Source organism: Chlorocebus sabaeus, chromosome 16, assembly GCF_047675955.1.
Source record: "Chlorocebus sabaeus isolate Y175 chromosome 16, mChlSab1.0.hap1, whole genome shotgun sequence".
In the NCBI taxonomy this organism is placed as follows: Eukaryota; Metazoa; Chordata; class Mammalia; order Primates; family Cercopithecidae; genus Chlorocebus; species Chlorocebus sabaeus.
Window position 1 is genome coordinate 66,063,374 of NC_132919.1, and position 71,740 is coordinate 66,135,113.

A 71,740-nucleotide genomic window follows, 5' to 3' on the forward strand; every position below is an offset into this window, starting at 1 on the left:
CCCAGCACTTCAGAAGGCCAAGGTGGGAGGATTGCTTGAGTCCAGGAGTTCTACACCAGCCTGAGCAACATGGTGAAACCCTGTGACTCTTCTTAGAAGTCTACCTTCTTCCTGTGTAGTTTCAGCCCAAAGTGAGACTTTTGAGTTGGGAAGAAATACTTCTGAATTAAACTACTGATCAGTGTCACCCAATTCTAATCCCAACCACCTTTTTCTAGGCATACCGTACTCACTGCCATACTTACTGTTCGGTTGGGCACCTTTGCCCTCCTTCCTATTGGCCTTCTAGTTCCTACCCAACTGTCCAGTCCACAGGCCTCAGTAACACCTTTTCGCCCAGCCCTGTGGTAGCGTTGGCCTGCCTCCTTTACCTTCTCAACCGCTTTACCACTAATGTATTGTTTTGTGTTTTCATCTATAGGATCTTACCTAGCCATATGGCCTGCTGCCTCTGCCAATTTAAAAACATCATTGAGGCTGTTGGCAAGACAGTCAAGCTGCATTGCAACAGTGCATGTCTGACAAACACCATACGTTGTCATGAGTCCAAATTGCCTGGTGATCAATTGTTACATTATTTTAAGTATTTGTTTTTAAATTTTTTATTTTTAATTGATAAATTTGTAAAGTGATGATATAATTGCTTTATTTTTATTTACTCATTCAGAGTTAAACTCCCTCAATTTCTGAACTATTCCCTTGCTGAGAGTCAGGTTCTCAGTTATTATTACAAAATTTAATAATAGAACTGTTCCATATGCACAAACGACCAAAACAAAGCAATGGGAAGACTAGGGAATAACATTAACATCCACACACTGTGTACTGTGCTCTCTGCTTGGTGCTTTGCCCCCAGTGACAATTTATTCATATAGTGCAATGTACTGTGTAAGCTGGTTTTATACGCATGAGGTCTCAAGTACTCTCTGCCTTACAGGACAGATGTAGATCTGGTTTTGATTTTTTTGTTTTTACAGGTTTATAAGAGTACAAGTGATGCTGTTTTATTTGAAGCCTGAGAGTTTCTGGTTCCATAACCATAAATTGCTACCTGGCTCTTCTAATGGAATGGAGGGCTTTTCCAAGCTTAGACCATCCAACTCTGAACTTGCTCTGAATCTCAAACCTTTCTATTCACAGAACAAATGCTCAAGTGCCTTCAGGAGTTTTTCTATAGATTAGGTTTATTAGCACCAACTTCATGACTTCTAAAATGTGACTGTTTTCATGTCCAGATAGCTTGAATACAGGTATCTATGAGTGATATGGGGTGGATAATTAATAATGCTTAGCTACTTATATAAAGACAGTGTTGCTTATTTTTCAAAACTTTTTTTTTTTTTTTTTTTTTTTTTACCAATTATATTCTTCCCTTCTCCCCAAGAAGTGGGCAGAAAAGCATTGGTAATCTCCTTTTACAGATGAGGAAAAACAAGATCAGAGGTGCTAAGTGCTGTACCTTGTGCCAGGTCTTCTGTCCTCAATTCTGGGTTCTCCCCAAGCCCGTGTTTCTCCTTTCTCACAATCTTTACTTCTTCCTCTGACCCTCAGCACCACCCAAAATACTTTTAATTCTGGAAAAGAAAGCCAGCTGCACACTGGCACACTTGACCTTCATGCATTCAGAAGCTTTGGATGGTTCCCAATCCAGAATATTAGAGATGAAATGAAAGCAAAGTAGGCATCTGACAAAAGTTGCTTTTTCCCTTCTGCATTTTGGGACCTCAAGTAATGTTTATCCAGAAACTGCTGTCATACCACAGATTCATTGTATATTCAACAACATAAGCATAGCATACAATCTGGCAAATTAAAAACCTCTTAACCTACACCCTGGATCCCTGTCCAAATTTAAGAAAAGAATTAAGGTGGACACGGTGTTTTTTCCATGTCGTGTCTTCTGTGATGGGGCTATGGTATGTGGGAACAGTGAATGGGGTGGGTGGGTGGAGCGTGTGCCAGATGAGGATCTATCAGCAATGGGAGGGGCTCTCCACATTAGTATCTCCATCCTGCTCCTCTCAGAGGACCGCCTTCCATTGCATTCAGCTGTGATGGTAGCAAGAACACGGGTACACTGAGGACAAGGAGAGAGGGAGCCTTGTGCTCTCTCTGCATATGAGGCAGGACAGCACAGGGTACGGAGCAGTCTGCAGAGAGGCCAGCTCATCAGGGAAGCACTTGTCTTCCACCTTGGGCTTTGACTGAACGCTGGGCAACTGGCCCCTGGGGATCAATGGAATAATCCTAAGCAGACTTACTCTGTGTCACACTATGCAATGTTCCAAGTAGGTGGCCATGTTTTCAAAAGATGTCTTTTCTCCTTTTGTTGTTGCCATTTCATAGGTTTAGGATTGGGTGTGTGTTTCTCCTCTCTGAATGGCACTCGAATGTTTGCTGACTCCTACTCTGTGTGACTGGGGCGTACAGCTGTGAGCTGATGCATGCTGTCCCATCATCTTTCATGATCAAAGGAGTCTCTTCTTTTTTCACAGCTGAAGAAGCATCCGTAGGGAATCCAGAAGGAGCGTTCATGAAGGTGTTACAGGCCTGGAAGAAGCACACGAGCACTGAGCTGACTATTGAGCCGGAAGTGCCCTCAGACAGCAGTGGCATCAACTTGTCAGGCTTTGGGAGTCAGCAGCTAGACACCAATGACGAGAGTGAGGTTATCAGTGCACTGAGTTACATCTTGCCGTATTTCTCCGCAGGAAATCTAGATGCGGAATCAATGTTATTACCGTTCATAAAACGGCTCTTTTCTAATGCGCAAGATGGAGATAGGGCCCTGGGTATTTTGAAAAACAATACAAAGGGCCCCTCTCTTCAACCTGCATCCAACAACTCAACTTATGAAAGTAAATTGAGAAAGCTGTATTTGCTAGAAAATGTGTTAGATGCAGAAATACAGGAAAAAATTGATGAAGTTAAAAGGGAAGAAAAAACTGCCATGCTTATGCAGACCAGCCTTCTAGGTAACAAATTTAAACGCCAAATATTTGAAAAGAAATTAGAAACTGTCCAACCACAGGAAAACAGCCTGGCAAAGATTCAAAGTGTAGGCAACAACCTGCAGAGAGTGAACAGAGTCCTCACGGGCCCAAGGAGCATCCAGAAAAGGCACTTCAAAGAGGTGGGAAAGCAGAGCACCAGGAGGGAAGAGGGTGCGCAGGCATTTGTGGAGAGCGCTGCCCAAGAAAAAAGGCTCGGGAGCCCGGTCTCAAGGGAGTTGGAACAGCCTCACACAGAGCAGGGGCCCAAGAAGTTAGTGGAAAACACCGTCTACACCAAGCCTTCGTTCACCCAAGAGCTTAACGCAGCAGTCTCCTCTGTGCTGAAACCCTTCTCCATGGGCGAGGGAGTTTCTGCCTCCACCCCTGCAAAAGCCCTACCTGAGGTCAGAGACAGATCAAAAGACTTAACCCACACTGTTTTCATTTTAGAAAATGCAAAGGCTAGAGTTACAAATATGAAGGCTGCTAAACCAATCGTACATTCCAGAAAAAACTACCGCTTTCATAAAACTCGCTCCCGCGTGGCCCACACAACACCCAAGGTCAAAAAGATTAGAGAGTTGAGAAAGGAAAGTTATCTCGATAGACTGATGCTTGCAAACAGGCTGCCGTTCTCTGCAGCGAAGAGCCTCATAAATTCCCTTTCACAAGGGACTTTTTCATCTTTAGGAGACTGGAGTGCTCAGGAAAATCCTTTTCCTAAACTATTTGATACTTCAGAACGTGTTATAGAGGACACTAATGTAAAGAACACAACTGCAAGAAATGCCTTTGAAGCAATCATTTTTATGGAAAACACTACTATGCCAGAAGGCACCATCTCTGAAAACACAACCTACAATCCTCCTCCTGAGGCAGATTCCGCTGGGACTGCGTTCAACTTAGGGCCAGCTGTTAAACGAACTAATCAGACACAATGGGAATACAACAACGTGGGCACTGACCTGTCCTCCGAGCCCAAAAGCTTCAATTACCCGTTGCTCTCGTCTGCAGGTGATCAGTTTGAAAATCAGCTAACCGAGCAGCTACGGTCCCTCATCCCCAACAACAATGTGAGAAAGCTCATTTCTCATGTTATCCGGACCTTAAAGATGGACTGCTCTGACACCCATGTGCAAGTGACCTGTGCCAAGCTCATCTCCAGGACAGGCCTCCTGATGAAGCTTCTCAGTGAGCAGCAGGATGTAAAGGCGTCCAAGGCAGAATGGGATACGGAACAGTGGAAAACTGAGAACTATATTAATGAGAGCACGGAAGCCCAGAGTGAACAGAAAGAGCAGAGGTTGAGTGAGGTGAGGACCACACAGAAACATAAGACCCAGATTTCCCAGCATTTAGTGTATGCCAGGAAAGTGCCCACACAGCAGAACCTGGGACTCCCAGGCCATAGCTCATCCTGGTTATGTAACTTCGGCCATGACGGTGATCTCCCACTTTGCTCATGTAGAGGGTGAAATAGATTAGTGCACAAGGTGAACTGTAGACCAGGGGTGGTAGCTCACGCCTGTAATCCCAGCACTTTGGGAGGCCAAGGTGGGTGGATCACTTGAGGTCAGGAGTTTGAGAACAGCTTGGCCAACACAGTGAAACCCTGTCGCTACAAAAAATACAGAAATTAGCTGGGTGTGGTGACACATGCCTGCAGTCCCAGCTACTCGAGAGGCTAAGGTTGGAGGATCACCTGAACCCAGGGAGGTCGAGTCTGTAGTGAACTGTGTTTGCACCACTGTACTCCAGCCTAGGTGACAGTGAGATCCCATCTCAACAAAAATAAAAAAGAACCAGTAAGCTACTCACCTGGAACACTGGGGTTTTGAAAAGTTAGCTTTCATTCTCTTTGTTGTTGTTGTTTTTTTAATTATTCTTTTTTTTTTTTTTTTTTTTTTTTTTTTAATTTATTTATTATTATTAAACTTCAAGTTGTAGGGTACATGTGCACAACGTGCAGGTTTGCTACATATGTATACTTGTGCCATGTTGGTGTGCTGCACCCATCAACTCGTCATTTACATCAGGTATAACTCCCAATGCAATCCCTCCCCCCTCCCCCCTCCCCATGATAGGCCCCGGTGTGTGATGTTCCCCTTCCCGAGTCCAAGTGATCTCATTGTTCAGTTCCCACCTACGAGTGAGAACATGCGGTGTTTGGTTTTCTGTTCTTGTGATAGTTTGCTAAGAATGATGGTTTCCAGCTGCATCCATGTCCCTACAAAGGACACAAACTCATCCTTTTTTATGGCTGCATAGTATTCCATGGTGTATATGTGCCACATTTTCTTAATCCAGTCTGTCACTGATGGACATTTGGGTTGATTCCAAGTCTTTGCTATTGTGAATAGTGCTGCAATAAACATACGTGTGCATGTGTCCTTATAGCAGCATAATTTATAATCCTTTGGGTATATACCCAGTAATGGGATGGCTGGGTCATATGGTACATCTAGTTCTACATCCTTGAGGAATCGCCATACTGTTTTCCATAATGGTTGAACTAGTTTACAATCCCACCAACAGTGTAAAAGTGTTCCTATTTCTCCACATCCTCTCCAGCACCTGTTGTTTCCTGACTTTTGAATGATCGCCATTCTAACTGGTGTGAGATGGTATCTCATTGTGGTTTTGATTTGCATTTCTCTGATGGCCAGTGATGATGAGCATTTTTTCATGTGTCTGTTGGCTGTATGAATGTCTTCTTTTGAGAAATGTCTGTTCATATCCTTTGCCCACTTTTGGATGGGGTTGTTTGTTTTTTTCTTGTAAATTTGTTTGAGTTCTTTGTAGGTTCTGGATATTAGCCCTTTGTCAGATGAGTAGATTGCAAAAATTTTCTCCCATTCTGTAGGTTGCCTGCTCACTCTGATGGTAGTTTCTTTTGCTGTGCAGAAGCTCTTTAGTTTGATGAGATCCCATTTGTCAATTTTGGCTTTTGTTGCCGTTGCTTTTGGTGTTTTAGACATGAAGTCTTTGCCCATGCCTATGTCCTGAATGGTACTACCTAGGTTTTCCTCTAGGATTTTTATGGTATTAGGTCTAACATTTAAGTCTCTAATCCATCTTGAATTAATTTTCGTATAAGGAGTAAGGAAAGGATCCAGTTTCAGCTTTCTACTTATGGCTAGCCAGTTTTCCCAGCACCATTTATTAAATAGGGAATCCTTTCCCCATTTCTTGTTTCTCTCAGGTTTGTCAAAGATCAGATGGCTGTAGATGTGTGGTATTATTTCTGAGGACTCTGTTCTGTTCCATTGGTCTATATCTCTGTTTTGGTACCAGTACCATGCTGTTTTGGTTACTGTAGCCTTGTAGTATAGTTTGAAGTCAGGTAGCGTGATGCCTCCAGCTTTGTTCTTTTGACTTAGGATTGTCTTGGAGATGCGGGCTCTTTTTTGGTTCCATATGAACTTTAAAGCAGTTTTTTCCAATTCTGTGAAGAAGCTCATTGGTAGCTTGATGGGGATGGCATTGAATCTATAAATTACCTTGGGCAGTATGGCCATTTTCACGATATTGATTCTTCCTATCCATGAGCATGGTATGTTCTTCCATTTGTTTGTGTCCTCTTTGATTTCACTGAGCAGTGGTTTGTAGTTCTCCTTGAAGAGGTCCTTTACATCCCTTGTAAGTTGGATTCCTAGGTATTTTATTCTCTTTGAAGCAATTGTGAATGGAAGTTCATTCCTGATTTGGCTCTCTGTTTGACTGTCACTGGTGTATAAGAATGCTTGTGATTTTTGCACATTAATTTTGTATCCTGAGACTTTGCTGAAGTTGCTGATCAGCTTAAGGAGATTTTGGGCTGAGACAATGGGGTTTTCTAAATATACAATCATGTCGTCTGCAAACAGGGACAATTTGACTTCTTCTTTTCCTAACTGAATCCCCTTGATTTCTTTCTCTTGCCTGATTGCCCTAGCCAGAACTTCCAACACTATGTTGAATAGGAGTGGTGAGAGAGGGCATCCCTGTCTTGTGCCAGTTTTCAAAGGGAATTTTTCCAGTTTTTGCCCATTCAGTATGATATTGGCTGTGGGTTTGTCATAAATAGCTCTTATGATTTTGAGGTACGTTCCATCAATACCGAATTTATTGAGCGTTTTTAGCATGAAGGGCTGTTGAATTTTGTCAAAAGCCTTTTCTGCATCTATTGAGATAATGATGTGGTTCTTGTCTTTGGTTCTGTTTATATGCTGGATTATGTTTATTGATTTGCGAATGTTGAACCAGCCTTGCATCCCAGGGATGAAGCCCACTTGATCATGGTGGATAAGCTTTTTGATGTGCTGCTGAATCCGGTTTGCCAGTATTTTATTGAGGATTTTTGCATCGATGTTCATCAGGGATATTGGTCTAAAATTCTCTTTTTTTGTTGTGTCTCTGCCAGGCTTTGGTATCAGGATGATGTTGGCCTCATAAAATGAGTTAGGGAGGATTCCCTCTTTTTCTATTGATTGGAATAGTTTCAGAAGGAATGGTACCAGCTCCTCCTTGTACCTCTGGTAGAATTCAGCTGTGAATCCATCTGGTCCTGGACTTTTTTTGGTTGGTAGGCTATTAATTATTGCCTCAATTTCAGAGCCTACTATTGGTCTATTCAGGGATTCAACTTCTTCCTGGTTTAGTCTTGGAAGAGTGTAAGTGTCCAGGAAATTATCCATTTCTTCTAGATTTTCCAGTTTATTTGCGTAGAGGTGTTTATAATATTCTCTGATGGTAGTTTGTATTTCTGTGGGGTCGGTGGTGATATCCCCTTTATCATTTTTAATTGCGTCGATTTGATTCTTCTCTCTTTTCTTCTTTATTAGTCTTGCTAGTGGTCTGTCAATTTTGTTGATCTTTTCAAAAAACCAACTCCTGGATTCATTGATTTTTTGGAGGGTTTTTTGTGTCTCTATCTCCTTCAGTTCTGCTCTGATCTTAGTTATTTCTTGCCTTCTGCTAGCTTTCGAATGTGTTTGCTCTTGCTTCTCTAGTTCTTTTAATTGCGATGTTAGAGTGTCAATTTTAGATCTTTCCTGCTTTCTCTTGTGGGCATTTAGTGCTATAAATTTCCCTCTACACACTGCTTTAAATGTGTCCCAGAGATTCTGGTATGTTGTATCTTTGTTCTCATTGGTTTCAAAGAACATCTTTATTTCTGCCTTCATTTCGTTATGTACCCAGTAGTCATTCAGGAGCAGGTTGTTCAGTTTCCATGTAGTTGAGCGGTTTTGATTGAGTTTCTTAGTCCTGAGTTCTAATTTGATTGCACTGTGGTCTGAGAGACAGTTTGTTATAATTTCTGTTCTTGTACATTTGCTGAGGAGTGCTTTACTTCCGATTACGTGGTCAATTTTGGAGTAAGTACGATGTGGTGCTGAGAAGAATGTATATTCTGTTGATTTGGGGTGGAGAGTTCTATAGATGTCTATTAGGTCTGCTTGCTGCAGAGATGAGTTCAATTCCTGGATATCCTTGTTAACTTTCTGTCTCGTTGATCTGTCTAATGTTGACAGTGGAGTGTTGAAGTCTCCCATTATTATTGTATGGGAGTCTAAGTCTCTTTGTAAGTCTCTAAGGACTTGCTTTATGAATCTGGGTGCTCCTGTATTGGGTGCATATATATTTAGGATAGTTAGCTCTTCCTGTTGAATTGATCCCTTTACCATTATGTAATGGCCTTCTTTGTCTCTTTTGATCTTTGATGGTTTAAAGTCTGTTTTATCAGAGACTAGTATTGCAACCCCCGCTTTTTTGTGTTCTCCATTTGCTTGGTAAATCTTCCTCCATCCCTTTATTTTGAGCCTATGTATGTCTCTGCGTGTGAGATGGGTCTCCTGAATACAGCAGACTGATGGATCTTGACTCTTTATCCAGTTTGCCAGTCTGTGTCTTTTAATTGGAGCATTTAGTCCATTTACATTTAAGGTTAAGATTGTTATGTGTGAACTTGATCCTGCCATTATGATATTAACTGGTTATTTTGCTCGTTAGTTGATGCAGTTTCTTCCTAGCCTTGATGGTCTTTACATTTTGGCATGTTTTTGCAATGGCTGGTACCGGTTGTTCCTTTCCATGTTTAGTGCTTCCTTCAGGGTCTCTTGTAAGGCAGGCCTAGTGGTGACAAAATCTCTAAGCATTTGCTTATCTGTAAAGGATTTTATTTCTCCTTCACTTATGAAACTTAGTTTGGCTGGATAGGAAATTCTGGGTTTAAAATTCTTTTCTTTAAGAATGTTGAATATTGGCCCCCACTCTCTTCTGGCTTGAAGAGTTTCTGCCGAGAGATCTGCTGTTAGTCTGATGGGCTTCCCTTTGTGAGTAACCCGACCTTTCTCTCTGGCTGCCCTTAAGATTTTTTCCTTCATTTCAACTTTGGTGAATCTGGCAATTATGTGTCTTGGAGTTGCTCTTCTCGAGGAGTATCTTTGTGGCGTTCTCTGTATTTCCTGGATTTGAATGTTGGCCTGCCCTACTAGGTTGGGGAAGTTCTCCTGGATGATATCCTGAAGAGTGTTTTCCAACTTGGTTCCATTTTCCCCGTCACTTTCAGGCACCCCAATCAGACGTAGATTTGGTCTTTTTACATAATCCCATACTTCTTGCAGGCTTTGTTCATTTCTTTTTCTTCTTTTTTCTTTTGGTTTCTCTTCTCGCTTCATTTCATTCATTTGATCCTCCATTGCTGACATTCTTTCTTCCAGTTGATCGAGACGGTTACTGAAGCTTGTGCATTTGTCACGTATTTCTCGTGCCATGGTTTTCGTCTCTTTCATTTCGTTTGTGAGCTTCTCTGCATTAATTACTCTAGCCATCAATTCTTCCACTTTTTTTTCAAGATTTTTAGTTTCTTTGCGCTGGGTACGTAATTCCTCCTTTAGCTCTGAGAAATTTGATGGACTGAAGCCTTCTTCTCTCATCTCGTCGAAGTCATTCTCCGTCCAGCTTTGATCCGTTGCTGGCGATGAGCTGCGCTCCTTTGCCGGGGGAGATGCGCTCTTATTTTTTGAATTTCCAGCTTTTCTGCCCTGCTTTTTCCCCATCTTTGTGGTTTTATCTGCCTCTGGTCTTTGATGATGGTGATGTACTGATGGGGTTTTGGTGTAGGTGTCCTTCCTGTTTGATAGCTTTCCTTCTAACAGTCAGGATCCTCAGCTGTAGGTTGTAGCTGTAGGAGACTGCTTGAGGTCCACTCCAGACCCTGTTTGCCTGGGTATCAGCAGCAGAGGCTGCAGAAGATAGAATATTTCTGAACAGCGAGTGTACCTGTCTGATTCTTGCTTTGGAATCTTCCTCTCAGGGGTGTACTCCACCCTGTGAGGTGTGGTGTGTCAGACTGCCCCTAGTGGGGGATGTCTCCCAGTTAGGCTACTCAGGGGTCAGGGACCCACTTGAGCAGGGAGTCTGTCCCTTCTCAGATCTCAACCTCCGTGTTGGGAGATCCACTGCTCTCTTCAAAGCTGTCAGACAGAGTCGTTTGCGTCTGCAGAGCTGCTGCGTTTGTTATTATTTACTGTGCCCTGTCCCCAGAGGTGGAGTCTACAGAGACAGGCAGGTTTCCTTGAGCTGCTGTGAGCTCCACCCAGTTCGAGCTTCCCAGCAGCTTTGTTTACCTACTTAAGCCTCAGCAATGGCGGGCGCCCCTCCCCCAGCCTCGCTGCTGCCTTGCCGGTAGATCACAGACTGCTGTGCTAGCAATGAGGGAGGCTCCGTGGGTGTGGGACACTCCCGGCCAGGTGTGGGATATGATCTCCTGGTGTGCCTGTCTGCTTAAAGCGCAGTATTGGGGTGGGAGTTACCCGATTTTCCAGGTGTTGTGTGTCTCAGTTCCCCTGGCTAGGAAAAGGGATTCCCTTCCCCCTTGCGCTTTCCAGGTGAGGCAATGCCTCGCCCTGCTTCAGCTCTCGCTGATCGGGCTGCAGCAGCTGACCAGCACCGATCGTCTGGCACTCCCAGTGAGATGAACCCAGTACCTCAGTTGAAAATGCAGAAATCGCCGGTCTTCTGTGTCGCTCGCGCTGGGAGTTGGAGACTGGAGCTGTTCCTATTCGGCCATCTTGCTCCGCCCCCCTTTTTTTTTTTTTTTTAGCTCACAAAAGAAGTTCCAGGATATGGCTATAACAACAAACTCATTTTGGCATTACTTGTGACTAAAATTCTAACGACTTTGATTATAATTATCTGCCTCATTGAGGTAAGGACAATAATTAATTCAGGTTTTCAGAATGCAGTGCTGTCTTTGTGTGGATTCAGAGCCCACAAACTCAAAACCAAAGCCACTTTCCCACCTGCTGCTACTTGACATTCTTCTTCAGTCGGTTAAGGCTGACGTACGCTTTGTTCTTTTACCACAGTGTATATTCCAGGATTTTAAAGGATCCTCACTTCCAGGAGATTTCTATGAATTGTAACCAAGTTAATCCCACTAGATTATTTTAAGAAGTTAAGTTGATATAATAGCAAAATTTGTCCCACCCAAAACGATGTCAACAATTGGATGTACTCACCAAGTCACCCTTACTCTGCCACTCATTTATTTCCTTGTTGCTGAAATGATGAGAGACGTATAATCTCCATCCTCACGGAGTTGTCATCACCCTGGAAAGGAAGGAGACAGCCAAAAGAGAGAAGTATTGTCTTGTAGACTTATTAGGTTCACACAGTATCGTCCTTCTCCAGTGTGTAAGGTATTGTCTAAATAGCTCCAGTTAAAGCACTACAGGGTAGCCATCTTTTAAAAAAATTGTTGGCCACATTTTTTAAGTTCACAGGGGAGGGAGAACATCTCATACTCCAGCCCTCCTGAGTCTAGGCCCTCTGTGAGATGTGTCACCATTTCTTGGACACCATATGAGACAATCCCCCTTGGATTAGAGATGTTCAACCTGCATCAACATATCTAAAGCCTACATCTGGCTACTCTGGGGCGAGTCTTGTTCACAGTGCCCATTCCTGGAGCTTGCCTCTGTTTGCCTTTTGTTCAATTACATAATGTATTACTTTTCCCAAGAGGCCACTGCTAGCATATTGGAAGTGATTTAATAAGCTGGCACCCTTGACGCTATGCTACCGGTCCAACCTTACTTGCCTCATTTACCATTTCCATTATTGTGGCAGCCCCTCCATTCCAGCCAGAGCAGCCCCTCACCATACCCCAGTCACACCATCTGCATTTCTGTTCTGGTCTGTGCGTCTGTCCATCTAAAATGCCCTTATTTCACTCTGCCTGTGGGAGTCCCATGAATCCCTCCAAAGTCAACTCAAGTTCATCTTTCTGCTTGAAACCTTCCCTGAATATCCAGCCCTCCTGAGCCTAGTCCCTTTGTGAGATTTGTCCCCATTTCTTGGACACCATATGAGAGACTTTAGAGGCTGAAGTGGGAGGATTGCTTGAGCCAGGGAGGTCTAGAATGCAGTGATCTGTGGTCATACCACTGCACTCTAGCCTGGGCAACAGAGCGAGACCCTGTCTCAAAAGCAGCCACCACCAAAAACTATCTTGGAATTTTAATAGGATTACATTAAATTTGTAGATTAATTTGAGAACTGACATCTGTACAACATTCTAGGAACGTGGTATTTCATGTCATGTGTTCATTTCTTGTTAATGTCTTTCAGAAGAATTTTAGGATTTCCATCATATAGATCTTACACATCTTTTGTCAGATAAAAGATCTTTGTATTTTTGTTCCTAAATACTTCATACATTTGCATTGCCATTGTAAATGGGATCTTTCTTCCATTTTCTAATTAGTTAATGGTGGTACATATGAAAAGTATTTGAGATTTGTGTGCTGCTCTCTTGATTTTGTTTCTAGCCACCGTACTGAATCTTCATATTGCTTCCACTAAAATCTTAGTTGATTCTCTTAGGCTTCTTTGACTGTCTAACATTTATCATTTCATATGCAAATAATGATAGTTTTGTCTCTTCCTTTTCAATACTTACATCCTTTCCTTCCTTTCCTTTTTCCTTTCCTTTTTTTTCTTCTTTTTCAGGGCCTTGTTGTCACCCAGGCTGGACAGCAATGGTGTAATCTAGCTCAGTGTAACCTCAAACTCCTGGGCTGAAGGGATCCTCTTGCCTCAGCTTCCTGAGTGGCTGGGACTACAGGCAGGCAGCTAATTAAAAAAAATTTTTTTGTAGAGACAAGGTCTCGCTATGTTGCCTAGGCTGGTTTTCCGGCCACTTTAGAGGAAGGACTTAGATTTCCTTTTTGTCCTACTTTTAAGAGTTTTTTGTTAGGAATCGTCTGTGGAATGTTAGCTAAAACAGTCAATAAAATGCATTAAGTGCTAGCTGCATGCAAGATCCTAAGTTAGATACAGTTAGCCCTCTTCATCAGCAGGTCCACATCTTCAGATTCAACTGGATGAGGCTGAATACTTGAAAAAAGAAACAAAAATACAAATAAAAAGTATAACAACTGTCACCATTGTACAATATTGATACATTTTATTAGTGATGACTTAAAGTAGCTGGGACCAGGCACAGTTGTTCACACTTGTAATCCCAACACTTTGGGAGGTCAACCTTGGCGCATAGTGAGACCTTGTCTTTAGTAATCCCAACACTTTGGGAGGTCAACCTTGGTGCATAGTGAGACCTTGTCTTTACTAAAAAAAAAAAAAAAAAAAAAAAAAAAAAAATTATCCAGGTGTGGTGGTATGCACCTGTAGTCCCAGCTACTCAAGAGGCTGAGGTGGGCAGATCACTGGAGCCCAGGAGGTTGAGGCTGCGGTGAGCTATGAATGTGACACTGCACTCCAGCCTGAGCGACAGAGGGTGATCCTGTCTCTAAGTAAGTAAATAAAGTATATGGGGGATGTGTGTTGGTTATATGCAAATACTGCACCATTATATGTAAGGGATTGAGCATCCACAGATTCTGGTATGGTGTGGGGGCAGTATCCTAGAACTAGTCCCCCGCAAGATAGCAACCATGACTGAACTGTGGAAGAATCAAAGCTCTGTTAAACAGTGTACAATTCCTGTCTTCAAAAAAGTTATCTCATCGGGTAGATGAGACTTATAATGAATAAAAGGAATGAATACAGATTTGGAGATAGTGGTTGTTGTGATGCATAATCTTAATTGTGTTTTCTTCCAAAACAGATTCATTGGAAGAAGAGAAGGGCATCAAAGGAAGATAACTTGAGCCCAAGCTAAGTCGTCTGGATGGCCTGGAGTCATGTTTGAAAAATTTTATTGTTAAGTATTGTTTTTTACCGATTAAATCAATGATAACATTCTTTACTTTCTGGTTGTGTTACTCAAAACAGGATTTTTAACAATGATAAAAATAAAGCTTGTTAGATCATTTTTAATGTAATAAATTGCTTCCTGAAGATTTGATTAAAGGGAAAACTAGGCCAATCTAAGCAGAGTCCAAATGAAGCAGAAGGTCCATAGAGAACAGGGGAAAAAAGGAAGTTGTGGAACCACAGACGCACACAGTAAAAGGAAAAAATTGGCCGGGCACAATGGCTCACACCTGTAATCCCAGTACTTTGGAAGGCTGAGGTGGGTGGGTCGCTGGAGCCCAGGAGTTTGGGCAACATGACAAAACCCCCATCTCTACAAATATATGGGCAACATGACAAAACTCCCATCTCTACAAAAAATACACAAACAAAAAACATTAGCCAGGCATGGTGTTGTGCACCTGTAGTCCTAGCTACTTGGTAGGCTGAGTTGGGAGTATCGCTAGAACTTGGGAGGTGGAGGTTGCAGTGAGCTGAGATTGAGCTGTTGCACCCCAACCTGGGTGACAGGGTGAAAGAGTGAGACCCTGTCAAAAAAAAAAAAAAGGAAGAAAGGAAAGAAAAGAAATTTACTTAATTAAATTAATTAATTTATTTTTGTGACAAGGTCTCTTTCTGTCTCCCAAGCTGGAGTACAATGGCAGAATCATAGCTCACTGCAGCCTCAAACTCCTCGGCTCAAGGCATTCTCCTGCCTTAAAGGCCTCCCAAAGTGTTAGTATTACAGGAATAAGCCACTGGGAGGCTAGATTTTTTTTGAAACAAAGTTTGGCTCTGTCACCCAGGTTGGAGTGCAGTGGTACCATCTCGGCTCACTGCAACCTCTGCCTCCTGGGCCCAAGTGATCCTCCTGCCTCAGCTTCTCAAGTAACTGAACTACAGGCACGTGCGCCTGGCTAATTTTTGTATTTTTTGTAAAGAAGGGTCTTGATATGTTGCCCAGGCTGGTCTTGAATTCCTGGGTTAAAGTGATCCACCCACCTTGGCCTCCCAAAGTGCTGGGATTACAGGTGTGAGTCACCACGACTGGCCAAAAAAATGTTAAGTGTTAAAATCAAAAAGAAAATTCACCAAGCCATTTTGCAGATTTTTCTGGAGAGATATAAATACAGAGATATACATATAAGGAGAGAGATAAAGATATACAGATAGTTCTGGACTGTACACCTTATGATAAAATAGTATCGGTTGGGTATAACTTTGTTGCAGAAAGGACAAAGGGAACTGATTAAAGACTTAAGGCATATATATACATATAATGTTTTCCCAATTCCTCATACCATACCTTTTTATTAATTTTTATTGATATAATTAATTTATATACCATAAATTCACCCTTTTAAATAAGTGCAGAATTTAGTGGGTTTTAGTATAGTATTCACAAGGTTGTACAACCATCACCACTATTTAATTCCAGAACATTTTCATCACCCGAGAATCACTGGCCCTACTCCCCATTTCCTCTCCCATTTCCTGGCAAGTATTTACTGACTTCCTGTAATTTGCCCATTTGGGACATTTCATATAAATGAAATCATACAACACACAATTTCACTAAATAAGACTTTTGTGTGTGGCTTCTTTCAAACAATTTTTAAAAATTGTGGTAAAGTAGGCATAACATAAAATTTACACTCTAATCACTGCCCCCCTCTTTTCTTGAGGCACGGTCTCACTCATCCCAGCTGGAGTGCAGTGGTGTGATCATGGCTGACTACAGCCTCAACCTCCCTGGGCTCAAGTGATCCTCCCATCTCAGTCTCACAAGTAACTGGGACCACAGGCACATACTACCACACCTAGCTAATTTTTGCATTGTTTGTTGAGACAGGATTTCGCTATGTTGCCCAGGCTGGTCTTGAACTCCCGGACTCCAGTGATCCTCCCATTTCAGCCTCCCAAAGTGCTGGGATTGCAGGCGTCCGCTACCACACCTGGTTGTCTGTAACCACTTTTAGGTGTACAATTTCAATAGTGTTAAGAACATTCACATTGTTGTACAACAAATCTCCAGAACTTTTTCATCTTCCCAAATTGAAACTCTGGACCTATTAAACACTAACCCCATTCTCTCCTTCTCCCAGCCCACGGTAACCACCCTTCTACTTTCTGTCTCTATGAATCTGACCACTCTGAGTACCTCATGTGAGTGGAATCACACAGTATTTCTCCTTTGGTGACTGGCTTATTTCGCTTAGCATAATGCCCTCAAGGGTTCTCCATGTTGTAATGTGTCAGAATTTCCTTCCTTTCAAGGCTGAAGAATACATCTGTTATATGGATCAATCACATTTCTCCATTCATCAGTTAATGCACATGTAGGTTGTTTGCACCTTTTGGTCATTGAGAATAATGCTGCTGTATACATATGTGCATGTGTTTCTGCATGACCATTTGTTTGCAATTCTTTTGACTATATATGTATGAATAGAATTACTAGGTCATATAGTAGCTCTAAGTTTAACTTTTTGAGTAACTGCCAAAGTATCTTCCATAGTGCTACATGGTTTTACATTCTCGCTAACAATGTATAATGGTTCCAGTTTCCCCAAATCCTCCCCAATACTTTTTATTTTTATTTTTTTAAAATAATTACAGCCATGCTAGTGAATGTGAAGTGGCATCTCATTGTGGTTTGGGTTTTCAATTTTATAATACTTTAATTTTTAATATCAAAAGAATATACTTGGCCTGAGGTGGTGGCTCACGCCTGTAACCCCAGCATTTTGGGGGGCCAAGGTGGGTGGATCACCTGAGTTTAGAAGTTCAAGACCAACCTGGCCAACATGGTGAAACCCTGTCTCTACTAAAAATACAAAAATTAGCTGCGTATGGTGGCACGCACCTGTAATCCCAGTTACTCTGGAGGCTGAAGCAGGAGAATCATTTGACCCAGGAGGTGAGTTGGAATCACGCCACCAAACTCCAGCCTGAGAGGAGACGCTGTCCAAAAATAAATAAATAAATAAATATACACTAAATTATTTTCTTGTATAATTAATAAAATTATTTTACAAAAGAAGTCCATTACTAACACACACTTGCATGCAAAGCACAAAGACACATCTAAGGGCCACTCTGGGAGGGAGGCCGAGGCAGGCAGATCACTTGAGGTCAGGAGTTCGAGACCAGCCTGGCCAACATAGTAAAACCCCATCTCTACTAAAAATACAAAAATTAGCCAGGCGTGCTGGTGGGTGCCTGTAATCCTAGCTGCTCGGGAGGGTGAGTCAGGAGAATCACTTGAGCCCGGGAGGTGGAGGTTGCAGTGAGCCAAGATTGTGCCACTGCACTCCAGTCTAGGCGACACAGCAAGGATTCCTCTAAAAAAAAAAAAAAAAAAAAAAAAAAAAAAAAGTGTACTAAAATTAAGTTGGCAAGAATTTACATGTAGTCCTTTCTACATATAAGACATAAACACCTGATACTTGATTCATTCCCTTCATTCTTCAGCCAGCCTCCCAGGACAAGTCTGGCAACGATTCTGACCATCGGGCAACAGAAATTACCTTTTTACAGCTTATGTTAGGACAGCCTACGTGGGTTTACATTTGGCTTAATATAATACTACCCTACTTCTCCAATAAGTATTTAAGCATTTATAGAAAAATGGAAACTTTTCAATTTAACCACTTCTACTACCCTGGACGATCTGAGAAAGAGGTGACATACCTCACTTCAAGGAAAAAAGGGTCCTTTTTGCTCACAAGTATTTCCTCATAAACCTTATTTTTGAAATGCTTTTAAAACCAGATTCTAATTAATCTAGATTTGCAAAATTATAAAGGAAAAGTCTTGCCGGTTGTTGCTTTGGTTAATTTCACAATTTAGTAAATTGCAACTAAGTATTTAATACAAAGCAGCCTTTGGTGGGGGCGGGGGGTTGTTTAACAAAATGCATCTCATTACCAGCCCAGAGAAACTTTTCCGTGTGAAAACAGAAGAGGGATTACCATGGAGAGATTCATTATGGATTTCGGGAGGGCTTTTTCCTCAGAAATAGAGTGAAAAGAAAAAGTCGCTGTGTAAGAAATCTGATACTGACGCTGTGTGACTCAGAAGTTGGTCCAAAAGTTTATCTTCGGCAATTATGTCTAGATGTTCAACTACACATCTTCTACAACAGGTCACACGAAACCGCATTTCCCAAGCAAGGCAAAGCGATCAAATGAGTTATGACACGCGTTCCTGCGGTCTTATACTTTTATTTTTGATTTAACAATCAAAAACAGTTTTGAATCGGATGAATTACCAAATTTGGTTGGGTCTTGTTTGGCTTTCTGCTTTGCTTTTTAATCAGCCACTTGCCAGCAACTGTTGCACGTGCCCATTAGCACTCGAAAAATAAAAACAAACACACAAGACCAGGTAAGGTTCCCCTACTAACCCAAATGATCCGTTTCCTTAACACAATTTAAAAACCACAGTTAGGAGTGTGAAAACAGGCATGTTTTTGTGTGTGTTTGTGTGCCACGATCGGTCCAAATCCTTAATTCCCTTTTAAGGAACAGATATATAATAAAAATTCGAAAGAAACCTCATTAGAAATGCAAAGAGGTTTGTAAAACAAGAGGCTTCTTTCATCCCAGAAAACCACACCAAAACAAGGGGAGAAAAATGAATGCAATGGATATGCGTTTGCCAAAGTTTCAATCCTGCCCACGGAGACACTGCACTGCACACATTTTGAAGAGGAAAAGAGGGGGTTGAGGGGAGGGTGAGAGAGATCGAGCGAGTGCGGCTTCAAACTGCAACAATTCAATCTCCATTTTGAACAATGCACCTCTTTCCTCTTGTAAATCCAGTTTTTTTGCCACTTGATGTGCCCTCTGTTTGGGGGGTCGGCGGGGCTGGGGGGAGACCGGAGCAGGATGCACAGTACAGGACTGAGCAAGGGGGGAGGGCAGAGGAGGTGGGGAAGGAGTCTGCGGCAACCGGGCTGAGTGGGTACCTGGAGTGCTGCTGTAGGTACTATGGCTCCTGAAGCTGCTTTCCATATAGTAACTGGCGTCGTCGTCGTCTTCCAGCTCCTCCGAGTAATCGGAGTCATCGTCGTCTTCCTCCATCTCATCCTCCTCATTGTCCTCAGACTCGTGGGTCTCCTCGGTGTGGCCGTCCTCTTCCTCCTCCTCGCTGTCGTGGTCATTGTGCACCACCTTGCTGATGGCCCTCAGGGCCACGATGGTCCCGGCCAGGTAGCCGCCCCCGCCTCCTCGCTCCCCGTCCCTACCCGGCCGCCGCCCGGGGGCGCTGGTGCTGCCGGGGAGGGATGGGAGAGTCGTGGGGGCGGGGGACCGGCGGCGGCGGCTTCCTCCGGCTACTGCTGCCCCTGCTGGGCGAGCTCAGCCGCGTCTTGGGGTCCATCTCAGCCTGGCCTGCGGCCCATCTGCCCCGGAGGCTACCGCGGTGCTGCGAGCGAAGACCCTCGATGGGTCCAGACGTGGGCCGTGGCGGCGGTGGCAGGGCTCCGCAGCGGGAGCCGCGGGCTGCTTGGGCGGCCTGTCCACCTGCCTCTCCGATTGGAGCCTAGGCAGGCGGGAGAAGGTAAAGCTGCGGGGAAGCGGCGGGCGCAGTGGGGGCGGTGGGCAGCGCTGGGGCGGGTGGGGAGGCCCGCGGTGCCCGGCGGGAGGGGCCCGGCCGGCGGAGGCGGCTGGAGGGAGAAGGCTCAATCAGAATTGCTGCGGCCCTACGCCGGATCGCCTTCTGCCGCTATCTTGTTTCTTCCCTCTACCAGAGCGGGGTCACGTGAGCTGCACCGCGGGAGAGCCTGGGACGCAGCGACGCTACGCGGCGGCGCTGCGGGGAGCGCGGGAGTGTGGAGTCCCGGGCGGGAGCCCGGAGCGCCCGCACTCCGCGCAGCGCGGCGCGGCTGGACTCCGGGCGCCGGTGGCGCGGCTGAGAGGGGCGTGCAGTTCGCGAAATGCCCCTTGTCAAAGGCCTTCGGAGACCACAGCCTCCGTCTGGAGCCCAAAGCCGGCCAGACCTCCTCCCCGCATCTCCCCTTCTGCGGCTGGGAGAGGAAGGCAGGGGAGCCCCCAGGTATCATTGCCCTCTCGCCCCATCGGGAAACTGATGCTGAAAGAGCCAGAGAGAGAAAGAAAAAAAAAGTCGCGGAGACGGGCCGCCCGAGCGACCGAAAGCACTGGGCAGCGCCAGCGACGGAGGGAAATTAGTTGGGGGAGACAAGCACAAGCCCCCAGAATTTAGGGAACTCCGAAGCTTGGAGCTGGAGTCCTGAAATTGACTCCGATGACAACCGCTGTGGGTCTGTGCCAGGAGCCACGCCCTGAGGGAAGGGCGTCCTAAGACCTGTTGCGTGGAATCCCCACTAGGAAAGCCTCAGTAAACTCCAGAATGCAACTACTGCACTTCCAATCTCCCGCCACCTTCCCAATGCCTTAGCTAGGACCTCGTTTGCCGTGGAAAAGAGGGAATCTTGTCTAAAACCTACTTCACGGTGTTACATGTTTGTATTATCGGGAAATAACCTTAATTTATTGACCTGACATGTCACTAGCTTTCAGCTTAGCCCAGGGGACGAATCATGATGACATTTCAGGCACCCTGAAACCTTATCACAGGGACTCAACCCTGAGTGGTTGAGGTCAGCTCTTCAGGTAAGAGAAAGGTTTTATAAACATATATTAATGTTTATGGAGATAAGTGACAACCAAAAGTAATTTTTTTTTTCTTTGAGACCGAGTCTCACTCTGTCGCCCAGGCTGGAGTTCAGTGGCGCGATCTCGGCTCACTGCAAGCTGCGCCTCCCGGGTTCACGCCATTCTCCTGCCTCAGCCTCCCGAGTACCTGGGACTACAGGTGCCCGCCACCATGCCCGGCTAATTTTTTGTATTTTTACTAGAGACAGGGTTTCACCGTGTTAGGCAGGATGGTCTCGATCTGACCTCATTATGGGGAGGCCCATCTCGGCCTCCCAAAGTGCTGGGTTTACAGGCGTGAGCCACCGTGCCCGGCCTCAACCAAAAAGTAATTTAAAGAAAAATAGTTGACCGGGCGCAATAGCTCACACCTGCAATCCCAGCCGGTTGAGAGACCAAGGCCAGACGATAGATTGAGATCAGGAGTTCGAGACCAGCCTGGGCAACATAGCAGGACCCTGTCTCTAGAAAAAAATTGAAAAATTAGCCGGGCATGGTGGTGCACACCTGTGGTTCCAGCTAGGCAAGAGGCTGAGGTGGGAGGATCCCTTGAGCCTGGGAGGTGGATGTTGCACTGAGCTGTGATTACACTGCTGCACTCCAGCCTCAGTGACAGAGCAAGACCCTGTCTCAAAATTTTTAAAAAAGAAAGAAAGAAAAATACTTAACAGGATTCTGTACATCAGATGACTTATTTCAACCTAGTTAGGAAAACAGAACACCTATGTGAGATGAAGATTAAAATATAGGCACAAATTGCCAACTAAATGCATTCAATACAATTTGGTTGAGCTCTAAGGGTGACAAATGTGTCTATGTCTCCAGGGACCAGGTAAGTAATGTAAGTCAATAAAGTAGGCAAGGTGAAGACCTAGGCCAATGGAAATGCCCATATTTTGTTTGAAGAGGGTGGCCAGGCGTGATGGCTCAGGGCTGTAATCCCAGCACTTTGGGAGGCTGAGGGGGGCAGATCACCTGAGGTCAGGAGTTCGAGACCAGCCTGGCCAACATGGTGAAACCCCATCTCTATTAAAAATACAAAAAAATTAGCCGGGCGTGGTGGTGCACGTCTGTAATCTCAGCTACTCGGGAGGCTGAGGCACAAGCATCACTTGAACGCAGGAGGCAGAGATTACAGTGAGCTGAGATCATGCCACTGCACTCCAGCCTGGGTCACAGAGCGAGACTCTGTCAAAAAAAAAAAAAAAAAAAAAGCAGAGGGGGAGATTTTGGGAGACTGAGTGAAGTGGGGGACTGGGGGACTGAGTGAAGCTGGTACCTGAGTGAGAGGTAGGCAGAGGGGCAGGCCAGCAGCAAGGCTGGGATAGGAAACCTGAAGCTTCCTCCCCAAGCTGAGAACTCAAAGAGGGAATGAAGTGATTCCAGGAAAACATACTAAGTTCCCACTGTATGTATACAGAACTTCCAACTAATTCAGTTCAAACAATAAATTCAGCATCTAAGATCACCAAACCCTTCAGAAGAAAAGCCACCATGACAGAGTGACAAAGAGTCCACAACAGACTCAACAGACAGCCAGCAGCACAGTCAACAATAAACTCCCAGAATTAGGTCCCCAAAGACTGTTAGAAACCAAAAAGAGAACAGTTATGATATGTAATGTTTTCAAAAATAAAAAAGTACAATCACAAAGATGAACTATCAAAGACAGATTATTAGGAATGAACAAATATGTATTTTTTTTGTTTTTATTTTGTTTTTTTTTTTTTTGAGACAGAGTCTTACTCTGTTGCCCAGGCTGGAATGCAGTGGTGTGATTACGGCTTACTGCAGCCTCAACCTTCCCAGGCTCAGATGATCCTCCCAACTCAGCCTCTTGAGTAGCTGGGACTACAGGCATGCACCACGCCACCTGGCTAGTTTTTAAACTTTTTGTAGAGATGTAGTTTGGCCATGTTGCCCAGGCTGATCTTAAACTTCTGGATTCAAGTGATCCATCCAATTCGGCCTCCCAAAAGGCTGGGATTACAGGCATGAGCCGCTGTGCAGGCCCCAAATAGATTTTTTAATAGTTTAGAAATGAAAAACAGGAGCTGGAGGCCATTATCCTTAGCAAACTAAAGCAGGAACAGAAAACCAAATACTGCATGTTCTCATAAGTGGGAGCTAAATGATGAGAACACACGGACACAGAGAGAGGAACAACAGATACTGTGGCCTATAGGAGGGTGGAGGGTAGGAGGAGGGAGAGGATCAGCAAAAATAACGAATGGGTACTAGGCTAGGCTTAGTATCTGGGTGACAAAATCATCTGTACAACAAACCCCCATGACACAAGTTTACCTATACAAACCTGCACATGCACCCCTGAACTTAAAGCTAAAAAAATCATAATAATTAAATCAGTAAATGAACAATCCTACTGATAAAATGTAGAATTTCATTTCATGTCATTTTATTTAGAATTTTATAAATCTTCAGTCATACCTGGGAGAGCGCTAAAGCACTGATTAAAAGCAAAAAACCGCCGGGCGCGGTGGCTCAAGCCTGTAATCCCAGCACTTTGGGAGGCCGAGACGGCGGATCACGAGGTCAGGAGATCGAGACCATCCTGGCTAACACGGTGAAACCCCGTCACTACTAAAGAATACAAAAAAACTAGCCGGGCGAGGTGGCGGGCGCCTGTAGTCCCAGCTACTCAGGAGGCTGAGGCAGGAGAATGGCATAAACCCAGGAGGCGGAGCTTGCAGTGAGCTGAGATCTGGCCACTGCACTCCAGCCTGGGAGACAGAGCGAGACTCCGTCTCAAAAAAATAAATAAATAAATAAAAATAAATAAATAAAAGCAAAAAACTAGAAATAATCTTTATGTCTCATTGGGAGCTGGTTAAAGAAAAACGGAATGTTATACAGTCTATACAAAGTAATACAGATCTGTATTTCAAGACTACAGTCACTCAGTATGCAACATAACAAATAAGAAGGCATTAATCATTGTTTTAAAGAGAAATGCAAAACACGACGAATGGGATTTCTTGGATAAATCTAGGTATCCTGGATATCTTTAAAGTTTGTTTTAAAGAGTCTGACTTTGAGATTTTATAAATATCTTTGAATAGTAATATTCTATTAGAATCTAATTATTTATAGTATATTTTCATAAAAGATCCTCCATACAAAAGGAACATTTGGATAAACAGAATCAAAAAAATTCTTTTTTATAATTTATATAGTAAAACTGATTTTGAAGTTAGGCCCTTGGATTTTTTTTAGTAAGCTTTTAAAAAAATGTAAAATGTCCTCCCCACTACTATCTATCTATCTATCATTTATTTATTTAGAGATGGAGCCTTGCTCTGTTGCCCAGGCTGGAGTTCAAAGGTGTGATCTCAGCTTACCACAACCTCCGCCTCCCAGGTTCAAGTGATTCTTCTGGCTTAGCCTCCCGAGTAGCTCGGCTTACAGGCACAGGCCTCCACGCCTGGCTAATTTTGTATTTTTAGTAGAGATGGGTTTTCACCATGTTGGCCAGGCTGGTCTCGAACTCCTGACCTCAAGTGATCCTCCCGCCTCAGCCTCCCAAAGTGCTGGGATTACAGGTGTGAGCCACCGTGCCCGGCCCCTACTACTTTTAAAAAAGTAACAGCTTATATTGTCAAGACATAGAAATGGCAACCTTGATAAAGTAATGAGTAATAGTACATTCCCTTGGTTGCCACCCTCAAAGGATTCTGAGCTCTATAACACAAAGTAAGACATTTTCATTATCATACTTTTACTTATACAGAATATCAAAGTAACCCACGACAAGCTAGGCACATCTCTGTTTGATTCAAATACACAATAAAGTCCTGAAAAAACAACCCTCTGTGGGTTGTTTTGGGGGGTTTGTTTTGTTTTGGAGGAGGGGGGCTGCTGTGCTTAACATAAAATATCCACATCCAGCAAATCCTTTGTATGTGAAACGTACAGAGTTGATTTCGAATTTAATTTAGAATTCAAGCTTTTTTCCAGTTTCAACTGGACTACTTGGTACCTTGCATCTATTCATTTAAAAAAAACTCAAAATAGGACCAAGCACGATGGCTCATGCTTTTAATCCCAGCACTTTGGGAGGCCAAGGTGGGCAGACTGTTTGAGCTCAGGAATTCCAGACTAGCCTGGGCAACACGGTGTAACCCCATCTCTACTAAAAATACAAAAATTATCGGGGTACAGTGGCGCATGCCTGTAGTCCCAGTTACTCAGGAGGCTGAAGTGGGAGGATGGCTTAAGCCCAGGAGGCAGAGGTTGTAGTGAGCCAGGACTGCACTACTGCTCTCCAGCCTGGACAGCAGAGCCAGATCCTGTCTCAAACAAAAGGGGAGGGAGGGAGGAAGGAAGAAAAGAATATTCCAAAAATTATGGGAAGTAACTAAATTCATTTGTGTGTCATTTCATCTTTTTGAAGTTAAAAGTAATTGACATTTTGGTTAGTAAATGCAACGTCTGCAGCTGAAATATACAAGTTTGGATATTTAAATTAGGGCCAGGCACAGTGGCTCATAATCCCAGCACTTTGGTAGGTCAAGGCAGGCAATCCCCTGAGATCAGGCATTCAAGACCAGACTGGACAACATGGCGAAACCCCATCTCTACTAAAAATACAAAAATCAGCTGCGTATGGTGGTGGCAAGCACCTATAATCCTAGCTACTCGGGGCTGAGACAGGAGAATCGCCTGAACTAGGGAGGCAGAGGTTGCAGTCAGCCAACATTGCACCACTGCACTCCAGCCTGGGCAACAGAAAAAGATTCCGTCTCAAAAAGATTAATTAATGAATTAATTAGGTTGTTTTCTACATTAAAATCAAATTTTACTAAGGAACACATAAAAGAACATTGAATACATTTAGGAGGTTAATTTTTTTTAAAGATTTTTTAAAGCTGAACCATAATTAAGAATATCAACCTATGATCCTTTTTTAAAGGGTATGCTTTCTGTTTTTCCCCAGGTCAATTTTCCTTTTTTAGCCTTTTTTTTTTTCTTTTTTTTTTTTTTTAGACGGAGTCTTGCTCTGTCACTCAGGTTGGAGTGCAGTGATGCAATCTCAGCTCACTGCAAGCTCCGCCGCCCAGGTTCACGCCATTCTCCCGTCTCAGCCTCCCGAGCAGTGGCGACTACAGGCGCCCACCACCACGCCCGAATAATTTTTTGTAGTTTTAGTAGAGATGGGATTTCACCGTGTTAGCCAGGATGATCTCGATCTCCTGACCTCGTGATCCGCCCATCTCGGCCTCCCAAAGTGCTGGGATTACAGGCGTGAGCCCCCACGCCCGGTCTTTTTTCTTTTTTTTTTGAGATGGAATCTCACTCTGTTGCCCAGGATAGAGTGCCATGGTGTGACTTTGACTCACTGAAACCTCTGCCTCCCACCTTAGCCTCTCGAGCAGCTGGGACTACACGAGTTTTCTCTCTCATTTTTTGAAATGGGGTCTTGCTTTGTCTCCTAGGCTGGAGTGCAGTAGTGCGACCAAGGCTCACTGTAGCTTCAACCTCCCTGGCTCAAGCAATCCTCTTGCCTCAGCCTCCAAAGCAACTGGACCACAGATGTGCTCCACCACAAACGGCTGAGTTTTAATGCTTGGTAGAGACGGGGTCTCTCTATGTTGCTCAGACTGGTCTCAAACTCCTGGGCTCAAGTGATCCTCCTGCCTCAGCCTCCCAAAGTCACCTGGGAACACAGGTGACAGCCACCTGCTTGGTACCCTAGGACAAGTTTCAAACTCCTAAAAGACCCATGTTTTTATTCCACTTTTTTTAAGGAGAAGCAGGAGAGGGTGGCTAGGGACTGGTGAGGGAGGGGAGAACTGAGGTGAGATTGCAGAGAAATAGGTAGGACTTTTTACTAAATGTCAAAACCGAAATAACTATCAGAAGAGTCAAACTTTTACATAAACTATTTTTAAAAGGTAAAAATTTCTTAAAAATCAAAGAAATCCTAGGTGAGACGGCTCTTTGATGGTCTAGAGTGCTTAAAATGCGTTCTTACCTGTTCACTCTTGGATCATGCCATGTGCTCACACCAGTCTGCGTTTGTAAGAAATATAGCTGGTCTTGTTGCGTTGTCCTCTGTTCTGTAAAACTAAGAAACACTGATAACAAAAACATTCAGAATGTCCGGATCAAAGACAGTTGTATACCTTAAGATGATACACTAATAGGGAAAAATATCCAAATTACAAATCTATTTTATTTATTATCAGAAAGGGCTTTACACATCATTTGTTCTGTCTCTTGGAAACAATTTTATAAATGATGAGGGCTATGGGCCAGCTATCTAAAGGCAAACTCAACTTATCATGTGGCTCAAGTACTGAATATGTTGCAATGGAAAACAAATCAAGATTGTCACAATACTAATAATTAAAAGATTTTAAATGATGTATAAAGGGCTCTGAGAAAGAGGCTGGTCAACATTTGGAAGATTTGAGGAGGAACTTCCAGAAACTTTCAGAGTTTGGAGATTGATAATGCTTCTTATGCCTAATTTTACATCAAAACTTCTGTTTTCTCTTTGCTAGACAAAGGTGAATTCTCAAGGTTGCATGTGAGCTCAAAGAGAGGCAAAGCAGATAAGATACTGGAGAGACATTCTATGTCATAAACAGATAGAGATGGAAAAATAGCCAAGTTAGAAAGAAGACGACTAAAGAGCAAGCGTGCACACGGGGGAGAAAACAGTCAAGGACAAAATGAACTCAAAGCCCTTGGGAAGGCAGAGGAAAGGCCAGGGTGAAGAGAACAATCTATACAAGGGTTTCTTTATGGTGGGTTTTGTTTTGTTTTGTCTTTTATAAAAAACGACAGAACCACTTTTCTTTAAATAAAATCTAATGAGAAACTTCAATACATAAAATAAAACTATTACTAATATTTATTAGTATAAATCTAATTTGTTTATAAACTTATAAAGTCAATAAATTTAAACTTTAAACTTTTAAAAATGATAAACATAAAATCATATTATTATAGAGGACAGCTATAATAATTTCAGCCTTGGTATCCACTTTATTTTTATGTTTTGGTTGTATAATTTTTAAAATTCAAATCACAGAAATATTATAAAAGTATAACCACTCCCACTCTAAAGAGCTTGCCTTATAATCTCCAAGAGAAATGGCAGGAGACAATTTCTTCTCAGGTCTGAACATTGATAATCACAGTTAAAATTTACTGTGCCAGACAATGTGCCAGCATTTCACATGAGATTAAATATCACTGATTTCTTGCAACAAACATAGATGGTTGATGCTATTATTTTCCCCTATAGAGGATAAAACTGAGGCTCAAAGAGGTTAAATAATGTGCTCAGTGTTACATGGCAAAGCCAGGATATGAACCTAGGTCTCTCTGTGTCTCAAGCCTATAATTTAATGATAGTGCTAAAAGTTAACCTTTGAGTCACAGCACAGTTAATGGACAAATTTTTTCAAATTAAAGAGTTAAAATACATTTAAAAATAAAATTAGAATCATGCATTTGCAGAAGTGTTTTTAAAAGTATTCTTCAGTAAAATAAAACTTATATGTGGCAATTCCCGATGTTGGTCATTAGGTGTCAACATCAATCTAAAGTGGTTTATCTACAGTCTGTTAAGAGGACAAGGATGTAGGTAACCTTGGTGAGCTTTTGGCAAGCAAGGAGAGGAAGTCAAGTTCACAGTACATACAAGTAGTCACAAGTTGGTATTAATTTAGAAACTTCTGTATTCTATTAGTAGAAGACTCATGTTATCTTCCACATGAAACTCTATAATCCAGAAATTTATATAAGATTGTAATCATTTTATACAAACATAGAAGTGACTCAATCATTTACAACAGTCCACTCACATAATCCAAAATTATAGACAGTACAAATATATGAGCATCAGCAGAAATATGCCTTTGAAATTATTTCTAAATATGTCTAAAAAATTACATCGTAAGTTGTACTTCAGATTACTGTTATCAGTGACAATACCACCTTACCTTTCTAGACAGTGCCTATTTACAAAATAGTCTCACTTCACCTCGTACGTGTGCTTCTCACACTACCTTTGTTATAAACTAGTCATCTCACTTCATGATAAAAGAATACAAATGCTGAGGCTGAATGACTAGCACAAGGTCAAACTGTTGGCTGGGTAGTTATCTACCACTTCAAAGACTTTTCAAAGTTGGGAGGTTTTATATTTATTTTCATGCAGAATCCCTAAGCCCAGATTAATAACTTTTTTCAAAGTTATTATTTCCTCAGCAAGCTGAAATCAGTAAACCATGTTTTATTTTTCCTTTGCCGGTTGTCATACCATAGCCTTCTGGTAGGTATGGAAGAATATGTAAACTTGTCCTGCTCATGTAATGTCTATGTCGTTGTGACCTGACTCTCCTCTCTGCCAGCCTGGGATCTGAAGACTGTCCACATGTTGCACCGTTTGTTCCACTAACTGGAGTGTTCTCATCAACAAAGCAGCTAAGAGGTCTGTCTGCCAGGGCTAGAATATTCGGATGCCAGTCTATTGAAAATTAACAAGGAAAAGACCTTTTCAATTTAGATATGAAAAGTAAAGTTCTCTAGACAATGTATGTACTGTAGTAACAATCACTTATCATATCTGAAAACAGAATGACTAATACAAGTATAGTGACTTCAAGAACTCTGAGTAAAAGCAAACCTGAAGTCTCTAAGCACCAAAGAAACACAAATGAAAAGCACGTCATCGACTATGTATTTAAATGACTTTATTTTAATGGCATTTGATATAAAATCCACATATATCTGTGGATGTGAGTACTGGCTTACAAAACACTGCCTGATCTAGCTACAGCCTCTCAGACCTGACTTCCCACCATTCTCTCCCCCACTCTGCTTCTGCCACACTCATATTCTTCCTGTTCCTTCAACTTGCCGAGGTCATTCCACCTGAATGAGCAGTTGCTCTTCCTTCCACCTGGCATATTCTTTTCTCCTACTCTCTCTAGGCCTGGCTGTTTTTTGTCATTCACATCAGCTTATTGTTTCCTCCTAAGAGGTTCTTCACACCTCCCAATCTAAAAAAGTCGCCCAGTCCTTTGACAACACATCACAAAAGGGAAGAAGACAGTTTGTCTCTTTAAGGAGCTTCCCGTCTACTTTTGCAGATCTTCCAAAATAAAAAATAATCAAGAGTTCATTCTTAAATTAACATGGTCGGGTGCAGTGGCTCACACCTATAATCCCAATAGTTTGGGAGACAGAGGCGGGTGGATCACTTGAGGTCAGGAGTTTGGACCAGCCTGGCCAACATAGCAAAACCCCATCTCTACTAAAAATACAAAAATTAGCCGGGCATGGTGGCGGGTGCCTGTAATCCCAGCTACTTGGGAGGCTGAGGCATGAGAATTGCTTGAACCCTGGGGGCAAAGGTTGCAGTGAGCCGAGATCGCACCACTTCACTCCAGTCTAGGCAATAGACTGGGACTCCATCTCAAAAAAAAAAAAATTCCTTGGCAGTTTAATATTAGATAAATTCCTTGGCGGTTTAATACTAGAAATGCAACTTGGCAACGTGAGCTAAGCTTTTACCTGAGAGTCATAATGTAAACACAAAACTTTGTGATCCAATGAGTTAAGCAATTAGTTCTCAAAAAATACAAGGAGGTGCAGCTAATGACAAGAATTTGGTATTTTATGCCTAGTGCCAGTCCTGCTCAAGAGGGGGGAAATAGGGAAAACAAAACACTGTACAAGATGGCAAATTTTTTTCTCACTTAAAAGAGTGGGGAGAGGGGCATTCAGCTACTTAGACTATTTGTTTTCGGTTACTTCAAAAGCAACTCTTTGCGGTTTCCGAAAATTATCTTGCATCCAAATGTCGTTATACAGTAAGTTCCATGAACTGACTATACTTGACATTCTTCAAGATTTAGTTCAGAGATTCCTCTGCTTATCCATTGAATTCATTCAATCATTTATTTTATTTTCATTTTATTTTATACTTTTGAGACTGAGTCTTGCTCTGTCACCCAGGCTGGAGTGCAGTGGCGCAATCTCGGCTCACTGCCACCTTCACCTCCTGAGTTCAAGCAATTCTCATGCCTCAGCCTCCTGAGTAGCTGGGATTACAGGCTCCCACCAGCATGCCTGGCGAATTCTCGCAGTTTTAGTAGAGATGGGGTTTCGCCATGTTGGCCAGGCTGGTCTCGAACTCCTGACCTCAAGTGACCCGCCCACCTCAGCCTCCCAAAGTGCTGGGATTACAGGCATGAGCCACTGCACCCGGCCCTGAATTTCCTTTTCAAAAATACAAAGTTTTCTCTTTTACATTATGACTCTCAGGTAAAAGCTTAGCTCACGTTGCCAAGTTGCATTTCTAGTATTAAACTGCCAAGGAATTTATCTAATATTAAACTGCCAAGGAATTTTTTTTTTTTGAGATGGAGTCCCAGTCTATTGCCTAGACTGCAGTTCAGTGGCATGATCTTGGCTCACTGCAATCTCCACCTCCTGTGGTCAAGTGATTCTTGTGCCTCAGCCTCCTGAGTAGCTGAGATTAGAGACGTGCACCACCACGCCTGGCTAATTTTTTTGTATTTTTAGTAGAGACGGGGTTTCACCATGTTAGCCAGGCTGGTCTTGAACTCCTGACCTCAGGTGATTCGCCTGCCTCTGCCTCCCAAAGTGCTGGGATTACAGGCGTGAGCCACCGTGCACGGCGGCTTACTTCAATCTAGTTAGGAAAACAGAACACATATGTGAAATGAAAAAATACAAGCACTAATTGTCAAATAAATGTATTCAATATACTTTGGTTGAGCACCAAGGGTGGCAAATGTGAATATGTGTATATGCCTCCACAGACCAGGTAAGTAAGGAAAGTCAACAAAGATGGCAAGATGAGGACCGTGGCCAATGGGAATGCCCCCCCCCCCTTTTTTTTTTTCACGATAAGAGTCTCACTCTGTCGCCCAGGCTGGAGTGCAGTGGTGCAATCTCTACTCACTGCAACCTCCACCTCCCAAGCTCAAGTGATTCTCCTGCCTCACCCTCCCGAGCAGCTGGGATTACAGGCGCCCACCAGCACGCCTGGCTAATTTTTGTATTTTTAGTAGAGACGGGGTTTCACTACGTTGACCAGACTGGTCCCGAACTCCTGACCCCAAGTGACCTGACTGCCTCGGCCTCCCAATGTGCTAGGATTATAGGCGTGAGCCACTACTCCTGGCCCTTAGATGTGTCTTGTGCTTTGCGTGCAAGTGTGTGTTACTAATGGACTTCTTTTGTAAAATAATTTTATTATACAAGAAAATAGGCCGGGCGCGGTGGCTCAAGCCTGTAATCCCAGCACTTTGGGAGGCCGAGACGGGTGGATCACGAGGTCAGGAGATCGAGACCATCCTGGCTAACACGATGAAACCCCGTCTCTACTAAAAAATACAAAAAACTAGCCGGGCGATGTGGCGGACGCCTGTAGTGCCAGCTACTCGGGAGGCTGAGGCGGGAGAATGGCGTGAACCCGGGAGGCGGAGCTTGCAGTGAGCTGAGATCCGGCCACTGCACTCCAGCCTGGGCGACAGAGCGAGACTCCGTCTCAAAAAAAAAAAAAAAGAAAAAAAAGAAAATAATTAGTGTGTATGTATTTTATATATATATATTTTTAGACAGCATCTCCTCTCAGGATGGAGTTCAATGGCTCGATTCCAACTCATGGCAACCTCCACCTCCCGGGTCAAGTGATTCTCCTGTTCCAGCCTCCTGAGTAGCTGGGATTACAGGCACCTGTCACCATACCTGGCTAATTTTCATATTTTTAGTAGAGATGGGGTTTCACCATGTTGGGCAGGCTGGTCTTGAACTTGGCCCCCCAAAATGCTGGGATTACAGGCATGAGCCACCACCTCAGGCCAAGTATATTCTTTTGATTTTAAAAATTAAAATATTGTAAAATTAAAACCCAAACTACAATGAGATGTCACTTCTCATTCACTAGCATGGCTATATTTGTTTAAAAAAAATAAAAAGTGTTGGGGAGGATTTGGGGAAACTGGAACCATTATATATTGTTAGCGAGAATGTAAAACCATGTAGCACTATGGAAAATGCTTTGGCAGTTACTCAACAAGTTAAACTTAGAGCTACTACATGACCCAGTAATTCTCTTCATACATATATAGTCAGAAGAACTGCAAACAAATGGTCATACAGAAACACATGCACATATGTATACAGCAGCATTATTCTCAATGACCAAAAGGTGGAAACAACCTACATGTGCATTAACTGATGAATGGAGAACACAAATGTGATTGATCCATACAACGATATATTCTTCAGCCTTGAAAGGAAGGAAATTCTGACGCATTACAACATGGAGAACCCTTGAGGGCGTTATGCCAAGAGAAATAAGCCAGTCACCAAAGGAGAAATACTGTGTGATTCCACTCACATGAGGTACTCAGAGTGGTCAGATTCATAGAAACAGAAAGTAGAAGGGTGGTTACCATGGGCTGGGAGGAGAGAATGGGGAGTTAGTGTTTAATAGGTCCAGAGTTTCAATTTGGGACGATGAAAAAGTTCTGGAGATTTGTTGTACAACAATGTGAATGTTCTTAACACTACTGAATAGTACACTTAAAAGTGGTTAGAGACAACCAGGTGTGGTAGCTGATGCCTGCAATCCCAGCACTTTGGGAGGCTGAGGTAGGAGGACCACTTGAGTCCAGGAGTTCAAGACCAGCCTGGGCAACATGTCAAGACCCTTTCATTACAAAAAATACAAAAATTAGCCAGGCATGTTGGCATGTGCCTATAGTTCAGCTACTTGAGAAGCTGAGCAGGAGGATCACTTGAGCCCAGAAGGCAGAGGTTGCAGTGAGCTGAGATTGCACCACGGCACTCCAGCCTGGGTGACAGAGCCAAACTTTGTTTTAAAAAAAAAAAATATATATATATATATATAGTTTCACAGTGGCTTATTCCTGTAATCTCAACACTTTGGGAGGCCTTTAAGGCAGGAGGATGCCTTGAGCCCAGAAGTTTGAGGCTGCAGTGAGCTGTGATTATGCCATTGTACTCCAGCTTGGGAGACAGAAACAGACTTTGTCACAAACATAGATTAAGTAAATTTCTTTTATTTTCTTTCTTCTTCTTTTTTTTTAAAGACAGGGTCTCACTCTTTCACCCTGTCACCCAGGTTGAGGTGCAACAGCTCAATCTCAGCTCACTGCATCCTCCGCCTCCCAAGTTCAAGCGATACTCCCAACTCAGCCTACCAAGTAGCTAGGACTACAGGTGCACACCACCATGCCTGGCTAATGTTTTTTGTGTATTTTTTGTAGAGATGAGGGTTTTGTCATGTTGCCCTTTTTTTTTTTTTTTTTTTGTAGAGATGGGAGTTTTGTCATGTTGCCCTAACTCCTGGGCTCCAGCGATCCACCCACCTCAGCCTCCCAACATGCTGGGATTATAGGTGTGAGCCATTGCACCCGGCCAATTTTTTCCTTTTACTGTATCTGTGGTTCCACAACTTCCTTTTTTCCCCTGTTCTCTATGGACCTTCTACTTCATTTGGACTCTGCTTAGATTGGCCTAGTTTTCTCTTTAATCAAATCTTCAGGAAGCAATTTATTACATTAATAATGATCTAACAAGCTTTATTTTTATCACTGTTAAAAATCCTTGTTTTGAGTAACACAACCACAAAGTAAAGAATGTTATCATTGATTTAACCAGTAAAAAACAATACTTAACAATAAAATTTTTCAAACATGGCTCCAGGCCATCGAGACGACTTAGCTTGGGCTCAAGTTATCTTCCTTTGATGCCCTTCTCTTCTTTGAATGAATCTGTTTTGGAAGAAAACACAATTAAGATTGTCCATCACAACAACCACTATCTCCAAATCTGTATTCATTCCTTTTATTCATTATAAGTCTCATCTACCTGATGAGATAACTTTTTTGAAGACAGGAATTGTATGCTGTTCAACAGAGCTTTGATTCTTCCACAGTTCAGTCATCCTTGCTATCTTGCGGGGGACTGGTTCTAGGATACCGCCCCCACACCATACCAGAATCTGTGGATGCTCAATCCCTAATATATAATGATGCAGTATTTGCATATAACTAACACACATCCCCCCAAATCCTTTATTCACTTACTTAGAGATAGGATCACCCTCTGTCGCTCAGGCTGGAGTGCAGTGTCACAATCACAGCTCACTGCAGCCTCAACCTCCTGGGCTCCAGTGATCTGCCCACCTCAGCCTCTTGAGTAACTGGCAATACAGGGGTATACCACCACACCTGGCCAATTTTTTATTTTTATTTTTATTTTTAGTAAAGATAAGGTCTCACTATGCTGCCCAGGTTGGGCTCCCAAAGTGTTGGGATTACAAGTGTGAATCGCCGTGCCTGGTCCCATGTACTTTAAGTCATCACTAATAAAATGTATCGATATTGTACAATGGTGAGAGTTGTTATACTTTCTATTTGTATTTTCGTTTCTTTTTTCAAGTATTCAGCCTCATCCAGTTGAATCTGAAGATGTGGACCTGCTGATGAAGAGGGCTGACTGTATCTAACTTAGGGTCTTGCGTGTAGCTGGCACTTAATACATTCTATTGACTGTTTTAGCTAACATTCAACGGACAATTCCTCATAAAAAAAAACTCTTAAAAGTAGGAGGGAAAAAAAGGAAACCCGAGTCCTTCCTCTAAAGTGGCTGGAAAACCAGCCAGGGGCAACATTAAAAAAAAATTTTTTTTTTAAATTAGCTGCCTGCCTGTAGTCCCAGCAACTCTGGAAGCTGAGGCAGGAGGATCCCTTAAGCCCAGGAGTTTGAGGTTACAGTTAGCTAGATCACACCATTGCTCTCCAGCCTGGGTGACAAGGCCCTGAGAAAGAAAAAAAAAAAGAAAGGAAAGGAAAACGGAAAGGAAAGAATATAAGTATTGAAAAGGAAGAGACAAAACTATCATTATTTGCATATGAAATGATAAATGTTAGACAGCCAAAGAAGCCTAAGAGAATCAACTAAGATTTTAGTGGAAGTAATATGAGGATTCAGTATGGTGGCTAGAAACAAAATCAAGAGAGCAGCACACAAATCTCAAATATTTTCAGATGTACCACCAATTAGAAAATGGAAGAAAGATCCCATTTACAATGGCAATGCAAATGTATGAAGTATTTAGGAACAGAAATACAAAGATCTTTTATCTAACAAAAGATGTGTAAGATCTACATGATGGAAACCCTAAAACTCTTTTGAAAGACATTAACAAGAAATGAACACATGACATGAGATAGTTCATTCCTAGAATGTTGTACAGATATCAATTCTCAAATTAATCTACAAATTTAATGTAATCCTATTAAAATCCCAAGACAGTTTTTGGTGGTGGCTGTTTTTGAGACAGGGTCTCACTCTGTTGCCCAGGCTAGAGTGCAGTGGTACGACCAGAGCTCACTGCATCCTCGACCTTCCGGACTCAAGCAATCCTCCCACTTCAGCCTCTCATATGGTGTCCAAGAAATGGTGACAAATCTCACAAAGAGACTAGGCTCAGGAGGGCCGGAATAGTCAGGGAAGGTTTCAAGCATGATGATGAACTTGAGTTGGCTTTGGTGAGATTCATGGGACTCCCACAGGCAGAGTGAAATAAGGGCATTTTAGATGGACAAACACACAGACAAAAGCAGAAATGCGGATGGTGTGACTGGGGTATGGTAAGGGGCTACTCTGGCTGGAATGGAGGGCTGCCACAATAATGGAAATGGTAAATGAGGCAAATAAGGTTGGACTGGTAGCATAGCGTCAAGGGTGCCAGCTTATTAAATCACTTCCAATATGCTAGCACTGGCCTGTTGGGAAAAGTAATACATCACGTAATCGAACAAAAGGCAAACAGAGGCAAGCTCCAGGAATGGGCACTATGAACAGGACTCGCCCCAGAGTAGCCATATGTAGGCTTTAGATATGTTGATGCAGGTTGAGCATCTCTGATCCGAGGGGGAATGTCTCACATGGTCTCCAAGAAATGGTGACACATCTCACAGAGGGCCTAGGCTCAGGAGGGCTGGAGTATGAGACAGTCCCCCTCCCCTGCGAACTTAAAAATGTGGCCAACAATTTTTTTAAAAGATGGCTACCCTGTAGCGCTTTAACTGGACCTATTTAGACAACGCCTTACACACTGGAGAAGGATGATACTGTGTGAACCTAGTAAGTCTACAAGACAATACTTCTCTCTATTGGCTGTCTCCTTCCTTTCCAGGGTGATGACAACTCCGTGAGGTGGAGATTATACATCTCTCATCATTTCAGCAACAAGGAAATAAATGAGTGGCAGAGTAAGGGTGACTTGGTGAGTACATCTAGTTGTTGACGTCATTTTGGGAGGGAGAAATTTTGCTATTATATCAACTTAACTTCTTAAAATAATCTAGTGAGATTCACTTGTTTTCAATTCACAGAGCTCTCCTGGAAGTGAGGATCCTTTAAAAACCCTGGGATATACACTACAGTAAAAGAACAAAGCATATCTCAACCTTAAACGACTGAAGAAGAATGTCAAGTAGCAGCAGGTGGGAAAGCGGCTTTGGTTTTGAGTTTGTGAGCTCTGAATCCACACAAAGACAGGACTGCATTCTGAAAACCTGAATTAATTATTGTCCTTACCTCAATGAGGCAGAAAATTGTAATAAAAATAATCAGTGTTACAGTCACACATATTGCCAAGATGAGTTTGTTGTTATAGCCATATCCTGGAACTTCTTTTGTGAGCTAAAAAAAAAAGGAAAGATTAATTAAAAAAAAAAAAAACCAGAATGAAAACTAACTTTTCAAAACCCCAGTATTCCAGGTGAGTAGCTTACAGGTTCTTATTTATTTTTGTCTCAACAAAATAAAGGTCTCACTGTCACCCAGGTTAGAGTACACTGTTGTGATCACAGTTTACTACAGACTTGACCTCCCTAGGCTGAGGTGATCCTCCGACCTTAGCCTCCCAAGTAGCTGGGACAGGCATGTGTCACCATACCCAGCTAATTTTTGTATTTCTTGTGGCAACAGGGTTTCATTATGTTGGCCAAGCTGGTCTGAAACTCCTGACCTCAAGTGATCCACCCACCTTGGCCTCCCAAAGTGCTGGGATTACAGATGTGAGCTACCACCCCCAGCCTACAGTTCATCTTGTGCACTAATCTATTTCACTCTCCAAATAAGTCAAGTGGGAGATCACCATCATGGCCAAAGTTACATGACCAAGACAAGCTATGGCCTGGGCGTCCCGGGTTCTCCTGTGTGGGCACTTTCCTGGCATATGCTAGATGATGGGAAATCTGGGTCTTATGTTTCTGTGTGGTCCTCACCTCACTCAACCTCTGCTCTTTCTGTTCACTCTGGGCTTCCATGCTCTTATTAATATAGTTCTCAGTTTTCCACTGTTCCGTATCCCATTCTGCCTTGGACGCCTTTACTTCCTGCTGCTCACTGAGAAGCTTCATCAGGAGGCCTGTCCTGAAGATGAGCTTGGCACAGGTCAGTTGAACATGGGTGTCAGAGCAGTCCATCTTCAAGGTCCGGATAACATGAGAAATGAACCTTCTCACATCCTCGCTGGGGATGAGGGACCGTAGCTGCTCGGTTAGCTGAATTTCAAACTGATCACCTGGGGATGAGAGCAACGGGTAATTGAAGCTTTTGGGCTCGGGGGACAGGCCAGTGCCCACGTTGTTGTATTTCCATTTTGTCTCAGTTTGCTTACCAGTTGGCCCTAAGTTGAACGCAGTCCCAGCAGAATCTGCCTCAGGAGGAGGATTGTAGGTTGTGTTTTCAGAGATGGTGCCTTCTGGCATAGTAGTGTCTTCCATAAAAACATTTTCTTCAAAGGCATTTCTTGCAGCTGTGTCTTTTACATTAGTGTTTTCTATAAAACGTTCTGAAGGAGCAAATCCTTCCAGAAAAGGGTTTTGTTGAAGACTCAGGTCTCCTAAGGATGAAAAAGCCCCCTGTGAATCTATGAGGCTCTTCGCTGCAGACAACAGCGGCCTGTTAGCGAGCATCAGTCTATCGAGATAACCTTCCTTTCTCAACTTCCTAATCATTTTGGTCTTGGGTGTTCTGTGGGCCACACGGGAGCCAGTTTTATGAAAGCGGTATTTTTTTCTGGAAGGTTTAGCAGCCTTCATTGTTTTAACTCTAGCCTTTGCATTTTCTAAAATGAAAATGGCGTGGGTTAAGTCTTTTGATCTGTCTCTGACCTCAGGTAGGGCTTTTGCAGGGGTGGAGGCAGAAGGCTCGCCCATGGAGAAGGGTTTCAGCACAGAAGACACTGCTGCGTTAAGCTCTTGGGTGAACGAAGGCTTGGTGTAGACGGTGTTTTCCACTAACTTCTCGGGCCCCTGCTCTGTGTGAGGCTGTTCCAGCTCCCTTGAGACCGGGCTCCCGAGCCTTTTTTCTTGGGCAGCGCTCTCCACAAATGCCTGCGCACCCTCTTCCCTCCTGGTGCTCTGCTTTCCCACCTCTTTGAAGTGCCTTTTCTGGATGCTCCTTGGGCCCGTGAGGACTCTGTTCACTCTCTGCAGGTTGTTGCCTACACTTTGAATCTTTGCCAGGCTGTTTTCCTGTGGTTGGACAGTTTCTAATTTCTTTTCAAATAATTGGCGTTTAGATTTGTTACCTAGAAGGCTGGACTGCATAAGCATGGCAGTTTTTTCTTCCCTTTTAACTTCATTGATTTTTTCTTGTTTTTCTGCATCTAGTATCTTTTCTAGCAAATATAGCTTTCTCAATTTATTTTCATAAGTTGAGATGTTGGATGCAGGTTGAAGAGAAGGGCTGTTTGTATTGTTTTCCAAAATACTCAGGGGCCTATCGCGATCTTGCACATTTGCAAAAAGCAGTTTAGTGAACGGTAACAATATTGATTCCGCATCTAGATTTCCTGCTGAGAAATAAGGCAAGATATAACTTAGTGCACTGATAACTTCATTCTCATCATTGGTGTCTAGCTGCTCACTCCCAAAGCTGGAGAAGTTGATGCCACTCCTGTCTAAGGGCACCTCCGGCTCAATAGTCAGCTCAGTGCTCGTGTGCTTCTTCCGGGCTTGTAACACCTTCATGAACGCTCCTTCTGGATTCCCTACAGATGCTTCTTCAGCTGTGAAAAAAGAAGAGACTGCTTTGATCATGAAAGATGATGGGACAGCATGCATCAGTTCACAGCTGTACGCGCCAGTCACACAGAGTAGGAATCAGCAAACATTCGAGTGCCATTCAGAGAGGAGAAACACACACCCAATCCTAAACCTACGAAATGGCAACAACAAGAGGAGGAAAAGACATCTTTTGAAAACATGGAACATTCCATAGTGTGACACAGAGTAAGTCTGCTTAGGATTATTCCGTTGATCCCCAGGGGCCAGTTGCCCAGTGCTCAGTCAAAGCCCAAGGTGGAAGACAAGTGCTTCCCTGATGAGCTGGCCTCTCTGCAGACTGCTCCGTACCCTGTGCTGTCCTGCCTCACATGCAGAGAGAGTACAAGGCTCCCTCTCTCCTCGTGCTCGGTGTACCCGTGTTCTTGCTACCATCACAGCTGAATGCAGTGAAAGGCGGTCCTCTGAGAGGAGTAGGGTGGAGATGCTAACGTGGAGAGCCCCTCCCATTGCTGATAGATTCTCATCTGGCACACGCTCCACCCACCCACCCCATTCTCTGCTCCCACATATCGCAGCCCCATCACAGAAGACGTGACATGGAAAAACACTGTGTCCACCCTAGTTCCTTTCTTAAATGTGGGCAATGATCCAGGGTGTAGGTTAAGAGATTTTTAATTTGCCAGATGGTATGCCTATGTTGTTAAATATACAATGAATCTATAGTATGACAGCAGTTTCTGGATAAACATTACTTGAGGTCCCAAAATGCAGAAGGGAAAAAGCAACTTTTGTCAGATGCCTACTTTGCTTTCATTTCATCTCTAATATTCTGGATTGGGAACCATCCAAAGCTTCTGACTGCATGAAGGTCAAGTGTGCCAGTGTGCAGCTGGCTTTCTTTTCCAGAATTAAAAGTATTTTGGGTGGTGCTGAGGGTCAGAGGAAGAAGTAAAGATGGTGAGAAAGGAGAAACACGGGCTTGGGGAGAACCCAGAATTGGGACAGAAGACCTGGCACTAGGCTACAGCACTTAGCACCTCTGATCTTGTTTTTCCTCATCTGTAAAAGGAGATTACCAATGCTTTTCTGCCCACCTCCTGGGGAGAAGGGAACAGTTTAATTGGTTTAAAAAAAATTTTTGAAAAATAAGCAACATTGTCTTCATATAAGTAGCCAAGCATTATTAATTATCCACCCCATATTACTGGTAGATACCAGTTTTCAAGCTATCTGTACATGAAAGCAGTCACATTTTAGAAGTCATGAAGTTGGTGCTAATAAACCTAATCTACAGAAAAACTCTTGAAGCACTTGCGTATTTGTTCTGTGAATGAAAAGGTTTGAGATTCAGAGCAAGTTCAGCGTTCGATGGTCTAAGCATGGAAAAGCCCTCCATTTCATTAGAAGAGCCAGGTAGCAATTTCTGGTTATGGAACCAGAAGCTCTCCGGCTTCAAATAAAACAGCATCACCTGTACTCTTATAAAATTGCATAAACAAAAACAAAACCAGATCTACATATGTCCTAAAATGCAGAGAGTACTTGAGATCTCATGCATATAAAACCAGCTTACACAGTACATTGCACTATATGAAGAAATTATCACTGGGGGCAAAGCACCAAGCAGAGAGCACAGTACACAGTGTGTGGATGTTAATGTTATTCCCTAGTCTTCCCATTCCTTTCTCCTGGTCTTTTATGCATAGGGAAGAGTTCCATTATTAAATTTTGTAATAGTAACTGAGAACCTAACTCTCAGCAAGGGAGGAGTTCACAAGTTGAGGGACTTTAAATCTGAATGAGTAAATCAATTATATCATTAGCTTAAATTTTTATCATCAATTAAAAATAAAAAATTTAAAAACAAATGCTTAAAATAATGTAACAATTGATCACCAGGCAATTTGGACTCACGACAATGTATGGTGTTTGTCAGACATGCACTGTTGCAATGCAGCTTGACTGTCTTGCAGACAGCCTCAATGATGTTTTTAAATTGGCAGAGGCAGCAGGCCATACGGCTAGGTAAGATCCTACAGATGAAAACACAAAACAATAAATTAGTGGTAAAGCAGTTACTTGAGAAGGTAAAGGAGGCAGGCCAACACTACCACAGGGCTGGGCAAAAAGGTGTTATTGAGTCCTGGGGACTGAACCGTTGGGTAGGAACTAGAAGGCCAATAGGAAGGAGGACAGAGGTGCCCAACCAAAGGGTAAGCATGGCAGTGAGTATGGTATGCCTAGAATAAAGGTGGTTGGGATTAGAATTGGGTGACACTGATCAGTAGTTTAATTCAGAAGTATCTCTTCCCAACTCAAAAGTCTCACTTTGGGCTGAAAGTACACAGGAAGAAGGTAGACTTCTAAGAAGAATCTGAATAAGCCCCCAACTTCTGGAGGCCCTTTCTCAATTCCTGTTGGGAATGAGAAATATTATAAATTACTCTGGGCATTAAAAATAGCTCAGTTTAACCTGGATTATGGGGTTAAAAAAATAATGGAGATTGCATTGGCCAAATCTGCACAATTTGAGGATTCAAAAGAGTAACAACAATAAGTTACAACATAATATATAAAAAATCCATGAAGACTGATATTAAAAACGAGGGGGAGTTGTTCTTTAACGAAATAATGCTAGCTAATAAATGTAGAAGGAATGACAGAATTTTTTAAAGTGTCACCTTGCAACCACCAATGTAATAAAAATTGATTCAGACAAGGATTATCACTGATGCACATTTGGGTGAAAAGACATCTGAGAACAGGATCTTCACTGATCTCAAAGTACCACCCCACACATTTTTTATTAATTACCAAAGGGAAAAATTATTTTTTATTTTTTTATGAGACAAGGTCTCATTCTGTCACCTAGGCTGAAGTACAGTGGCAGTATCATAGCTCACTGCAGCCTTGACCCCCCTGGACTCAACTGACCCTCCAAATTCAGCCCCCCAAGCAGATGGGACTATAGGCTTGCACCACCACCCCAGCTAATTAATTTTTAATTTTTATTTTTATTCATTTTTTTTATTTTTAGTAGAGACAGGGTTTCACCTTGTTGTTCAGGCTGGTCTAAAACTGGACTCAAGTGATCCGCCTGTCTCGGCCTTCCAAAGTGCTGGGATTACAAGTGTGAGCCACCACACCCAGCAAAATAACTACAATGGAGAGATCTGGAAGATCATCTTAAACAAGTGATCAGACTTAGCATTATGAGCGACCTGCAGTCACGAGGCAGCAAGGATACATCACCTATGCAGTATTCTTCCCAAAAATGCTTAACTTGAATCTCATGCAAAAACAGACAAATCCAGATTGTGGGACAATTTACAAGACAACTATCTTTGACTCAAAAAATGCCAATGTCATGAAAGATCAAAAAAAGTAGAGGAATGTTTTAGATGAAAGGAAACGAAGACATGACATGCAGTGCCTGATTTTCAATTGGATTCTGTACTATTCTTTCATCTTTCTGGCATGTTTGAATTTTTTTCAAAATGTAAATTTGGGCAAAAGAGATAACCAAGACAATTGATTAATTTGTTGTTATGGCTTATTGGGGGCAGTTTCAGAGAAATATAAACAATCTCTGTAACTGGAATAAATTCTCAAGGTTAATCTTAAGAAGTCAAACCCAAGAGGCTACATGCTACCTGATTTCATTTATAAGACATTCTGAAAAAGGCAAAAGTATAGGAACAGAAATCAGACTAGTAGTTACCAGGGGCTGATGGTGGGAGGAGGGGACTGCCTACAAAGGGACAGGAGGGGCCTTTTTGAGGTGACAGAAATGCTTTGTACTGGGAACGTGGTGGTGCTTATGTAACTATACATTTTCAAATGTATATACACTATACACTTATAAAGGGTGAATATTATGTGAAAATTATATCTCAATAAACCTGACTTAAAAAAATAAAACAAACCTAAAAAACCAACTAAGTAAATATAAATCTAAGAAAAAAATAACTTACAGTTTTTCCAATTCAACAGTCATCGTGAGAATGTTCTTAAGTGTTGCAAGTGGAACTTGCGTTGTTCCCATGTCTCTGAAGAAGAAAGCCGAAACATTCATGATATGAACTCCAATAAAAAATTCTGTACTTAAAAAGGTATTTCAAGGACATGTGATTACTTCAATTTTGGCTTCTCTATAAAACAAGCCACCTCAAAAGTTTCTTTGCTGTTGAATTCCAGGGAGCTCTTACTAAAGAAATTTAAGTTGATCTGCGTCATCAAATCAATGATATTCAAGAGCAGAACTTACACCTTTTTTTTTTACCATTATCTTCTCATTTTCATATTGCATTCACCATCTTATTTTATTTACTCTTTTCATTTTTAGAATAACGAACACCTATTCCTCTTTGCTTTCTTGGTTAAGTAATATTCCTCCATGTGTCTACATGTTCCAAATCTATACGGGCTCTTCAACACTGTTCTCTTCCCCTACTGGCTGTCTGGACCATTACACATCCTTTCTTAATCCTTTTCTTTGCCAATAACTTTTTTCAATAACTCAGTTAAAATTTAAATTACGACATTTTAGCCTAAATGCAAAATACTTAATCTTTGATGACAAATTTAAAAAGCATAAATCATCTCATGACTCGAGAGTACTATAGTACTTACAAATATTTTAATGCCGGCAGTTCAAAGAGATATGGATCTTCAACAGTTGTCAGAGGATTGCGATTGAGAATTCTGAAAAATGCAATGAAATTAAAATTGCCTGCATTTTCAATGTGTGAAACTGCATAAAAAGTTTACATTCATATTTTGGTATGGAACTTACAGGTAAAAAAAAAAAAATTCTGTTTTTACCTAATAAATCACCAATAGACTTCGTAAAGCACTATTCCTTTGGGAACTACCTAGGTCTCTAGACGATAAAGTAGAGGAGAGAAAGAGGTGAAGAAATAGAAAAAACAAAAAATCAAAAAAACACCCAAAAAGTGGATAGCAAAGAAAAAATATGCCACAGAACTTTTCAGGTCAAAAACCCTAGAAGTGACTATGTTGGTAGGAAGCCCTGACTCTGTAGGAAATACTATTTCTAGTGTCCGCCATAATTCAAGTTGCTCGTCCATAATTCAACTTGCTCTTTATTTTTTTTCTTGTGGTTTTTTTTTTTTTTTTTTTTTGAGATGGAGTATTGCTCTGTAGCCCAGGCTGGACAACAATGGCTCCATCTTGGCTCACTGCAACCTCCACCTCCTGGGTTCAAGCAATTCTCCTGCCTCAGCCTCCTGAGTAGCTGGGATTACAGGTGCCCGCCACCACACTCAGCTAATTTTTGTATTTTTAGTAAAGACGGGGTTTCATCATGTTGGACAGAATGGTCTTGAACTCCTAACCTCAGGTGATCCACCCTCGTCGGCCTACCAATGTGTTAGGATTACAGGCATGAGCCACTGTACCTGACTGCTTGCCTTTTATCTTTATAAAGTTTTTCAAATTTATGGTTTAATTTGCACGGTTAAGGAAAAAAAATAGGACCAATTCTTTTGCTTTATAGCCAAAGAAAAAGGGATAAATCTAAGAGAAGGAACGGGTCAAAACCATACTCCCATCACATACTCCCACTTATCTTCTTGTATGACATCACAGCCTTTGTTACATTGCATGTAATCACCTGTCTACTTGTCAGTCTCCTGGACTATCAGCTCCTTGTGGGCAGAGACCACATCTTATTGTCATTGTCATCCCTGTGCCTGGCACGATGTCTGAAATTTACTACGGATTTAATAAATGTTTATTGAATAAACAAATGACATTTTGTTTACATGTCAATAAAATGAATAAATTCATTTTGATATGAATTTTTATTGCAAAATGTGGGAATCTATTTTCTTTTTAATTCTTTAAAGTGAGCAAGAAAAATAAAAGAAACAGGAAGAAATAAAAGAAAATCACCCTTTAGGTTAACCCAAGAATCATCACTGTACTTTTGCAGAAATTATAAAAGTAGTAATTATTACAGTGAGTATCTATTAGGCTGCTACGTACTTGTGATCAGCATTTCACATTTCATCCTCACAATAATCTTAGGTGGTAGATATTATTATTGCCCTATTTTATAAATGAGGAAACTGAGGCACAGAGAGGTTACACAACTTGTCCTAGGTCACTAAGCTATTAAGAAGCAAATCTGTAATCTGAACTCATGTGCTTAATCTGTATGAAGAAAAAGGGTTTACTTTAACCTTACGGTTTTAAAAACTTTTCTTTTCTTTCTTTCTTTCTCTCTCTCTTTTTCTGTCTCTTTCTTCATTTCCCTCCCTCCTTCCCTTCCCTCCCTCCGCCCCTCCGTCCCTCCCTTCCTCCTGTCCTTCCTTCCTTCCTTCTTTTGAGTTAAAGCTTCCATTTATTGTCTGGGCCTGGTGGCTCATGCCTGTAATCCCAGCACTTTGGGAGGCCGAGGTGGGCAGATCATCTGAGGTCAGGAGTTCCAGACCAGCCTCACCAACATGGTAAAATCCCATCTCTGCCAGAGTCCTGCTCTGTCACCCAGGCTTAAGTGCAATGGCATGACCTTGGCTCACTGCAAGCTCCACCTCTTGGGTTCAAGTGATTCTCCTGCCTCAGTCTTCTGAGTAGCTGGGATTACATGTGGCCGCCACCATGCCCAGCTAATTTTTGTATTTTTAGTAGAGACGGGGTTTCGCCATGATGGTCAGGCTGGTCTTGAACTCTTGACTTCAAGTGATCCACCCACCTCAGCCTTCAGAAGTGGTGGAATTACAGGCATCAGTCACCGCTCCCGGCCACCAGATTCTTATGAGGGCCTCACAGTATATAAAGTGCTTAGTAAAGGTGGTGAGTTTAAGCCATTTGTATTGATGCTACCTAAATACTCTTGGTGGAGGGACCTAAGGAGCCTGTTCTCTGATGGAGGGCATAAGCCACCACACTCGGCCCTACACTTTGGATTTAACTTTGATTCCCGCTCATATGCAGAGTTTCTAACTGCTTAAATGTCTGCAACATTTAGCTGCAAGGAAGGAAGCTTACACAAAGACCTCCAGGGAGCAAAAAACTGCACCACTATGCCCAGCTAATTTTTTTGTATTTTTAGTAGGGATGGGATTCACTATGTTGGCCAGGCTGGTGTTGAATTCCTGACCTCAGGCGATCCGCCCGCCTCGGCTCCCAAAGCTCTGGGATTATAGGCCTGAGCCACCCCGCCCAGCAACAAGGCTAATTTGAGGGTCACTTCTTTGATGCCTTTTGTTGACCATGCCATAGGTCAGAACTAGGAGAAGCAGAGCAAGTCATATATAAACTATGTAAGTCTCTAGGCCTCTTTGTACCTTAGTTTCCCCATTTGAGAAAAACAAATGGATCTTAAGACCCACTTTTCAGAGTTCATAATGGGCTTATACCCAGCTAACCAATAATTGTATGAGTTTTTATACAATATAGTTGGTTACTTGTATTCATCTTCTATTTCACTTACAACTTGTGTAAAAACTGCATTCCGTGCCAGGCCTGAAATGTTCCAAAGCTCAGTTCTGTGAGTAAATTGCAACCCAGATTTCTACAAAAAAAGGCATAAGCCAAAGGAAAAAAAAAATTATTTCAGAACATTTATCATTTGCTGTGATTCTAATTTACATAGGATGGAACATAACCTCAATCCTTCCTGTATGCACTAAGGAAATCTCACTGTGGAAGATACTGGCTTATGATTTATACTTTAGCATTGTACATGTGGTGCATTAGCTACAAAACAGTGAATGCTCAGTAAATACCCGTGTGAAGTGATCTTTAGTTCTCTAGAACAGGATTTCACAACTTCAGTACCATCAACATTTTGGACTCTATAACTTTCCCATGGGGGTCTGTGTTATACTTTGGAGGATGTTTAGTCTTATACTTTGGAGGATGTTTAGCAGCATCTCTGACCTCTGCCCAGCAGATGCCAGGAGCACACCCACAGTTTTGTCAACCAAAACTGTCTCTGGACATTACCAAATGTCACCTGAGTACAAAATCACATCAGCTGAGAACCACTGCTCTCTGATGATTCACTATGATGTGTGTAATAATTCTCACAAGAATCCTTGCTAGAGACAAAAAGGATTAGCTATATAATTTTAGTACCTTTCTACTGGTCAAATTTTAATCATAATTCAAAATGAATAGTAAAGAGGTTTATAATTAAGTTTTATAAAAATTCCAAATGTAATAAAGTTATATTTGTAACTTACATAAACTGCAAAAATGGTAGTGGTTCAAATGTACCTCTTTCAATAGACTGTATTTTATTGCAGGATAAATCTCTAGGAAAAATAAAAGGAAAATATTGCCTTGATAAGTTATTAGATGTAGATTAGTATGAATAATAGCAAGAGTTTAGAATAACATTGAATACACATTTTTCATCTCAACTCTAAATTCTGGACTTGTATTTGAACTTTCCAGAGCCCCTAACCCTGCCCATACCTCTCCTAGAGTCTCACCTTCATAGTTTTAATAAATAAAATATACAACTTAATAGACTTTGGAATGAATTTTTCCTGAGAGCAGTAGACTTGATTAGATGCCCTTTTGTCGTCTCATCAAATCCTAGACTATAAGCTCAAAGTTTTTATCTCTATATACAGTTTCTAATATTAAAATGAATAGCCTCACATTTATACACCTTCCTAGTTTAGGTCTGTTTTCCTAAGCCAGTTCAGTATCAGAAGAAATAAAAGACATCCTTTCACATCATTTGAAAGGAAGTTACCCCTTTACTTAATACATAACTTTGAACTAATTCAAATCATATTAATTTCTATCATATTAACATAAATTCATTTTTGGTTTTATATTGCTTTAATAATTCATGAAAGCAATTTTGTCAGTTATACAGTGATGGGGCCTGTCCCTCCCTCTTTTTTTTTTTTTTTTCCCAGACGGAGTCTCACTCAGTCGCCCAGGCTGGAGTGCAGTGGCGCGATCTCGGCTCACTGCAAGCTCTGCCTCCCCGGTTCACGCCATTCTCCTGCCTCAGCCTCCCAAGTAGCTGGGACTACAGGCGCCCACCGCCACATCTGGCTAATTTTTTGCATTTTTAGTAGAGACGGGGTTTCACTGTGTTAGCCACGATGGTCTCGATCTCCTGACTTCGTGATCCACCTGCCTTGGCCTCCCAAAGTGCTGGGATTACAGGTGTGAGCCACCGCGCCCAGCCTCCCTCCCTCTTTACCTGGATGGAATAATGCTGTCTGGCTGATGTCTCCATCTCTAGTCTCTCCCTTCCTAAACTATCCTGCACACAGTCATCAGATAAACTCCCCAGAAGTGGTTTGCAAAGACCAGCATTTCCTGGGAAATTACTGAAGATGCAAATTCTTGGTCCCACTCTAGACCAACTGAATCAGTAACCACGAGGGCAGAGTCCGGAACTGAGTTCTAACGCGCCCTCTCAGTGATTGTGATGCAGATCTATCTACAGCACTGCTGCGGTAACACGGTTCCCCATGATGGCTCTTCAGCTGGGCATTCAAAGCCCTAGAAGATCTGGCTCCAATTTCCTACTCTCCCTCCTTGTACTCTACAGGTACTCATGGTATTCCTCCAACACTTTCCTGCGCTTTGCCCTTCTCCCATTTTCCTTTTGCAAGTTTAGAATATTGTCCCCAAGATGTCTGTCCGATGTTACACAATGGCCCTTCAAAGTCCAATTCAAATGGCATTGTTCTAGTAACATCTTCCTTGGTCCAAACTGAAGTCATTTTCCCCTCTTCTTTTTTTTTTTTTTTTTTTTTTTTGAGACGGAGTCTTTGCTCTGTCGCCCAGGCTGGAGTGCAGTGGCACGAACTCGGCTCACTACAAGCTCCGCCTCCCGGGTTTACGCCATTCTCCTGCCTCAGCCTCCCGAGTAGCTGGGACTACAGGCGCCCGCCACCTCGCCCGGCTAGTTTTTTGTATTTTTTAGTAGAGACGGGGTTTCACCGGGTTAGCCAGGATGGTCTCGATCTCCTGACCTCGTGATCCGCCCGTCTCAGCCTCCCAAAGTGCTGGGATTACAGGCTTGAGCCACCGCGCCCAGCCCATTTTCCCCCTTCTATGCTTCAGAAACAATTTATCCCTCCTAGTGCCCACATCCATTTCTTCTTAATGTAGTTATTTTTCATCCCATTTTTTCTGAGCATGAGCTCCTTGAAAGCATGGACTAGGTTTTGCTCATCTGCATTGCACACCATGTTTAAAACTGACACATGGAAATAAAGTAAATTCAAATATTTGCAAAATAAATGAATAGCTGGCCAGCATGGTGGCTCACGCCTGGAATCCCAGCACTTTGGGAGGCTGAGGTGGGCGGATCATAAGGTCAGGAGATGGAGACCATCCTGGCTAACACAGTGAAACCCAAATGTACTAAACCCCAAGTGTACTAAAAATCCAAAAAATTAGCCAGTCGAGGCAGCATGCGCCTGTAGTACCAGCTACTTGGGAAGCTGAGGCAGGAGAATAGCGTGAACCCGGAGAGTGGAGCTTGCAGTGAGCCGAATTGCGCCACTGCACTCCAGGCTGGATGACAGAGCAAGACTCCATCTCAAAAATAAAAAATAAAAATAATAAAAAATAATAATAATAATAATAAATGAATGAATGAATGAATGGCTAGGGGAGTGAGTAGAAGGAAAATGACTATTTTAAAGGAAATGTAGTTTTATTACTTCATAGTCTCTGTAGCACTTTGGCATCCACTTGAGGGTCTTTACACCCACTTTCCTTAAGCCTTCTACATTTGAAAGAATCTGTTTGCAAAAGAGCATCACTGATGAACTTAATAAGGATTAATGACATACACACCTCTATGAACAAAGGATAAGAATCAAGCTTTCATAGCAATGAACATAGTATCTTCTTGTCTCTAAACAGACAGAAATACTATGCAGGTATCCCTTTCTTAGTAACAGGGCTGGGGAGACAGTTATTTCGTAATTAGTGAAGAGTCAGGGGCATTTCTGACATGCTTACTTCGTGTAAACATTTCTAGCTCTACCAATTTACCATGATTTTAAACATCTGTTTTAATATAACAATTCCTGAACTGAAATCCTTAATACCAGTCTACTCTCTTGGTAGCTCAATATTCTTGATAATATTATTTATATAATTCAGCTGATTTTAAATATTTAAATGTTAATTTAATTTCAATTAAGTTACCAAAAAATTCTGGATTAATGATATTCAAATGAATGTAGGTGGTCTATATTTTCTTCTCCTTTAGGCAACAATCTGAAGTTAACTTTAATTCCTTTCATCCTACTAAACCAACTTTTTCAAATCTTTTTTTGTGAAGGACAGACAGTAAATATTTTAGGCTTTGTGGGCCACATATGATCTCTCTTGCATATTTCTCTTTATTTTTTCTTTCAGTCCTTTAAAAATGCAAAAATCATTCTTAACTTAATGGGTTATTTAAAAATAGACTTTACATTAGATTTGATCTACTGACTGCAGATTGAATAGAAGAAGATGGTATGTAAACCCTTATAAAACAAGGTTCATATGGGTGTCAGTCGCTGCTCAGATCTTATTACCATGTGAAATATTTTTCTGGCTATATTTTGTCTATATAATTTAAAAACTGAAAATGCATAGGAGGTAGCTAATGCTAGAGGTGGGCTGAGACCCTATACAAACTTACAGAATTGCAGAATTTTATTGCTGGAAGAAATCTTAGAGATTATCTAATTTGAACCCCTTATTCATTTTACAGATAATATGACTAAAAACTCATAAATGTGATTAACTAACTTACAAATACTGGAGGGATAGCAGGCCTTCAAATGAATCTTTATGTAATTCAGTCAAATAATTTTCATTGAGAATTCTGGAAAATGAAAAAGTTATTTCTAGATTAAAATGCAAAGTACAACTATTCGCCGCATAGCACTATGTCCTGCATGTGGGGGAAAACTGGGTCATGGTCATTTCAAGATGCTGGTATCTGCTCTGCTTTCATTCAAACCTTTTCTTACATTTTCCTTTTTGTGTCCATCTCTCTCCACCATCACAGACAGACAGACACACACACACACACACACACATGTGCAAGCACATACACACAAGCACACTGCTACCCACTCTTCCCACCAAATTGTATATTTCATGCCTCCTCTCTAGATCACAAAATCCCTTTGAGAATCCACCTCTGGGTGGCACCAAGATCAGCAGAACCTCCATTTCCTCCTCTTTCTCTAAACCTTATTATGAAAGCCCCACATGGAACCATGTCGGGGCTGCAAATGAAGCTATTCAGACTTTTTCCCCATCAAAAAAATTTGAGAACTACAATGTGCATAAAGTGCACAGGACATCAATGTTCTTTATATTTAATTTAATTTAATTTCTGAGACAGGGTCTCACTCTGTTCCCAGACTGGTCTCAAACTCCTGGCTCAAGTGATCCTCCTGTCTCTGCCTCCCAAAGTGTTGCGATTGCAGACATGAGCCACCTCACCTGGCCAAATATTCAGTTTAATAATTATAAAGCAGATACCCATGTAAACATTGTTACAAAAGATCATTGCTAGCATCCCAGAAGCCCCAGAGTGCCCCTTTCCAATCATATCCCTCTCTCTAACCCTAATAGGTAACCACTATCCTGACTTTTGCAATAATTTTCTTGCTTTTAAAATGTACGTCTGGTCTGGCGTGGTGGCTCACGCCTGTAATCCCAGCATTCTGGAAAGCCAGGGCACGTGAATCACCTGAGGTCATGAGTTTGAGACCAGCCTGGCCAAGATGGTGAAACCCTGTCTCTACTAAAAATATAAAAATTAGCTGGGCGTGGAGGCAGGCACCTGTAATTCCAGCCACCCAGGAGGCGGCGGCAGGAGAATCCCTTGAACCCGGGAGGTGGAACGTGCAGTGAGCCAAGATCGCGCCATTGCACTCCAGCCCAGGCGACGAGAACAAAATTCCGTCTCAAAAAATAAATAAAGCAATTCTGCCTCAGCTTCCTAAGTAGATGGGATTATAGGCACCCACCACCAGGCCTGGGTAATTTTTGTATTTTTAGTAGAGACAGTGTTTCGTCACATTGGCCAGGCTGGTCTCAAACTCCTGACCTTAGGCGATCCACCTGCCTCGACCTCCCAAGGTGCTGGGATTACAGGCGTGAGCCACCGCACCTAGCATGTGTTTTATTTTTAATTTAGAACTCATACATGACTTGTCTATATACGTTGAACTAATGATGTCACACACAAACTGTTGTGAAAAATGTTACTTCGAATGTAAGCATTTTTTACAAAATCATTCATGTGTCTAAACCAATTCCTTCTATAAATCAGTAAGAAAATGATAAAACAATTCAACAGGAAAATGAACAAAGGACAGAAAATTCAGAGAAGAAACACAAATGTTCAATAAACATATAATATTTAATTAAATGTATGAGTAATCAGAAAAATTCAAATTTGGATGGAATCCCTTTTATTCATGCATAACTTCAACAAAAAGTTGGAGAATACCCAGCGGTGAAAGGTGTGGGGGAAATGAATGCTGTCATATTCTGCTGACAATAAGTTGGCACAACATTTTTGAGGGCAATTAAAATTTTGTATCTACATAGTCTTCACCCCAAAAATTCCATTTCTAGATACCTATTCTACAGGAATACTTGCCCATGTTGACAAAGAAGCATGTAAGGAATTTCATTGCAGCAATGCATGTAACAAGAAAACTAAGCATAATCTAAACATTCATCAATGGGGGAATTATTAAATAAACTACGATGAATCCAGACTATGGATTATGCAGGAGTTTAAATGAATGGGGTGACCGTCTGAGTACTGGGAAGGAAAGAAATCATGAAGTGAAAGAATATCATATCATATAAGTGATACACTTATCATATGATATCATGTAAGTGATACCATGAAGTGAAAGAATCAAGTTGCAAAATGTTACCATTTATGTAAACAAAAAAGATTTTAAAAACCACATGCAAATCTATTTTGCTTTATGTAAATATGAATGCAGGCAAATGGGGAAAAGTCTGGAAGCATGTACACTAAATACAGAGTAGCACTACCTCAGGGATGAGGGAGTAGGGCACAAGGAGGGTTTCTGTTATACCTGTTATTGCATTTTTATACATTAAAAATAGAATCACGGGCTGGGGGTGGTGGCTCATGCCTATAATATAAGCACTTAAGGAGGCCAAGGTGGGAGGATCACTTGAGCCCAGGAGCTCAAGACTAGCCTAAGCAGCATAGGAAGACCCTGTCTCTACAAAAAATACAAAATTAGGTGGGCGTGGTGGCATGCACCTGTGGTCCCAGCTACTTGGGAGGCTGAGGTGGGAGGATCACTTGCACCTGGGAGGTGAAGGCTGCAGTGAGATGTGATTATGCCACTGCACTCCAGCCTGGGGGACAAAGTAAGAAGACCCTGTCTCTGAAAAAAAAAAGAGGAAAAAAAAGAATATAACCATGTACTATCTGTATAATAAAAAATGAATTTAAATTGCCTCTTATTTTAGAGAGCCTACCAAATTTAATTTTAAAATAACCAAAGGATTGCAATCCACAGAGGTTGATTTGGGGTATGGAGGGGAAATATCTTTTCTCAGAGGTACCGACCTCAAAATTCTGGACCGAGAAGGATCTTACAATGCAGTTAGTTTTTTGTCATATTTGGAGAGAATATACTCACAGTTTCTCGGTCCAAATATATGCTTTCCATACATTTCCATCAATGTACGAAATATAGTTTCCTTGGAAATTTCTGTGAAGAAACACAGTTTACATCCTTGAATAGGTAGGAAAAGAATGATGAGGATAAATAAAGGAATCACGGCAACCTTGTTGGGGATATTCAGAAACAGAAAATAACACCTGCTTTCTCATTTCCAGAGCTATCAGCTTCCCAGTTTGCACAATTCATCAAGAAACAATGCGGAGCCACTGGCACAAATGATGAGGCATCTCCTGGAAGCTTAACTTCCTATCTGTCACATCTCTCGGACAAACAGTGCCAGTTAATTACTTTGAATGTAAGTATTTTATCCAAAAGCACTTATGTGCCTAAACAAACTCCTACAAATCAACACAAAAATGGTAAATAATTCAACAGAAAAAATGGGCAAAAGCTTATCACTATCAATAAATAAGTAGAAAGAAACCCTATGCCAGGTAGCACCAAAGCTTTGCCCTCTGTTGAAACATCCTAGGCTTTTTCTTTCCACTCTTATTACAACCGACCTCATTTGGCCCCTTCACACTTTACTCCTACGTTTTGCAAGACTTTTCTATTCTGTCTCCCTGAAATAAGCTTTTCCTTTTGGACACATTGCATATGGATTCTAAAATAATCCTTTGCATGTCTACAGTTGAACATAAAGCAAAAAACAAAATAAAATAAAATAATCCTCCTGTTTTGATCATTTAATCTCTCTTGCTTGGAAACTTTCAATGGCTTTCCATACCTCACTGTGTAACTTTCAAACTCCTATAGCTGATAGTCAAGGTTTTACATAATCGTATCTTCACTGCTCCCTCACCTAATTCTTTGCAGCCAGATTGGTCTACTAAATTCCAACCATACCTGTAGCCATGCCTTTGCCTAGACTGTACTCCCATTTTTTTTCTTTTTAACAAATTATAGCTACTCTTTAAGACCCAAGTAAAGTTTTGGCTTATCCATGTAGCTTTCCCTGATCTAAACACCTCAAGGATCCCAGATTCTGGTAAATTCTAGCACTGATTGTACGCATTATCTTTTAGTCATTAATTATATAAACCTCCCTTTTTATGCCTATTATCTTTCTTCCCTCCTATCATTTTCATGTTGTGGAGACAGTAGCATATTTGGCCCTGGGTTTGACACAAAACGAGTGCTACATATAGAAAGTCAGGGACAACGATGAGTTGTGGACATAACTAAAGGACTGAGTAATCATGTTAACAGCCAACACTCCTACATATGCTAGGCACTGATGAAGTGTTTCATACATTCACTCACCTACATTTCACAACAATCCTATGAAATGGTAGCTAGCATAACTCACAGTTGAAATGTGAGGAAACTGAGTCACAGAGCGGAATAACTTGCTCTGGGTCACCAAGCTAAAAATAGACCTGGGTTCAACCCCAGGCAGCCTGGCTCCGGAATCAACTCTTAACCACTTATAGCCTCATCACTGAGATCGGGAGAGGGACAGGTTGCTGTAAAGAGGGTGAAGCAAAAATGGGAGCAGAGCAGCGGATAAGCAATGATGTGATGGGGCTAAATAAAAATAGATAAGAAAACGAGTAAAAGGCTAGAGTAAAAGACTGGAGAAGGGGCCTAACATTAAAGGAGAATGAGAAGGGAGAGTTGACAAGCAAAGGTGAAGCAGAAAGTCAGTTGTCAGTATGGCTTGGGGAGATAAAGAAAGCCAGGAAGGCCTCCAGGAAAAGGCTGCCACGTCAGGCAGGACACAGAGGACAACTGGGGAAAGGTGATCCTTACAAGACGGTGAAGGTGCCATTGTAGGTGTTGGGCTCTGGCACAGGCACTTGGAGGAGCCTCTGCTTTGGGCTGAGATCAATACACGACAGCGTCTTATCTCCGCAGGTACAGAGTTCACATATGTTGGTGCTTGTGGAGGCCTTCTGTTCCTCGGATGCAGTTAAAGCCTTATTTTGGGCATGACTTTCAGGCTGCACCAGTGAGTCCTGAGTAGGTTCTAGTTCAGTATGTGAATCTCTGACTTCAGTCAGTTTTCGATGCAGAGTCTGAACCTGGTCTGGATGAGGAGCTGTAGTCGTCTCCAGGGCTGTAGAATGTCCAGTCTCTGTAGTGGGCTCTGGAGTTAAGGCAAGCCCCCGGTCTGGAGGCTGAGTTGAGGTCTCCTCTGTGGTTGGAGATGGTTTAACCTCTGTAGTAGGTTCTGTAGTTATAGTAAGCTCCAGGTCCAGAGGTTGAACTGTGACTTGAGTCAGGTGTGAATGCTGAGCCTGACCCTTGTCTGAAGGTGGAAGTGTCACCTCAGGGTGTTCTGGAGGAGAAGCTGTAGTCGTCAGGGCTGTAGAAGGTTCAACCTCCGTAGTGGGCTCTGGAGTGCTAGTAAGCCCCAGGTCCAAAGGTTGAACTGTGGCTTGAGTCAGGTGTGAATGCTGAGTCTGAACCTGGTCTGGATGTGGAAGTGTCACCTTAAGGTGCTTTGCAGGAACTATAGTCTTCTTCAGGGGTGTGGAATATTCAACCTCCATAGTGGGTTCTGGAACGATGGTAAGTCCCAGGTCCAAAGATTGAACTGTGACACTGGGCAATGTTGAATGCTGAGCTTGATCCTGACCTGGTGTTGGGCCTGTCACCTCATCATGAGATAGAGGTTGAGCTGCAACCTCCTTAGACGGCTCTGGAAGCTGAGCTGGTACCATTTGCTGCCTTGAAGGTTCTACCTCCTTAGGGGGCTCTGGAGCCTGAACTGTGGCCTCCTGCTGGGTCAGAGAAGGTTCTGCCTCCATAGGGGGCTCTGGAATCTGAGCTGGAACCTCCTCCTGAGTTAGAGATGGTTCCACCTCCTGAGGGAACTCTGGAGATAAAGATGAGACCATCTGCTGGGTCAGAGAGGGTTCTATCACCATAGGGGGGTCTGAAGACTGAGCAGGGACTGCCTGCTGTACTGGAGAGGATTCTACCTCTTTAGGTCGCTCTAAAAGTTGAGTTGGGGCCTGCTGTAGGACTGGAGATAGCTTGATCATCTCACGTGGCTCTGATGGCTGAACTGGTATCTCCTGTTGCAGTGGAGGACTGATCTCTTCAGTGGAATTCAGAGGAGGACCTGAGGCTTCCTGCTGGGTTGCAGATGGGTCAATCTCCTTAGGGGGCTTTGGTGGCTCAGCTGGGAACTCTTGCTGGACTGGAGAAGGTTCTGCCTCCTTAGGGGAATCTGGAATCTGAGCTGTGGCCTCTTGCTGGACTGGAGATTCAATATTTTCAGGAGAATGCAGAAGTGGGGAAGGGAGATCAGGCTGGGCTAGAGAAAAGTCAGCCTGCTCAGTGGGAACAGAAGGATTGTCCTGCTGGACTGGAGAAGGTTGTACCCGCATAGTGACTGCTGTAGGTCTGGTAAGCCCCATATCTACATCTAGATGTGACATATATAGAGGTGAACCTATTGCTTCATCATTCAGTGAACTTTCAAAGTTTGAGGAGAGCTGAGTTGGAAGCTGAGTTGTGGGCACTTTATGGACTAAAGGAAGTTCATAATTTTCAGGTCTATTTAGCTGCTGAGTTATAATGTCTTGCTGGTCTTTCAAATGTTGAAACTGCTCAGGGGACATTACGGGTTGAGCTGGGGGCCGCTGTTGGCTTAACATTGCAACCTGATTAATGAAATCTGGAGTCATGGTAACCACGTGATCCATAGGATTAACAGTGACATGGTGCAATGTTGGAAGCTGAACTTGATCATGACTTAGAGGGGAAATTGCTACCTCAGGATGCTCTGGAGGTTGAGCTACAACTACATTAGGGAGCTCTGGAGTCTGAGCTGGGGCCTCCTTCTGGGTTAGAGAAGACTCACCCTCCTCAGCGGTCTGTGGATGCTCAGCTGCAGCCTCCTGCTGGGTTGGAGAGGGGTTCTCATTATTAATAGATTCCGGAGATTGAACTGAAGTCTCCTGTTGAATTGCTAAAGGTCCAGCCTCTTCCAGTGACTCTGGAGGCAGAGGTGGGCCCCCGTGCTGGATGGTGGGAGGTTCTACATCATTACCTGGCCCTGAAAGCTGAGCTGTAGCCTCCTGGAGGACTGGAGAAGTTCCCACCTCTGCACTAGGCTCTGTTGCTATGGTGAGCTGCACATCTGGAGGCTTAACAGAGACACTGGGCATATCTGAATGCTGAGTCTGATGGTGACCAGGAGGTGAAACTGTGACTTCATGATGTTCTGGAGGCTGAGCTGGGGTCTCCTGCAGGGCTGGAGAAGATTCAACCTCCCCAGAAGACTCAGAAGGCTGAGCTGGCTGCTCCTGCTCACTGGGGGAAAGTTCAGGCTCCACAGGAGGACCTGGAGGCTCAGTTGGGGGCTCCTGTTGGGTTGCAGAAGGTTCCACCTCCTCTGGAGGCTGACCTGGGGACTCCTGCTGGACTTCAGAAGATTCTGTCTCGTTTTCAGCCTCTGGAGTCATGGGAACCTCCACATCTGCAGGTTTAACTGTAATGCTAGGCAAGTTATAATGAGCTTGATCCTCACCTGGAGGCTGAACTGTCACCTCACGATTCGGTAGAGTTAGACTTTCCATAGAGGATGCTGGAGGCAGAGCTGGGGCCACCTGCTGGGTAGAAGAAGGTTCTTCCTCCTCAGGGAGCTGTGGAAGCTGCCCTGGGGCTTCTTGCTGGAGTAAAGAGGATTGGATGTGTTCAAGGGTCTCTGGATTTTGAGTTTCCGGCTCTAGATGGAATTGAGAAAGTCCAACTCGCTCAGGGGGCCCTGGAGGCTCATCTGAGTTCACCCGGAGTTCTGGAGGCAGGCCGCCGGGATACAGTGTGTCCATACTCGAATATTCATCCTGCAAAGTCTGTTTCTCACGCTGAGGTTTGGATAATCGGTGTGGAATTCCAACAATCTCAGCAAGGCTCCAACGCTCAGCTAGATCTTTCTTCAGGTTCTTGGGCGAAACAATAAATGTGGTTGGTTTTGAAATCTTACTGTCTAGCGGAACAAGTATTTCATCTGCCTGATGACCTGCAGCCCGATCTAGATCTGCAGTTGGAAACTTACTTTTGAGGCGAGGAAGCTGAACTAGGGTCTGATTCTGATCCCCGTCCAGCAGTGGGACCACCTCTGGGAGCCTTTCTTCCGGAGTCAGCTTGTCATTTAAATCCTGGTGTGCAGCGGAGAACTGCTCTGGCCCCAGGGGCAGCTCTTCAGCTGAATCCGTGTCCAGGAATGGAACCAAATTTTCAGTCGATTCCTGGGGCAGGGCTGACATCTGCGAGGAAGCAGAGGGCCCCAGGTAATCAAAGTCCCCCGGGTCTGCCGGGGGAGTGGGCGCATGGGGAGATTCCCATGGGAGATGGGAGGAGCGGGAAGACCGGGGCTCAGGCGGTCCCAGGGGGTTAGAGGTCAGCTGGAGTGGGTCCTTGACCCACTCCAGAGGCTGAGTCTCCTTGACTAGTAGACACAATAGTTGCCATGTGAGGAGGGGCCATGGGCCCCAGAAACGCAGCCAGAACATGACACACGAGTGCTGCGCACTGAGCGGGAGTCATTCTGGCAACCCTAAGATGCTCGTGCCTCTTACAAGCATGTGCCCCGCCCTGTCTTTATGACACCTTTATTTATGCCACCTTTATTAGGCGTGGGTCCAGATCTGCTCCATGTCACCAGGGCAATCTTATGTCACAATCCCGCCCTAACACCCCTTCCCACCCCGCCCGGCTGGAACACCCCTTTCCCTCCCCTTAGGGAGGAAGGATTTGGGCCACAGACCCAGGTGGTCCCAGGACTCCAGCAGCCTGCTGTGGTGTGGTGGGGTGGGGTCATGGGACCTCGCCTTGGGATCTTCAGAAGTGCTAGTCCAGTTGTGGCAGCCTGAACTCTTCCGCCTCCAAGGTGAAATCCAAGCATACTCTTCCTTTCAGGGACAGCAACTGAGCTGCAAAATGGGCGCCAGTTAGGGTGGCAGGCACGACGCACATTACAGTCATTTATTCCAAAATGTTGCCGTTTTCGCTAAACTGTTGCATGTTTGATAATGAATTCACCACCCTACTAGGTAGGGGCTGCCAGGGAATAAGCGAGGACTCCACATTTTCTGTAGGAGGGGTGTGGGGGGTGGACAATTCAGTCTGGGAAAGAAGGCTTTAATCCGAGTGAAGAGCCCTTTGCACTAGCAGGGAGGAGGCTGAACTGTCATCCTGCCTTGACTCAACACAGCCATTACCCTAGAAGTTACAGCACCACCCTTCAGAGATCTACCCTGTGTGCACACATGGAGAAGAGGCTTAGGCTGTTAAAGTCAACATGTTAAATAATTTCCTGAAATGCGACTGTAATTAGAACACAGCTGACTTCCCCCACAGCCATTCTTACCTATTACTGTCTGGCACAATTATCAGCATGTAAACTCCAAGAAGGTGCTTCATCTTATTCCAGTACCTAGCAGAGGCACAGGGTGCACAGTGATGGTTTTAAACTTGAAGGGGGGCTGTGCACAGTGGCTCACATCCATAATGCCAGAACTTTGGGAGGCCGAGGTGGGCAGATCACTGAGGTCAGAAGTTCCAGACCAGCCTGATCAACATGCTGAAATCCCGTCTCTACTAATAGCTGGGCGTGGTGGTGCATGCCTGTAATCCCAGCTACTCGGGAGGTTGAAGCAGGAGAATCACTTGAACCTGGGAGGCAGAGGTTGCAGTGAGCCTAGATTGCAACATTGCACTTCAGCCTGGGCAATGAGAAACCTCCGTCTCAATAAAATAAAATAAAATAAAACTGAAGGGATTCCAAGATTCACCTCATTTAGGAATGGATCTATTGTTATAATCAGATTTCTGAAATCAGTGCTGACTTCCTCTCACAATTCACAGGAACCTAGACTTCTTAAAGCTTGAAGTTTACTGGATGCGTTTTATTTAAATTGAGTTAAAATAATTATTTTACAGGGAAGAACTTCAAAACACGTTGCAACTTTGGGGTGAAAGTTAAATAAAATACTCTAGCCCCAAAATAAGTTCCCACTGAAATGAAACTTTTGCTCCTTTTTTAAAAAAAAATTCCATAAATAGTAAATAATGACTGTTTTCTTTTGAGATTAATTTAGAAACTTAATCCCTATTTAAGAGCTTTCATATGCAGTCATGCGTTGCTTGCCGCGTGAGGAGCTTGAGAAAGGTGTCATTAGGTGATTTCACCATTGTGCTAACATCATGGCGTATACTTCTACAAACCTAGGTGGTGTAACCCACAGCACACCTAGGCTATGTGGTACGGCCTACGACTCCTAGGCTACAAACCTGTACTGTATGTTACTGTACTGAATATTAAAGGCAACTGTCACAGAATGGCAGGTATTTGTGTATGTAAACATGGAAAAGGTATAGTTAAAATACTGTATAAAAGATAAAAATGGGGCCCAGGCACAGTGGCTCATGCCTGTAATCCCAGCACTTTGGGATGCGGAGGTGGGTGGATCACCTGAGGTCAGGAGTTCGAGACCAGCCTGGCCAACATGGCAAAAACCAGTCTCTACTAAAAATATAAAAATTAGCTGAGTATGGTGGCGCATGCCTATAATGCATCCCGCTACTCGGGAGGCTGAGGTAGGAGAATCACTTGAACCCAGGAGGCAGAAGTTACAGTGAGCTGAGATCACACCATCGCACTCCAGCCTGGGCAACAGAGTGAGACTCCATCTCAACAACAACAACAACAAAAAGATAAAAATGGTATGCCTGTATAGGGATAGCTCCATTATACTCCTATGCAACCACCATCATATATGTGGTCTACTGTTGACCAAAACTTCATTTTGCAGCACATGATTGTAAATGATTGACAGAAAGATCTTCAGCAAAATAGTCTGCCCAAGGTATATGGAAGATATTGAGATCCAAGTAATAAGTCATATTTGAAAGGCATTACAGTTTTCGAAAGCTGTAGCACAATCAGTCTTAAGGCCACTTACATTCTCCCCACATCTCTGGGATCCTGTTTGAAGGGAGTTCTAAAAAGGCCTGTGTTCAAGCAGCCCAGCTTCCCTTACTCCTGGGGCCGGGGGAGACTAACCCCTCTCCTGTGTCCACAGCTGTAGTAACACAGTCCTCAGTTCTGTCTCCAAACTCCAAATAAGGGGAAAGAGCCAAAGGTCAAGACTTTAGGAAAAGCCCCAGAAATACCCTGCACTCAAAAAGCAGTTTCGGAGTTTCACATTTTCCTGAGAATGAAGCAAATTATCCTCCAAATTCTGCTGCTTATTTTGAATTATGGTTATACTGCATATGTTATCTGACCCTTGAGGTTTTTTTTGTTTTTCTGAGATGGGAGTTTCGCTCTTGTTTCCCAGGCTGGAGTGCAATGGAGCGATCTTGGCTCACCACAACCTCCACCTCCCAGGTTCAACCGATTCTCCTGCCTCAGCCTCCCAAGTAGCGGGATGCATGCACCACCGTTTCCCCATGTTGGTCAGGCTGGTCTTGAGCTCCCAACCTCAGGTGATCCGCCCGCCTTGGCCTCCCAAAGCACTGGCATTACGTTTGAGCCGCTGCGCCCGGCCCTGTTACCTTTGAGTTTTTATCTCCACATACTTGAATTAAACCGTGTAGTTCTTCTTCCCATCCGACATCTACAATCTCTTCACTGGGTCTATACTCCACAGCTATTTTACCACTTTCTGAAATAAAGTTAGCAAGGATCAATTCAGAATGTTTTTCATTCTAAAACTTCCTGCATATAATGGTAGCAGCCCACAATGAAACATTATTTTGGTTTCTAAAAGCAGAAAATAAGAGCACTTTCCTGGAAGTTCCCTCATTATACCCTTGGATTTTTTCTTTTTTTCTTTTTTTTTTTTTTTTTTGGAGACAGGGTCTCACTCTGCACCCAGGCTGGAATGCAGTGACACTATCAGAGCTCACTGCAGCCTGGAATTCCCGCGCTCAAGTGATCTTCCTGCCTCAGCCTCCAGAGTAACAGGGACTACTCCCCTGTGCCCAGCTAATTCTCTTTTTTAGAGACATGGTCCCACTTTGTTGCCCAGGCTGATCTCAAACTCCTGGCTTGAACTGATCCTTCTGTCTTGGTCTCCCAAAGTGCTGAGATTTCAGGTGTCAGTCACCACGTCTGGTCTCACAGCTCAGTTTTTAACATATGTATGAAATATCAACTGTGTTTGGGTCAAAGGACTTTATGATCTTACAGATGGGAACTAAGGAATAATAACATAGGAAATAAAAAATGTGGAAACAAAAATGTTGAATCACAATATGACTAAATGGAAAGGCATCAGGTGTGGGGTCGAAGTAAGTTCAAATCCAAAATAGAGACCATGGGGCTAGTAGACACTTCACATTAGAAGCACAGCTAGGTGTCTACTCACTGAGAACCGGAATTCCACCAGATACAATGAACAAAGCTTCAGAGTGAAGACATTTGAATATTTTTTTTGGCAGAAAATGACCCACATGCTCTATAGACAATAAACTTCCTTTAAGGCAAACTAGAGCTATAATGCTTTTGGTCTAAGAAGTTTTGAGTGTGTGCAAGGGATACCTCTGCACACCAGGGAGAGGGAGACAACCTACACATTTGGCTTCGTTATTAAAGGTCCTCCCTCCCTATAACTGGATGGGTTATGTCCCCTAAGATCCAGATGAGTAAAAATTCATACACATTCGATGAAATTCCAGAAGTTACCTTCAAACTCTGCTACTCATTGAATGCCATGAAGATATTGGGGGGGGAAAAAAAAAAACAAAAAAACCTTTCTGCTCAACAAGGGATTGATATTATCACGTTTGAGAGAACTTCAGAATCTCAGGCCTGAACCCAGGGCTGCTAAATTAGGATCTGCAGTTTCTCACAATCTTCAGGTGATTTATACAGTCATTAAAGTTTGAAAAGCTGCCTTGAAACAGTCCTTCCTAAAACTGAAGTGGAGGAGAAGCAAAAATCATCGGTAAATTGTTCAAAGTAATCTCAAATGCAACCCAAATTTACAGAATCCCAGGTGAAGCTCAGTAATCTGTATTTTTATCCTTCTCCCCAAATAATTCTGATATGCAGGCAAGTTTGAAAACCACTCCTTTAAAGAAAATGGATACTCTCCTTACAAAGTAGAAAGTAGGGTTTTGGAAACTCATGCAAGGGAAGCAAAAAGATGCCTCAGGAGGCAATAATTACAACAGGATTGATGCAAATGGAAGCCGAAGCTTAACCAAAGACATTAATATATGCCTACAAAAGAAAATGCTAACGAAGTCAAGTGGTCTGCATGAATTCTGAAGACAAATGGAGAAGCAAAGAACAAAATTTGTCAATGAATTTCCAGCACAGTCTAGGTTAAGGGAGTGACTTTCTTGACTGAATGACACAGACTCTGGACCACCTGATCGGTTATTACCTTAATGGAGGAATTATATTACAATGTACAGGTACTTTAATTAGAATGACCTGGCAGTTACTGAGGCAAAATTCTCTGCTCCTTTGTATTCTGCAACACAAGAAGGATCTATATGGATGTTCTCTTCTCTGCTGTTTGGATGAACTGGTCAACGGCACTCATTATGCCTTGGGTTTTAAATCTGCATCGTGGTCATACTCTGTTAATTAATTTCTCATATTTTTAATAAAAAGTTTGCCTGTATATTTTAGACAGAAATTACCTTACTTTGCTGAAATTCTAAGAAATCCTAGACAGTTTTCAAGGCCGGGCTCAAATGTCACCTCTACTACCCTTTGCTGTGCCTCCTGGCACTGTGCTTCTGATACTCTGTATGGTCCTCCACGACAGCGCGAGCACGATTATATTACCGGCAATTACTGATGCCCCCCTGGCTCATTTGTTGACTCCTTTAGAGCACAGATCATGTTTTATTTATTGTAGCAACTAAAACAATATTTGTTCAACCAATGACACCCATAAACAAAACTACCTGCCGAGGACAGAGATGCAGAGGTAAAGTCATGCCAAGATTAAATCTCAGAAACCACCGTAGATTTTTCAGAGTTGACCAATACATTTATTGTATTAATTATAAAAAAAAAAAAATCATAGTGTTTTCAGACTTCTAGACTTCAAAAGACAACTCTCTATACAATGTGTGTTTCTAGAAGGAAAAAGTGTAACATTGTCCCCTTATTTCTAATTGGTATCTGAGAAAAAGAGGCCTCACTCAGTATTGGTATAGGGAAGGGGGAAGTTCATTTCCAGCAGAATTTAATACTCCAGAACTAATAAAATCTAATTATTTAATCTGCTATTACATATCTATAAACCATGAATGGCATATCAAGAATAAATAATCTGTGATGCATTTAAAGCTTTTAAAAATGATGAAACTTATTTGTCAAATGTAACAAGGATTCACCTTCTGATGTAGAATAGTGTCCCAGTCTAGTATTAACGTTATTAATGAACAAGGCTATGTTCTTTGAGTACATTCCCTTTGCCCCCAATCCCTATCTTCTGTGTCAGTAATAATATAAAAATCACCAGCTGGCTTTTATAGGTGCTTTCTTTTTTTTGAGACCAAGTCTCACTCTGTCGCCCAGGCTGGAGTGCAGTGGCGCAATCTTGGCTCACTGCAACCTCCACCTCCCAGGTTCAAGCCACTCGCCTGCCTCACTCCCAAGTAGCTGGGATTACAGGAGCCCACCACCACCACAGCTGGCTAATTTTTATATTTTTAGTAGAGATGTAGTCTCACCATGTTAGCCAGGCTGGTCTCAAATTCCTGACCTCAAGTGATCCATCCGCCTAGGCCTCCCAAAGTGCTGGGATTACAGGCGTGAGCCACCATGCCTGGCCTATACAGTGCTTTCTATTTGCCAGACATTGTGCTAAGCACTTTAAAGCGCATTATCTCATTTTATCCTCAGATCGGCTCCATAAAATAACTACCATTATTACCTCTACATGTATATAGATATACGTGTGTGTGTGTATATATATACACATATATATATCTACATACATTGAAAGTCTCACCAGTGTTTTCACTTTTGCTTTCAACCACTATACATATTTTAAAGAGTAAGAAGAGAAACAACCATTTGTGTTTTAAAATTTTCCCAGATACCATTTCTGCTGCTCTTTCTTTATCTCTGAAGTTCTAGTATTACCACTGGTATAATTTTCCTTTGGCCTAAAGACCTTCTTATACATTTATTTTAGAGTAGAACTTCTGACAACACATTCTCTTAGATTTTCTTCATCTGAAATGTCTTTTTTCTTTTTCTTTTTGCCTTAATTGTTGAAGGGTATTTTTGCTGGATATAGAATTCTGGATGGACATTTCTCTTAGTACTTTAAAGATGTTCTGCAATTACTTGAATCGCTGAAAGGCTTAAAGTTGGGGACCGGTTCTATCACATACATGTTTTACAGAAAGGTTCATTACTTTTATATCTTCATTGTGGTCCATAGCCTTTATCATCACTAAATCTTTGTCTCATTTATGAGTTTTTAAATTTTGCTTTGAACCTAAACTTTTGTAACTCCTTTTTATTTCCTACAATGTGGAGTTTATCGGGGACAACAAAGGCAGTTGGAAATACATAACTGGAGTTTCGAAGAGAGGTCTAGGTAGGAAAATGGATCTAGAAGTCATTGATATTTTGGTGGTAACTGAGTCAACTGATAATTAGGGGAAAGTTGGGGAAACTAAATGCTGAGGACTATCACATGTAAGAGGGATGTTTGAAGGAGGAATAACTGGTCAAGGAAATTGGGTCATGAGTGGCAACAGGAAATTTAAGAAGGATGTAGTGGCCAGAGGTATCATACATGCATTGTATATGTATGTAGATATATCTTTCAATGTATGTAGATATATGTCTACATACATATACAATGTATGCATGTAGATATACATTGAAAGTATAGATACATATCTATATGTCATTGAAAGTGTATATGGATATATACACACACACATATATATACAATTATAAGGGAGGGGGTTACAATAAACAAACCTAAATGGTTGTAATACTTTTACGTTGTATTTAGAGGTAAAATGCTAACTCTAAGTAGGTAGGTTAGGTATATATTTTGTAATTCCTACAGCAAAAACATAGCACGGATATGACCAAAAGCCATTTAATAAAACATAACACTAAAAAATATTCATTTAATCCAAAAGTAGGCAGAAAAAAGAAACAGAAGAAACCCCCCAAAAAAGAGATAATCAGAAAACAAATAATAAAATAGGAAACCTAAATCCAGTCATTATCAATCATATTAAATGTAAATGGTCCAAAACACATTAATTAAAAGACGCTGTCAGATTACATTTAAAAGAAAAATTAAAAAAACAAGAAACCATTTGAAAATATAATGATATGGCCAGGTATGGTGGCTCATGCTTATAATCCCAGCATTTTGGGAGGCTGAGGTAGACAGGTGGCTTGAGCCCAGGAACTGAAGACCAACCTGGGCAACATGGCAAATCCCCATCTCTATTTTTACAAATTAAAAAGTAAATGAATATCATGATATATAGATTAAAAGCAAAAGGGTAGAGAAAAATATGTCATTCTAACACTAGTCAAAAACAGTATTATATTACTAATATAAAACGCTAATTTTATATTAGTATTAAATGATGGTTTTTTGTTTGTTTGTTTTTTGTTTTTCTAAGATGGAGTCTTGCTCTGTTACCCAGGCTAGAGTGCAGTGGCACAAACTCGGCTCACTGCAACCTCTGCCTCCCGGCTTCAAGCAATTCTCCTGCCTCAGCCTCCCAAGTAGTTGGCATTACAGGTGCTCACCACCATGCCTGGCTAATTTTTGTATTTTTAGTAGGGACAGTGTTTCACCATCTTAGCCAGGATAGTCTCGAACTCCTGACCTCAGGTGATTCACCCGCCTCGGCCTCCCAAAGTGCTGGGATTACAGGCGTGAGGCACAGCACCCGGCCTGTATTTATGTATGTATGTATGTATTTAGAGATGGAGTCTTGCTCTGCTTCCCAGGCTGGGGTACAGTGGTATGATCTCGGCTCACTGCAATATCCACCTCCTGGATTCAAGTGATTCTCTTGCCTCAACCTTCTGAGTAGCTGGGACTACAGACATATGCCACCGTGCCAGGCTGTTTTTCTATTTTTAGAAGAGATAGGGTTTCACCATGTTGGCCAGTCTGGTCTCAAACTCCTGACCTCAGGTGATCCACCCGCCTTGGCCTCCCAAAGTGCTGGGATTACAGGCGTGAGTCACCATGCCTGGCCAAATAATGGTTTTTAATATAATGATTACTGCCAGAAATAAAGGTTATTTCAGAGTGATAAAGGTGTCAAATAATCAAGAGGACAAACCTGTAAATGTTTCTGCATCTAGTAACAGGGCCTCAAAATACAGGATATGTAAACAGACAGAATTTCAAGGAGAAAGAGAACAAACCCATAACAATCGTTGTAGACTTCAACACTCCTTTATCAGTCATCACTAGAACACGCAGACAGGAAATCAGCAAGGATACAGAAGACTTTAACACAATCAACCAACTTGACCTAATTATTATTTATGAAACACTTTACCTAACAGCAGCGTCTTTCCTATTACAAACTGAACATTTACCTAAACAAACCATGTTTCAGGCCATATACAAACCTCTAATTTTTTTTTTAAATTCATCATACCAAGTATGTTCTCTAACCATAATGGAATTAAATTAGAAACCAACAACGAAGACGTCTGGGAAATCCCTAAATGTTTGAAAATTAAACAGTATGTTTTAAAACAAATCATGGATCAAAGAGTAAGTCATAATAGAAATTTTATAATATTGTGACCCAAATGAAAATGAAAATAAAACACATATCACAAATTCTAAGATATGTTTTTAAAAGTGCACAAAGGGGCTGGGAGCTGTGGCTCATGCCTGTAATCCCAGCACTTTGGGAGGCCAAGGCAGGTGAATCATCTGAGGTCAGGAGTTCCAGACCAGCCTGGACAACATGGTGAAACCCCACCTCTACTAAAAACCCAAAATTAGCTAGGTGTGGTGGTGGGCACCTGTAATCCCAGCTACTCGGGAGGCTGAGGCAGAAGAATCATTTCAACCCAGTAGGTGGAGGTTGCAGTGAGCCAAGATCGTGCCACCGCACTCCAGCCTGGGCAACAGAGCAAGATTTTGTCTCAAAAAAAAAAAAAAAAAAGCATAAAGGAGCACAACGGTTTAGCCTGGAATCCCAGCAGTTTGGGAGGCCACGGCAGGAGGATTGCTTGAGCCCAAAAGTTCAAGCCCACCCTGGGCAATACAGTGAGACCTCGTCTCTATTTAAAAATAAAGAAAGAAAAATCAAAGAAAATGAGGTATATATGCACAATAGGATATTATTCAGCCATTAAAAAAGGGAATCCAGGCCGGGCGTGGTGGCTCACATCTGTAATCCCAGCACTTTGGGAGGCTAGGCAGGTGGATCACGAGGTCAGGGGTTCAAGAACTGACTGGCTAACACGATGAAACCCCGTCTCTACTAAAAATACAAAAACTAGCCAGGCATGATGGTAGGCGCCTGTAGTCCCAGCTACTTGGGAGGCTGAGGCAGGAGAATCGCTTGAACCCGGGAGGCGGAGGCTGCACCGAGCCGAGATTGTGCCACTGCACTACAGCCTAGGTGACAGAGCAAGACTTCGTCTCAAAAAAAAAAAAAAAAAAAAAAAAAGTGAAAACCTTCATCTATAAAGCTTGAGGTTTGGAAAATAAAACCTGGAGGACATTATGTTAAGTGAAGTAGGCCAAGGACAGATAGACAAGTATCACATATTCTCATTCATGTATGAGAGATTAAGAAGTTGATGTCATGGAGATAGGCAGTAGAATGATGGTTACCAGGGGCTGGGAAGCAGTTAGGGATGAAGACAAGTTGATTCATGGGCATAAAAACTCAGTCAGATGGAATAAGTTTTAGCTTTTGTTTGCACAGTAGGGTGACTACAGTCAACAATAACTTAGTGCATATTTTAAAATAGCTAGAACACTTGTTATGCTTCCAATACAAAAAAAAGGATAAACATCTGAGATGATGGATAGCCTAATTAACCTGATTTGATCATTACACATTGTATGAATCTATCAAAATATTACATGTACCCTTATAAATATGTACACTCTACCTTAAGGAAACAGTGAAAAAAGAAGGTGTGGAACAACAGCGACCACAACAAAATCAAAGAGGAAAATCTTTGTGAACTTGGGTTAGTTAGGCCTGGAATCAGCAAACCATGGCCAATCCACTACCTGTTTTTGTAATAATCAAAAGAATAACAATATAACTGATAATTTGAAAATTATGTGAAATTCAAACTGCAGTGTTCAAAAAGTTTTATTGGAACAGCTGACTGCTTTCATTGCTACAATGGCAGAGTTGCAACAGGGACAGCAAGCCTGAAATATTTACTATCTGACCTTTTACAGAAAAAGTCTGGCAAGGTCTGGGTCAGGCAGAGTTGTCAGATGAACACGAAATGTGTAAGAAAAAAATGTGGTAAATCAGACTTCACTAAAATTTAAAACTTATGCTCTGGGAAAAAGACACTGCTAAGACAATGAAACACAAGGCACAGATGGGGAGAAAATATATGAACATCACACAGCCTAACAAAACACTTATATCCAAAATATATAAAGAACTCTTACTAGCCAATAATAAGAAAATGGCCAGGCATGGTGGTTAATGCCTGTGATCCCAGCACTTTGGGAGGCCAAGGCAGGCAGATTGCTTGAGCTCAGGAGTTCAAGACCAGCCTGGGCAACATAGCAAAACCCCATCTCCGTTAAAAATACAAAAATTAACCAGACATGGTGGCATGCACCTGTGGTCCCGACTACTTGGGAGGCTGAGGTGGGAGGATTACCTTGAGCCCAGGGGTCGGGGGGAATGATAGGCTGCAGCAAGCCAAGATCATGCCACTGCACTCCAGCGTGGGTGAAAGAGCGAGACTCTGTCTAAAAATATATATACACATATATATATATAAAAGTAGAATAACAATAAAGAAAGCAACCCAATTAAACATCTTAAAGATTCTGGTA

General features: G+C 42.4%; 3 protein-coding genes and 1 long non-coding RNA gene across 4 annotated transcripts in view; 3 read left to right on the forward strand and 1 right to left on the reverse strand.

The window, feature by feature from the left end:
- Positions 1-422: 422 nt before the first annotated feature.
- Positions 423-11,292, forward strand: LOC103243848 (leucine-rich repeat-containing protein 37A3-like). Its single transcript, XM_073005189.1, has 3 exons — positions 423-540; positions 2,496-4,306; positions 11,080-11,292. The coding sequence occupies exons 1-3, from the start codon at positions 438-440 to the stop codon at positions 11,290-11,292; spliced, it is 2,127 nt and encodes a 708-aa protein (XP_072861290.1). The 5' UTR covers positions 423-437.
- Positions 2,499-60,266, reverse strand: LOC103243250 (leucine-rich repeat-containing protein 37A3-like). The gene is given in 14 exon segments (XM_073005188.1): positions 2,499-2,550; positions 11,498-11,588; positions 37,559-37,663; positions 38,251-40,040; positions 41,953-42,071; positions 44,013-44,087; positions 44,671-44,742; positions 47,498-47,578; positions 48,252-48,323; positions 51,803-51,874; positions 54,705-54,776; positions 56,502-59,683; positions 59,822-60,224; positions 60,226-60,266. Coding segments are annotated over 13 exon segments (6,138 nt in total). The 5' UTR covers positions 60,252-60,266; the 3' UTR covers positions 2,499-2,550; positions 11,498-11,519.
- LOC103243249 (uncharacterized) lies at positions 19,229-37,605 on the forward strand. Its single transcript, XM_073005599.1, has 4 exons — positions 19,229-19,799; positions 19,990-20,294; positions 37,155-37,244; positions 37,354-37,605. Exons 1-4 carry the CDS (start codon positions 19,229-19,231, stop codon positions 37,405-37,407), a joined length of 1,020 nt encoding a protein of 339 aa, XP_072861700.1. The 3' UTR covers positions 37,408-37,605.
- Positions 60,267-71,440: 11,174 nt separating the features above from the next.
- LOC140708683 (uncharacterized) overlaps positions 71,441-71,740 on the forward strand; it is a 649-nt gene continuing 349 nt past the window's right edge. Inside the window, exon 1 of the long non-coding RNA XR_012088886.1 lies at positions 71,441-71,549. This is a non-coding gene — a long non-coding RNA (uncharacterized lncRNA). The remainder of the gene's footprint in view (positions 71,550-71,740) is intronic.

Bases quoted from the DNA above. Each gene is read 5' to 3' on its own strand.
- LOC103243848 (XM_073005189.1), top strand. From the start codon at position 438: ATGGCCTGCTGCCTCTGCCAATTTAAAAACATCATTGAGGCTGTTGGC. The intron at 541-2,495 runs ATGAGTCCAAAT...CTTTTTTCACAG, and splicing joins GACAAACACCATACGTTGTC to CTGAAGAAGCATCCGTAGGG. The intron at 4,307-11,079 runs GTGAGGACCACA...TTTTTTTTTTAG, and splicing joins AAGAGCAGAGGTTGAGTGAG to CTCACAAAAGAAGTTCCAGG.
- LOC103243249 (XM_073005599.1), top strand. From the start codon at position 19,229: ATGGCTCCTGAAGCTGCTTTCCATATAGTAACTGGCGTCGTCGTCGTC. The intron at 19,800-19,989 runs GTAAAGCTGCGG...TCCCTCTACCAG, and splicing joins GCCTAGGCAGGCGGGAGAAG to AGCGGGGTCACGTGAGCTGC. The intron at 37,245-37,353 runs GTGAGTACATCT...TTCAATTCACAG, and splicing joins GGCAGAGTAAGGGTGACTTG to AGCTCTCCTGGAAGTGAGGA.